The sequence below is a fragment of the Ictalurus furcatus genome, chromosome 14 (assembly GCF_023375685.1).
Source record: "Ictalurus furcatus strain D&B chromosome 14, Billie_1.0, whole genome shotgun sequence".
In the NCBI taxonomy this organism is placed as follows: Eukaryota; Metazoa; Chordata; class Actinopteri; order Siluriformes; family Ictaluridae; genus Ictalurus; species Ictalurus furcatus.
The window spans coordinates 6,012,769-6,084,857 of NC_071268.1; the positions used below are offsets into that span (position 1 = coordinate 6,012,769).

At 40.9% G+C, this 72,089-nt stretch overlaps 2 protein-coding genes across 2 annotated transcripts; one reads left to right on the top strand and one right to left on the bottom strand.

Moving 5' to 3' along the window:
- Nucleotides 1-5,142: 5,142 nt before the first annotated feature.
- Nucleotides 5,143-15,146, bottom strand: depdc7b (DEP domain containing 7, paralog b). The gene is made up of 9 exons (XM_053641952.1): nucleotides 15,054-15,146; nucleotides 11,611-12,031; nucleotides 11,354-11,475; nucleotides 10,863-11,049; nucleotides 10,465-10,730; nucleotides 9,201-9,343; nucleotides 7,875-8,000; nucleotides 7,623-7,698; nucleotides 5,143-7,304 (listed from the first exon to the last, which is right to left on the bottom strand). Exons 1-9 carry the CDS (start codon nucleotides 15,136-15,138, stop codon nucleotides 7,081-7,083), a joined length of 1,650 nt encoding a protein of 549 aa, XP_053497927.1. The 5' UTR covers nucleotides 15,139-15,146; the 3' UTR covers nucleotides 5,143-7,080.
- A 4,699-nt stretch (nucleotides 15,147-19,845) lies between these two features.
- On the top strand, nucleotides 19,846-40,810 carry nuak1b (NUAK family, SNF1-like kinase, 1b). Its single transcript, XM_053641533.1, has 7 exons — nucleotides 19,846-21,133; nucleotides 27,445-27,565; nucleotides 30,810-30,961; nucleotides 33,347-33,412; nucleotides 34,213-34,332; nucleotides 36,180-36,312; nucleotides 36,453-40,810. Exons 1-7 carry the CDS (start codon nucleotides 20,882-20,884, stop codon nucleotides 37,499-37,501), a joined length of 1,893 nt encoding a protein of 630 aa, XP_053497508.1. The 5' UTR covers nucleotides 19,846-20,881; the 3' UTR covers nucleotides 37,502-40,810.
- Nucleotides 40,811-72,089: the final 31,279 nt, after the last annotated feature.

Sequence of the window (72,089 nt, forward strand, 5' to 3'; positions counted from 1 at the left end):
TCATTTTGAAAATCTCATTTGACAATTGAATATGAAACACGTTATCATAATACTTAATAACAAGACATTTCACTGTAGGACTATTTTTCTTAAATAATGTCCCCATGACTTTGCCTACATTGAATATAAACAAATTGCACTTTCTGCTTATTTCCTATTCCACACAACGCATACTTACATACCATGTCCCTTTTCTCATTTCTGCTATTTTTGTCCTTGTTTCAGATTTTCAAACAAAATTTAATATAATACAAAAAGAACCTAAGTAAACACAAAATACAGTTTTTAAATGATAATTTCATTTATTTAAAGGGGAAAAAAAATATCCAACAGCAACTGGCTCTGTGTGAAAAAGTAATTGCCCCCTTTACTCAAATAACCAAATGTAATTAGTAATTGGCTTGTATGACAAAATACAAGTGTGACAAATATACAAAGAAATGAGGAAATTAGGAGTGGGGGGTATCATGTATTCAAAAAATTGTTGGTAAACCTTTTAACTATTAAAAGATTTAAGAATATAATTTTAAAAGCTTGTGTCTATGGGTACGGAGGAAGATTCAGGAGGCAGGTAGAATTTTTCAGCAGCTTTTCAGCGCACTTTCAAAAACTCAAAACAAAAATCAAACCAACGGAAATGCAACCCAAAAGGGGCCTGTGGCTTTTGCCTCATTCCATGTTAAAGTTCATACTCCGTTTGTGTGGGTTGCAAACAAGTGCACTGACGGTAATAAGACACAGTTGAGAATCATCACATGTTACCTGCCAGTTTAACCCGCCTCCTGTCTGTCTGCAGCTGATGCTCTACCACAACCCTCCTACCACAATGACTGTCAAGAAAGGCAACATAATAATTTAAGAAAAATAATGATCTAATTGAAAATATATAATGAGTTTTAAAGTTGATCATGTTAGATGGAACTGATGAACAGTGAAATTGAATTTAACAAGCTGCAGTCCATACACTACTCAAAAAAACATAAATTCATAAATAATCATTAATAAATATGACTGAAGAATGCAAGACGTACAGTTTTAACATGTTAAAAACACACTGGCATTATTGCAGCTTTATCTTTTATTATTACAAAAAAATTAACATTATATTACTTGAAAATAAAGTGCAATTAATTAAAATTTTATAGCATAACATTTCATTTGAACATTTTTATACATAATATATTAATCAATATATAGCTTCCTCTTATATCCTCTTTCTTTAAGGAGAAATTCTGTGTCCTTTTTATTCTCACAAACAAAGGTACAGTAAATAGGAGCACACTGTATCTCTACCTCTTTCTTAAATAATGTTATGTGTGGAAGTGCAGAGTTGCACAGCTTCTTCTGTGGTCATTGGCAGGAAGCGTGGTGGAAGGATAATAGAATGGAAACTTACTCTGTGCTCTTTAACCCACTGCATGTCTGCAACGATCTAAACAAAATGTACTGTTCTCATGCTAATTCAATAATGAACATTTGTTGCCTTATGGTCCGAATTAAAGTACAATCAGCTATGTTGGTAAATCAATTACATATTAATAATTAATGTTAATATACAGGTGCATCTAAAAAAAAAAAAATTGACTATCGTGGAAAAGTTCATTTTTTCCCCTGTAATTTAATTCAAAATGTGGAATTTTCATAAACTCTAGATTCATTATACATAAAGAGAAATATTTCAAGCCTTTTTTTTGTTTTGTTTTAATCTTGAATACGGCTTACAGCTCATGGAAATAAAAAATCCAGTATCTCAAAATATTAGAATAAAGAATTTATAATATAGAAATGCTAATATAACTGCTAGAATATGTGTTTCACTGGTAGTTGTGAAATAGCAGTTGTCACTACTAGGACAAGCAGATTTAGCCAAGGTCTCTAGCTTCTGTAAAAGAAACATTTCATATTTCATATAACTCGTTTTTAAGTAATAACCACCTTGTATACTACTCGGCTACTTTAGATATTCTTTTTTTTTTTTTCCAGAGTAAAAGAAAAACAAGCAGTATAATTTATTTTTAATGAACATGGTCTTCCTTTGTCCTGTCAGCTTCATATCTGACCACTCACTTACACATGTATGAAATTAAAAACCTCCTGCTCACATGACTTTTTTTGTTACATCCTCTAGTTTCAATCAGATGCCCTATATGAACCTTTCTTTCAAACCTTCTTATTAAAAAAAAGTGCACCTATTCATATCTGTATTTGGATCCATTTGTATGCATTTTTCTTTCTTGTTCAAAAAAGTATGGTAAGCGTATCCGATGTTAGGTGAGGAGGTCTGGGGTGCAGTCGGCGTTCCAGTTCATTCCAAAGGTGTTCAGAGTGGGGTTGAGGTCGGGGCTTTGTGCAGGACACTTTAGTTCTTCCACTAAAACCTTGGCAAACCATGTCTTCATGGAGATCGCTTTGTGCACAGGGGCATCGTCATGCTGGAATAGGTTTGGGGCCTCTTAGTTCTAGTGAAGGGAATCTGTAATGCTACAGCATACAAAGACAGTGTGGTGCTCTTAACATTGTGGAAACGCATGACCAGCATCTGAAGCTTGTGTAACATCAGGCCTATTTATAGGCCTGTCGTGATCTGGTGATGTGGCAATTAAGTGCATCGTGTGATATAAAAACAGCATCTGTGAACCGTGCCGTCGCCCTTTATTATCTGAAGCACAGATGCAATTCACAGGCATGCCCCAGTATGAAAAAGCTACACAATGTCTCATTCCCTTCTCAGGGAACAGGGTAACCCAGACGTTCCCTTTCAAAGGGAACTCAACGTTGCATGAGCTCCACACTGTGGGAACGACAATACCCTCTCCATCATACTGAGGGTATGGCCTGTACAAAAAGATCTGAGCCTGAATGTCACTGCAAGACACTCGAACCCGGGGTGGAATGTATATTCAGGCTGTAATATCGAATGAATACGTGTGGCATAGACCACCCCACTGCAGCACACACATCCTGTAAGGGTACCCCTTTGGACAAAGCCTTTGAGGAGGAGAAACCCATAGTGAAATGAGCCCTGATACCCAGAGGCGTAGCGAGACAGCGTGCCTCATAAGCGATAGAGATTGCTTCCACTATCCAATTAGAGATGCGCTGCTTCAACACAGCATCATCTCTACTGTTGCCGCCAAAGCAGACCAGCAGCTACTCCAATTTATGCCACTGGCCGGAGCGGTGGACGTAAGTACAGAGAGCCCTTACTGGACACAGTAGGTGCAATTTCTCTTGTTCCACTGTGAGGAACAGAGGAGGGCAGAAAGCCTAAAACACTATTGGCTGGGCAGCACATGTAGGCACTTTAGGAATATAATCCAGCCTAGGATATAGGAAGACCTTGGCTAATCCATGGGAAAAGTCAAGGCAGGAAGGGGCAACATAGAGTTTGTAGATCTCCTAATCGCTTGAGAGATGCCAGGGCCAGCAGAAGAGCTACCTTTAGAGTCAGAAGCTTCTCTGAGGCTGACCCTAAGGGCTCAAATGGGGCACCTGACAGACCTTCCAGAACCACAGAAAGGTCTCAGGAAGGTATCCATGGTCTGCAGATGACCTCAGCCGCCTGACACCACGCATAAACCTCAAAGTTAGAGGATGATGCCCCACAGAAGCCTCATCAACAGGGACGTGGCCGGCCGAAATGGCGGCCACGTGGACCCTGATTGTAGAAGGAGCCAACCCTGCTGAGAAACGTCCTCATAAGAACTCCAGGACTGTAGCTATTGCTCAGTTCACTGGGTCTAGCTGACGTTCCTCACACCAGGAGGCAAAAAGTTGCCACTTGAGCACATACAATTTCCTCATGGATGGTGCTCTAGCAATCAACATGGTCTCTACAACCTCAGTTGTGAGACCAGAATCTATGAGCTGGTGCCCCTCAGGGGCCAGACCCACAGTTTCCATAGTTCCAGCCAAGGGTGATAAATCAGCCCTCTGGCTTGATACAGTCGATCCCTGTGGCTGGGAATCTCGGATGGGAGTGCCATCCAGCAGGGATATTATCTCTGAGAACCATATTCGTGCTGGCCAATAAGGTGCTACTAGCAGCAGATGTAGAAAGTCTTGGTGAACTCTCGCTAAAACTTGTGGGAGCAGAGCGATCACGGGAAAAACGTACAGATGTGACCTCAGCCATGTGTGCACCATGGCGTCCATCCCCAGTGGTGTGGGAGGAGTGAGGGGGAACCACAGCGGCAGTCTGTTGTCTCCTCAGAGGCGAACACATCCACTTCCGCTTGGCCGAACCTCAGCCATATGGACGCCACCACTTGTGGATAAAGACTCCAATTCCTGGGCCTCAGCCCCTGCCTCAACAGGATGTCTGCCCCTACATTCCAGTTGCCTAGAATGTACATTGCACTCACTGACAAAAACTTTCCCTCTGCTCAGAGAAGAATTAGTTGCACCTGCCTGAACAGGGGGCACGAACATAATCCTCCCTGGTGGTTGATATATGAGACCATTGCTGTGTTGTCTGTCACAACTAACACATGATGACCTTTCAATTGAGGAAGAAAGAATTTCAGTGCAAGAAACAAGGCCTGCATTTCTAGGCGATTTATATGCCCCTCCAGATGAGGTCAGCTCCAGAGACCGTGAGCTGGACAGCCATCTAAGACCATACCTCAGCCCATGAGGGAGGCGTCTGTTATTACTGTCTTGCAATAAGGAGATGCCCTAGAGGGTACTAGAGTGATAATGAGTCTTTATTAGTCACATATACATTATAGCACAGTGAAATTCTTATTTTTGCATATTCCAGCATGTTAGAAAGCTGGGGTCAGAGCACAGAGTCAGCCATGATACAGCAGCCCTGGAGCAGAGCTGGTTAAGGGCTCAAGGGACCAACAGTGGTAGCTTGGCAGTGCAATAGACCCAATGGTATGACATTGGCTGCTGCTGCCATAAGCCCCAACCGTCTCTCGTAGAGATCCCAGATCCAGCTTTAGCTTGCTCATGTTGATAGGATTGACCCTACGCATGTTGGGGATAGGAACACCCTCATCATAGTAGAATCCTTATAACCTCTAGAGAAGTTGTCCTCTGCATACTTTTCTTGAGGTTCAACCTGAGCCCCAAGCTCCTCATGTGGGCGAAAACAACATCTCGATGTTGATGCGCCAGTTCCCTGGATTGTGCTAGAATTAACCATTCATCCAAGTAGTTTAGTACACTGATGCCCTGGAGTCATAATGGAGCCAGAACGGCATCCATGCACTTTGTAAATGTTCGAGGGGATAAAACTAGCCCAAAGAGAAGAACCTGATATTGGTATGCATTGCCTCCAAACGCAAACCTCAGGAACTTCCTGTGACTGCACAATATTTCTATGTGGAAATATGCGTCTTTTAGACGTATCGTCACAAACCAGTCCTCAAACTGAATATGTGGAACGATAAGTTTGAGCGTCAGCATCTTGAACCTGTATGTCAGAAGAGCATGGTTCAGATGATGCAGATCTATAATTGGTTGCATACTCCCATCTTTTTTGCAGACCAGGAAATAATGGCTGCCAAGGTCTGAACTGGACCTGGTAACCCTTTTCTACAGTAGACAGAACCCATGGAGACACATTTGGCAGTAGTTTCCACGCTGCCAGATGGTCTTTTAGTGACGTTAACTTTTCCACATTCTATTGGAGGGAAAGCATCAGATTTTTGCTGCCCTGTGACAGCTTGCTGAAAACTTGGGATAGCCTTGGCTAGGGGAGGCCCTACTGTAGCACTGGGGGCTAACTGCCCTAACAACCTCATCACTGAAAGAGCCATAGGTTCCCGAGCCCTGCATTAGAATGAAGAAAGTTTGATAGTGATTTTAACCATGGCATGGAAGTTGGTGCCAGCTGGGCTGGTTTGAGTATTTCAGAAACTGCTGATCTTCTGGAAATGTCACACACACTGGAAAGGTCTCTAGAGTTTACACAGAATGGTGTAAAGAACAAAAAACATCCAGTGAACCGAGGGTCTGCCGGCTGAAACACCTTGTAATGAGAGAGATCAGAGGAGAATGACCAGACTGGTCTGAGCTGACAAATCTATAGAAGACCACATCAAGTTCCACTTCTGTCAGCCAAGAACAGGAATCTGAGGCTCTCATGGGCACAGACTCACCCAAACTGGACAGATGAAGACTGGAAAAAGTTCAGGCGATTTAAAAAAAATAAAATAATAAAAATCACCTGGACCATTTGTCCAGTTTGGGTGAGTCTGTTCCCATGAGAGCCTCAGATTCCTGTTCTTGTCCCATCCACCACAAAGCTCGATGTTTTGTGCATTCCGAGATGCATTTCTTCTCACCATAGTTGTAAAGAATGATTGAGTTACTAGATCCTTCCTGGCAGCTCAAACCAGTCTAGCCATTTTCATTTGATCATACTTAACAAGAGCAGGTTGGTAGAAGAGTATAAACAGCAGGGTGAGAGAGGTATAACACCACACCCAAGGATGATAGCAAGGGCATGGAATGTCAAAAAAACACCCTACAGAGTTGCATAAAAATATTTTTCATATTCATGCATATTAAAATAGGTACATAAAATTCCAAGTAAAGGGTCTGAAGCAGCAATTCAAAAGACGTCCCAATCGAACAGTGTTTGGCATTTATTTTTGCTTTTGAATAGAATAAGAGTGATTAAGATTATGAAACTGGCATGATGGCAAAAAGTAACTCCTATTTCTGTAAATCAGAAATATTACCATTTTCAAAAGATCTCCCTTTAGCACACTTTACCCTACCTAAAAATGTACTTTTGAGACAGAAACACCTTGAATGAATTTGTCCTACTCTAATAAATTGTAATGGCGGTCTAACAGTAAGAGGCACAAAAAGCACCCAGTGTAAAAAGCACCCATGCCGATGAGAAAACTATCAGGTTTTTAGGATTGCAAATTGATCTGGACATCGAAATGAATGTTGCACCAATCTATAAAAAGTGTTTATTAGTGTTCGCATCATCTCAGTATACCATTATATATTTAGAAAAAACAATTTACCTTCTTTCTCAACACATACAAAGTAAAAATCAACAAATTAAAATCTACATAAAATGTCTAAACATTTCCATGAAAAAGGATAAAATAATTACACTTCAGACAATCTGACTGTGCTCAGTCTAGACCCAAAATACTGAGCAAAAATGTCAGGATGGCCTTTGTAGAACTGTGCCAGCAGTCTCTTCTTCTCCTTCATGGAGTACTTTGTATTTTCATCGATATTCCTGAGCAGTATGATCAACTCTGTGTTTGTCAGACTTTTTACAGTATCGTGGTACACATCACTTGAAATTTGCTGACAGAATGCAGGGCCTAGGAAACAAGAGATAGAAAAATATGAAATTCAGTGAAACAGTCACCAGCCAGGTTTAAAAACAAGAAAAAAAAACACTAGTTCTAATACAGATAATACAATACAGACTAAAACAGATGCTAGTGTGTCTCTGGATACATTAAATATAAAAAGTATGTAAAAGCAACACCACAGTTTTATATCACTCTTACAATCACACAAATTTCAGCATCTTTCCTCACCTCCAGATTGTAATTCCAAGTGGTACCTACCTAACAAAGATCAGTGGTTGTAATATTTCATTTAAAAAGGTGAAATAAATATGACGAATGACATACCCTGTGTGTTGGGGTCCTTCTTTTTTGCAATGTTGTCCAGCTTGTCACTGACCAGCTTGTGCAGAGAACCTGGGATCTAATGAGATTATTCAATTGATCATGTTGGATATGTTAGTCAGAACTAATCTTTGCTGTCGAAGACAGAAAAATCAATCCATAAGATTAAGAATGGATATAGATAAAGGATGGATTTGTAAAATAAAAAATAAAAAAAATAAAGTCAAGTTGTCATTAAAACCAAGTCTATAATACCTTCAAGATGTCCTCATGGTTATCTAGCATGAAGAGCAAAAGCAGGTCCACTTTGCCTTTTGAGAGGCTCTTGCTTTGTATTATGGATCTACCAAATGTTTTCTTCACAAAAATTCGATTCTCGATCTGAAAGACAATTTGTAACGAATATGCTTTAAACTTAAAAAGAAAAGTGACCACAACTTTTAAAAAAGAAAAACAAAAAAAACTCTAAATCTCAGAAAGCTTGAATAACTAACAGCAGGTAGTTGTACAGCTTTGTGGGTAATGTAGAAAACTGTTAACCAACTAAAGAGTAAATACTGATTTTATATATTGATATGGAAGTCATTCAGGCTGGATTTTTCCTTAATCAATGTACACAACCAGTCAAACGTTTGCACAGACTAGCTCCTTGAAGGGACTTCATTTTTACCTCTGCTAGTTCAGAATAATAATGAAAACACTGACGCTATGAAATAAATTATTCAGTGAGCAAAACGATCAATCAAATCCATTTCATGTTTGCCATTTCCTAACCCACTCTTCTCAACCAGCTTCATGTGGGAACTTCACCAAGAAAGCATTTCTTAACAGCACATTTGGGCTGCTTCACCTAAGTTTTAAATAAAAAACACCACTTGTTCAGAGAACTTCAGTCCAAGTAAAAACGTCCAATCAAAATAACACTTCAATTCAGATAATAAATGTACTGTATATATGGGCATTAAATTCACCAGCAGTGAATTCGGAGCAGTGCTGGTTAAGGCTCTGGGTTACTGATCAGAAGGTCGGGGGTTCAAGCCCCAGCGCTGCCAAACTGCCACTGTTGGGCCCTTGAGCACGGCCCTTAACCCTCTCTGCTCCAGGGGTGCTGTATCCAACTTCCCAACATGCTGGGGTATGCGAAGAAAAAGAATTTCACTGTTCTGTAATGTATATGTGATCAATAAAGACTCATTATCATTACATACATTTGTTGTAGAAAATAATTTCAACCAGACGAATGAATTAAAATGTCCGAGACGAGGAGATATTTATTCACTCTAGAGAAGCCAAACATTTCACTGGTGGTGGAGTACATTTCTGAAAGAGACCTTCTTTAGCATGAAATGTGCCGTTTACTCAAACATGATCAGATTAACAAGCCAAACTGAACCAAGATGTCAACCGTTTGCATATTAATAACAACATTACTGAATTTGAAATGTTAATCACGGAGAACTTGGTGTGTGAAAATTTAAAAAATAAAAAAATAAAAAATAAAAGATGAGAAATCAATATTAATCCCAGTGTGATGAAATGTGTTCCGTTTTCTAGTTATACACAGTACTGTACACACCCTACCTCCTTATGAATGCGGAGGTGTTGTGGGTCTGCAGCCAGCGACATGAAGCTCAGCAGCCTGTACAGCTCTTCTCTATTAGCCGCAGGAAGCAACTTCAGACACAGCTGTAACACCTCCAGAGCCACGTCAAATTTCCCATTCACTGCCGATAAACCAGAGATTTAACACACAGTACGCACAGGATAACGTTCACTAATACTTTGTTGAAGCGCCTTTTGATTTTATTACGCCACTCAGTCTTTTTGTGCAAGAGTCCATCAGCGTGGCACATCTCAACTTAACATTTCCCCAGTCTTTCTTGCAAAAAACATTCTAGAACAGTCAAACTGTAGGGGCATCTCCTGTACACAGTCTGCTTCAGGTCACTCCACAGATTTTTAGTTGGATTCAGGTCTGCATTCTGGCTAGGCCATTCAAAAACATTTGTCTTTTGGTTAAGCTGTTCCTTTGTTGATTTGCTGGATGTATGCTTTGAATCATTGTCATGCTGAAAGGCCTTTTCATTTTCTTACTTGCTTACAAGCAAGACACCTGAAGGTTTTGCACTAAAATCGGCTGGTATTTGTAGCCATTCATGATCCCCTCCACTTTGATAAAAGCCCCAGTTCTGGCTGAAAAGAAGAGAAGCCCTAAAGCCCATCTAGCCACCCTACCCCATATCCCACACGAAGAATGTGAGAGATTGTCGTCACATGCAGGGAGTAATCAGTACTCGTCAGATTTTCCTGCAGCTCCTTTAATGTTGCTGTAGGTCTCTTGGCAGCCTCCCAGGTAAGTTTTTGTCTCGTCCTTTTGTAAATTTTGGATGGACATCCCATTCTTAGTGATGTCACTGTGGTGTGCAATTTTTTTTTCACATGCTGATGACTGCCTTCACGGTCTTCCCTGGTACATCTAACGTTTTGGAAATGCTTTTATACCCCTCTCCTGATCGAGATCTTTAAATAAGCGAGATACTGTACATGCTTTGTAAGCTCTTCTGTAGATCATGGCTTCAGCAGTTGGATAAAACCAAGATTTTGTCTAGAAAATCTTACAGAAACAGCTGATCTTTATTTGGGATTAACCAGAATCATTTCTTTGATGACAGCTGTATGATAATTACTTTTCAACATGAGATTGAATGTGATTGGTTCATTCTGAACACAGCCACAGTTATAAAATGGTGTGCACACTTATGCAACCAGGTTGTTTTTCCATTTTGAGGGTGGAAAAAGTTCTGACATGATTTATCTTTGTTTCATCATTGCAGTCCTAACTTACCCAAAAGTTCAGTAATGTGTGTGTAGACATCATTCAGTCCACTAGGGAGGAGAGGCTGGAAACTGGCCTGTCCATAGTGTTTAGCCAGGATTTCAAACAGTAGAGCTTTGCATTGCTGGATGCCTGCGAGTCTCTGTCCACATTCTTCATCACCCTCATCTTCATCGTCCAGTGAAAGGCCGGGGAGCTCTCTGCTCACCTCTACCACCTGCTGGTCTGGCAGAAAGTCCATCAGCTCTAATGCTGCCAAGAGCCACTCATCTTTTCTGCAGGAGAGCAAAACATTTTCTACTAGAAATCATGAAGCAGACACAAAGGCAATCGCAATTTACGACAAACTAAATTATTTCCATTTTATGTCGATTTCATTTTATTTAGCCAAAGCAATTTTAACTCACTGCGATTCCTTGAAAGCCTTTAGTATTTCTCTGTCAAGATAGTTACTGGTGTAGAGAATGTCAGGCTCATTATTGTTGCCAGCTGAAAGGGGACACTCTCCACAGTCCAGAACACCATCCAGCAGAGGGAGCTCGATCAGCTGCAGCAACCGCTGAACTGTCTGCTCCTGCCACACCTTACTGACCACTGAGAGGCAGACACAGGCAGACAGGGCGACAGACACAGGCAGACAGGGCGACAGACACAGGCAGACAGGGCGACAGACACAGGCAGACAGGGCGACAGACACAGGCAGACAGGGCGACAGACACAGGCAGACAGGGCGACAGACACAGGCAGACAGGGCGACAGACACAGGCAGACAGGGCGACAGACACACTGAATGGATATTTATATTTTATAAGGTAGAGTAAAAATACACAGTGGGAGTATTTGCCAGTGCAGCACATCCCATGTCTCAGTCATGACTCCAAAGTTTTGCAAAGGCTACCTGATTGTGGTAAACCCTCAGCATGGAGAAAGCTAAGGCTAAGGTCAATCTCCTCCAGCAGGATGTTCATAATGTGGCCTGGTTTTACTGGAGTACTGTGAGAGAACAGTGGGTCATCATCCCTGCAAAGTCATCCACAGCAAAACAGTATTCATATTAGTTGCTCTGGACCTCATCTTCCAGTGAAAGTAAAACAAGAGAACATACTATATACACAACTCTAGGCTTGTATACGTAACCTAAAGAGGACAAATCACCTGTGTAGTCGGCTGTCTGTTTCTCTCTCATTGCTGGGAGAAGCAAGCACATTCTCTGCACTGCTCAGCACAGGAGTCTGGGCACTCAGAAACCGGTACAGGCTGCTGACGCTGTCCTGAAACTCTGACAGCTTGCTCTCCTTCCCAAATGGTTTACACGCTACTGCTTCAAACACCTTGCAGTCCAGTAGAGCCTGACACACACGCACGGCTTTGGCTCTGGGCACTTCAGCGTTCCCCAAAACCTTCCTCTGGTCAATGTAGGCTTGGATTACAGTAACTGCATCAGACCCCACAAAGCAATTGTCATGACATTTCAGGAAGTGACGTCGCCGCTTCACCTTCACCTCTGACTGGAGGTGAGAGATCAGTCTGCTCCAGATGAAGCTGGTCTGGCACGGAGCAACAAGCATGTGCTGATCTACAGAACATATTTATAAAGCTATTACAGAATACAAATCAAGCTTCTGACTTACTGTAATTTATACAATTTCTCAATTACATAAATTCAGCTTCCAAGTCACATGAGGATTAAAATAATCCGATCAGTTATCCAATCAGCAGCTTCAGTTAACGTTCTCATCAACCATCAGAACGGAAAAAAGTGACGAACTGTTGTGCCAAACAGGCTAGTCTGAGTGTTTCAGAAACTGCTGATCTCCTATGACTTTCAAGCACAACAGTCTGAGGAGCTTACATGGAGTGGTGCATAAAGAAAACAAAACATCCAGTGAGGTGCAGTTCTGTGAGCAGAAGCGCCTGGTCAACGAAAGAAATCATAAGCAAATGGCCAGAATGATTTCAGCTGACCGGAAGGCTACAGTAACTCATAACTCTTTACAACCGTGTTGAGCAGAAAAGTATCTCAGAATAAACCCTTCCTCCAAGGAAGGAAACCACACTTCCTCAATGCTAGGGCTGTGCCATATTGCATCATCCCTCCCTATGATAAGAATTTGTCGTCCTGTGATGCTGATGAAGTAGTCAATGACATGTTTACGTGCCGTAGCGTGGGCGTCTCACACGCAGAACAAGAACAATCACGGCAGAAGGCGTCGTTCCAGCACTAGACGAGGAAGATAAATTAATCCCCAACAAAAGGAGCTTCCTTTGTAATGTGGAAGTGGCTCGGATACAACATTTCTGTTTGGTTTTTCCATGGGTTAGATTATGAATCCTGCGAGTATTGGGGTTTACATTTTTACTGGAGTTTTAATTTGTGAATAAAATTCATATTCTATTTTGAAATTGGTAGAGAGTTTCACTTTTGATGACGTTCAGGACGAACTTTTTTGGATCAATGTTTGTGTTCTCAAGGACTGTAACGCTGATGTGACTTGTGGCCAAAAAGTCCGTGCTGAATGTTACGATTTTTCATATCATTTATATCATTACCCTAAAAAAAAAAAAAGAAAAAAAAAAGAAAAGAAAAAGAAAAGAAAATACCATGAAATATTTTGTTTCATGTTTAGTTTTATTTTTACGTAAAATCACCCAGCCCTACTTAACACGAGACTTACCTCGTAATTGTTTAAATCATTAAACAATAAAATGGATTTTAAAGAGATTAATGAATTAACCTAAGATCTAAATGACACTATAATAAAATAGTTAAAGAACTAACAATTCTCACAAAACATTAATTAAAAATAGTTTTCATGGATAAAATTGACCGCCGATTCAAAGTTTTTAAAACCGTAGATGATCCCTACATAAATATACAGAAATAAATTGAATAAATTAGAGCTGCAACAAATAATCGATAAAATGGATAATCGTTGTCAACGAATCTCATTATTGATTAGTTGGGCTGCGCATGGCACAGCGGAGATTTACTCATGTTACTTCTGTTCCGAAAACACGCTTTGGAGAGTAAATACTAAAGTTTGTCCCAAATGAAGTACTGTACACTTACACTATGCACTGTAAGGGTTAGGGTGTGGATTTTAGAAAGGTAATATCATCTCAAATATATCACTAGCGTTTTTTGTTTTACTAACTGGAAGTACGTCATACGTACGCTAGCATTAGCAGACACCCAGAGTCACCGACAATGACTTTCTTCAGTTTACTTTGTCAGTGATACCTTTTTCTTCCCAACATGACCTCAGTCCTCATCAGACAGAGGCCAAATCACCACATGACTCAGGAAGAAAGTCCTCTAAGGCAGGAAAGCATTTTATATTAAACACTGCGGAGAGCAAACAGTGCCGCACGAGCACAAAGTTATGTTTACATCCAAAATGCTCCACTGTGTGTAAGGGGCAGGGGAAACTGGTACAAGCTGCTTAAAAGGTTTAGTTTAATTTAAGTTTATAGTCATTATATGCTGTATTTGCACACTTGCAGTGTAAATTCTGTCATTTATTATAATGGAAGTAATGTGTTGGTAACGAGGCCGCGTTGCTCCTCACGCACAGTGTAGACACGCTGATACAGCGCGAGTAAGATCTGTAATGTCTAATTAAAACACTACGATCAAAAGTAAACAAATAAAATAATATTCCTGAAGGCAGTGAGTAACAGAAACCACAAGGGGCAGGGAAAGTGAGATTTTATTATTAATTTAGTACTGTAGCTTTAATTCTGTGCTTTTTGTGCATCCATAACAATACAATAAAATAATAATGATATATATAAAGTTTATTTTAGTTAATATTTAGTATTTACACTATTTTTTATAGATGCACAAAAAGCACTGAATTAAACTACAGTCCTAAATTAATAATATATATTCTGGTGTGTGTTGGGTTCTTTTCTGCTTTGGACAAACAGTTGTGTAAAGTTTTAGTCTGAAGTTTATATTTGTATACAAGCTTATACGCTCAGTTTGTGGATTTTATTTATTTTAAAAAAGGAAGAGGTACTGAAAGCTTGCCCCATCCAATTAATAATAAATAAATAAATACAGCCAACTAATCGATTATGAAAATAGTTGTTAGTTGCAGCCCTAGAATAAATACACATCAAGTATCAGTATACCATGTACAAGAAACTATGAAAAGAACAAACAACAACAACAAAACCTAGTTTTATCCAGCAAATCCTTTACAACCTTAAAATGAGAGGAAAACTTACTCTAAACAGCAAGTTAAATATGAGGAGCTGTAGCTGTGCTGAAAAGCAAAATAAATCATGATGCATCAAGATGTTTGAGGTTCTCAAGAACTTTAAGAACCTCCTAATGCAACATGATTTCTTCAAAGCACTAATGTTTATACTTAAGTTGAAGAGTTACAACATGTTACTATAATTAAAAGGCCACAAAGAACACCAGTGGTCCTATAAGTAGTAGCTCATGCAGCTTAAAACATTCACAATAGTATTTATTTATTTATTTACTTTTAATTCAGATGTAATAATTTGTCACGCCACTGCATTAATTCACAAACAATTAGAGGCGGTTCTTTAACCTTGAGATGATTTCACTCAATAAAATGAAAGTTCTTTACCAGCAGGATAGTGCATGGGGCTGTACAGTTTCCCCGCAAGGTTTAAAGCAGCAGCTCGCTCTTTCACAGTCGTCATATTTTCTCTTTCAGCCAACAAATCAAGCCGAGCTGTTTATCAAAACTTCAGGCTCGCGCGTTTCATGCCATCAATTAGCGAATCTGCTTCCTATTGGCTCACAGCTGTATGGCTCACCTCAGCCAATCAGCGTCAACCAGTAATTGGCACCTTAAAGTACGTCCTATCCTATACATCTTACGTCCTAAACCTCCTTACCGTACCAATAGTAAACAATACGATGTTATTGATTATCTTGACACACTATGTAGTACGGAAGCCTAGTATACGCGGTTTGAGATGTAGCCAAAGAGCTATAACAGATTTTGTACGGAAGGTGGCAGCAAAGTATCAAAGGCTTTCCTTCAGCATCCTAAAACGCTCTTGGAATTGTTTCCTTTTTAGAAAAAGGTTCTGAAATTCAAAGAACGCTCGAGGAACCTTTTTAAAGAGCCTGTATGTGATGTGCAAAGTCACTGAAGCTTTCCTTCATTTTTTGGTACCTGGTTGTCCCCGTTTGGCTTCAGGTTTTTTGTTGTTGTTGTTGTTGTTAAATCAATTTTTAAGTGTCATCAGAGGTTGGCTAGCATGTTGGCTAACAGTTTTGGTTCTCCTCAAAACAGAAAATCAATCAACATAGGTATACCTTGCTTTGTGGGTCAGATTTTACTCACTCACTCACTTTCACTACCCTGAATGGGGGTCATCAGTCCATGGCAGGGCACCTTGCACACACACACACACACACACACACACACACATTCACAGTCCAGGAGGAAACCAGAGAACCCAAAAGAAACCCATGCGGACACAGAAACTTCACACAGACAGTAACCCGGGCTAGTATCGGACCATGGACTCTGGAGGGACTCTGGAGGGACTCTGGGTCAGATTTATTTACTTCAAAATAGCCCATCTGCACTCTTCTTTAAGGCGTTTCAATAATTTTGTCAACGTCCAGTATGCGTTTTAGACTCTACATAACTTATTGTTTGCTCTAACAAATGTATGTTTGCATACATCATTCCTAAATAACCCGTTATTTAATGGAAATAAAATTGAAATGATGAACAGTGTTGATATAAATACTACAAGTGGTTATCACTAGAATTTCAGTAAAATCACATCAATAGAATTTTCTATTAATACAAACTGCCTGCCTGTATGTCTGTTTATTCCCTCTATTTCGCCACTCTGTCTATATTCTCTTGTGTTCAACCTTTCAGCTGCACTATTCTCATCTCTCTCGGCTGCTGGCAGCAGACTGGATTTTCCATCTCGGAAGCAGGTGGACCGCTCCCATCCGCGTTCAAAATATAAGATGTGCCTGCAAACTCAGCGTCTGCAATGTTTCACGTCATGCACGTAAATAGAGTGCAAATGGAAAACATGGAGCTGTGTGTGTTACCCACATGGATGGTAAACCACAAGAACATTGACCTTGCATTTTACAGATCCTGTTGGGAATTTTTTTTTAAAGTCCACCCCCCTCTCTGTCACTAAGCTTAACACTATGCACATGTATCAGGGTCAGTGGTCAGCTTGTGGTTCTGCGTAGTTGATACTTACGTTAATGATTAAGATTAGGTTCTGAGCTAGTGCCAGGTTCAGAAAACATTTAGGATTATGGACTATATGTATTATTTACATTATTTCGTGTTCACTAACCTGAACGTAAACAAATGCGAGTATGTGTCCGAAAGAACAGAAGGACACATACTCGCAGAAAAGAAACCGATAACCATAAAGGTGCCCTGGAGAGCTACCCATAATGCAGAATGATATTAGATAATGGTAACAATACAGCAAAGGTCAGCACACCTGGATGAGCATACAGAGGAAGGAGAGTGCTGTTTGTAGAGATATAAATAGAGATCTGAGTCATCAGGCAGCTTAATCCTTCCTTGTAAGTTGTATCTTTTGGTCTTATTCTAGTTGAGCGCTCTCTCTCTCTCTCTCTCTCTCTCTCTCTCTCTCTCTCTCCATAGTTCTGTGTTGGAGTGGTTCACTTTCACTGGCTCTCTTTGTGTGCAAACGCTGCTAACAATCTTGAAATGATTGCAGTCAGCCGTCTGTGCCAAATGTCTGCAGGGGATCAGATACATGAATAAAATATCTTCAAAGAAATCTTTGTTCAAGTAGAAAATGAGAGCTTCAAATTTCACTGGGAAGACTGCTGAATAGGAATGGTTCACAGACTTCTACATTCATGACATGTGTTGCATAAAGTGTTTTTCCATACATACAACTCTTGGTTACACATTAAGGGAGATGGGGAGTTAATTCGTGGTGTATGAAGAACGTATGAGCGGTGTCGGACATACCAGTTGTTACTGCATTCTGCTCTGGCACTTGCTTGTAAACCCATTACAACAATAATCATGATAGCTTCACGTAACATGTAACATAAATTGCACATAAGATTTTAACTTTTTTGATTCTAAAATCATCCCTAGAACCGTGTGTAGTTTTTAATGATAGTCTTCCAAAAGGCCTAGGGTGAGTGCTGTTTCTAATTTGGTTCTAGCAAATAGCTGCGGAGTTAACTTTATGACTAAATTACAACTCCTCGATGTCCTTTAGTGAGTGCACTCCTGGACGTCCTTCCGTGAGTGTAGAATTGGCAGGGAATGACTGACTGTTGCATTTTCATTACGTTTGACTCTTGATATTTTAGACCAGAGTGCATATAAGGCCAAGCTTTGACTGCGATGCAAATCTTGGACACACACACACACACAGAGTTACTATTTCAGCAGCTTACGTTCCACTGACCCACTGCAGACCAAAGCACCACATGTCCCAGATTCCTGAAACTTCTTAGATCAAACAGACTCAAACTTCCTCTCGTCCAATCAGTTGGGACATGCAGTGTATCTAAATCAAACAGACTCAAACAAAGGAAAACAAATCTGATCTGGAGCGACAAACTTAGCTTGGGTAAGTTTTCAGCATGTCTGAGTGCATTTGTGATGCAGTGTGTGTGTGTGTGTGTGTGTGTGTGTGTGTGTGTGTGTGTGTGTGTGTGTGTTTTGGGATCTGGAGCATGCTTCACTGTGGCCATATCGGAACGCAAGCTTGAATAGAGCCAATGAAAACTCCAAAGACCAGCATTCAGCTTTAAGTCTGCCTTTTAGTTTTCACAGTGAAGTACACTTTTGATGAATGATTTATCAGAGTACAGGATACAGAAGTGTGTGTTAACAGATGCGAGCAATAACACGAGTATGCATTTGGTCAAGAGGGCCCAACTGCAACAGATTCCATACATTGTGGATAGTTTACAAGAAGCTTTTAAGATTTTTGACTAAAGAGCCAATCTGAGGTAGAAAGAACATTTTATACACTACTGTATATGGCCATAGCTACATGGACACCTGACCACCACACCAATACGTGGTTCTTCCCCAAACTTCTGCCACAAAGTTACATTTACAATTTCCCTTCACTGGAACTAAGAGACCCAAACCAGCATGACAGTGTCCCTGTGCTCAAAGCGAGCTCCATGAAGACATCATTTGCCAAGGTTGGAGTGAAGGATCTCGAATGTCCTGCACAGAGCCCTGACCTCAACCCCACTGAACCCCTTTGGGGTGAACTGGAACTCTGACTCCACCCCAGACCTCCCCACTAATGCTCTTGTAACTGGATGAACACAAATCCCCACAGCCATGCTCCCAAATCTAGTGGAAAACCTTCCCAGAAGAGTGGAGGTCATTATAACAGGAATCTAATGCCTGTGGTTTTAAAATGGGATGTTCAACAAGCACATGTCATGGTCATGGTCAGGAGTCCACATACTTTTGGCCATATAGTGTATTTTGCATACTACTCTTAAAAAATGTTCCTGATAACACCTTAACAATCATTTTGCTTTGTTTTTCTGGAGAAATCCTGAAAGATTGTAGGGAGAATTCGGAGGGTCTAGTATAGTGTATAGTGGAGGGTCTAGTATAGGAGCCTAGTATAGTGTAGGTGCTCCATTTAGATCCTAGATGCTAGAAAGATTCTACTAAATAAATAAATAAAATAAAATAAAATAAAATAAGGGTGGAACGGTGGCTTAGTGGTTAGCACGCTTGCCTCGCACCTCCAGGGTTTGGGGGTTTGCGATCCCGCCTTCTGTCCAGTGTGCATAGAGTTTGCATGCTCTCCCTGTGCTTCAGGGGTTTCCTCCAGGTACTCTGGTTTCCTCCCCCAGTTCAAAGACATGCACTGTAGGCTGACTGGCATCTATAAATTGTCCGGAGTATGTGTGAGTGTGATTGTGCCTTGCGATGGGTTGGCACCATGTCCATGGGGGTGTCCCCCGCCTTGGGCCCCGAATTCCCTGGAATAAGACATCTCCCGCATGTAGGTTAAGGTTTGGAAAATGGATGGATGGATGGGTGGATGGATGGATAAATTAATAAACCTTAGTCAAACAATGCTACCTTATCGACGATCACAGGATCCATGCATTGTGGGTAAACAAAGAACCTTGTTAAGGTTGAAGATTTGTGATTGAAGAACAACACTGAGGTGGTTCTCAGTGTGGTTCTAAGCGTTAATTATGCAAAGCGTTCTTGCAGCCTGTTGTTGCGTTATTACGGACGTTATTAGGCCGCAGTTTCTTGTGTTCGTCGCGTGAGAGAGGGAAGAGCGTCCAAAACCCTACAGAGGGCTGGAGTGGACCACAAAAGGCACGAGCGATGACTCCGCCTCTCGGGCTCTTTCCTTTTTTCTTCCTTTCTTATTCCTGCCTGTAATTCGGGAGGAGAGCAGACAGAGATACAGGGCGACGGAGGAGAGCTACATCATGGCCATGTTGAAGAGGGCGCAGCTGTACGAAAGCGCCAGCAGCCGCGCGCGTCTCACCTCGACGTGGTCACTGAGCGCCGCACGCGCCGCAGCCGGAAGCCAGACGAGCGACGCCGAGGCGCGCGAGCCGCCGACAGAATGAGGCTCCTCCGCACGCGGACCGCCGAGCTCGGCGCTGCTCTCACGGCAAGCAGTCACGCTTTAGGTGTTGGGTTTTTTTTTTATCTATCCTTTTTTTTTTTTTTTTTGGTGAATTCCAGCAATATCAGTTGTAGGCAATGCGGTAAACAAAGAAATACCGGTTGGAGGCCATGGTCAGATACCGAGAACGGAAAGTGACGCGTTTGTAGGCTGAGAATAGGTGAAATAACATTACTTAGGCGAATTGCGTCGCTTTAAAAAAAAAAAAAAAAAATTATTATTTTTTATGTAGCTAGTGAATTAAATGCCTAGCAGCAAGTGTACTATAAATAGGACAGTCGCCTATCTGTAGCTACCTATAGGGACAATTAGCGTCCACAATTCTTAATTCATAGACTTATTAGTGTTCATATTAAAATGCCTGATATCATGCACGTGAGATGGCAGTTTACACGCATAACCTCCCCATCATCCTCTTTTTTTAGCTCCTTTTGTCGGTGCTCGACCCTTTTTTAGGCTAAGGAATAGATATTAGATAGGTAGGTAGAATACACAACATGAGGGATCACTAGAGATCCTTGTAATCACTGACAACTCATCATTATTTTAGATGTCAACATATAGCATAACATAACATATCATATCATAACATAACATTAATATAGGCTACAAGCAGACGAGACGAGAGCGTCGTCGTTTATCGTTTATTTATTTATTTATTTATTGATATATCTTGGCTATAAATTGGGCGTATTATCCTATGATTGATACTTCGAGGTATTAGAAGTAGTAGAGTAAACATTAATCAAAGCAGGAAGTGTTGATGTCCTGCGCGGACATGGATGTTAGCCGGCCAGAGGGTGAGGCGCTGCTCCAGGACTCACCGGGGAAACCGGGAGCCGATGAGCCGCTCGCTGCTTCACCTCAGTCGGGCGCGGAGAGCCAGCGTAGCTCGGGGGTGAAGAAACACCACCACAAACACAACCTGAAACACCGCTACGAGCTGCTGGAGACGCTGGGCAGAGGCACGTACGGCAAAGTGAAGAAGGCCATCGAGAGACATTCAGGGAGGGTGGTGAGTGTTTCTTTATTATTATTATTATTATTATTATTATTATTATTATTATTATTATTATATTATTTCAAGTTTAAGTGATTTACCTGTTCTGACCTGAGCCAGGTGAGTGATTTACACCAGAACCATCAGTCTGGGCCAATCCCAATCCCAGCAACCTGAGCACTATATATAAATAGTAACCTACAGCACCTTACTTATATGCTCCAATACTAGCCTATTTTATTATAAGCTTCAGTTATAAGTTATTAAGTATAGCCATCCCATCTCATCTCATCTCATCTCATCTTAGTGAAAGTTGGCCGGGAAAGAAAAAGAAAAGAAAAGAAAAAAAAACCCCAGCACAGCAATTAATTTAACGAGAACAGCTGGTAAAATGAAGCACTGCGTCCCCCCCCCTTAAATGCTGTCAGCGCGCATGCGCAGTGTGTAACCGGGGCTGCGGGCACGCGCTCGGCCAGCTGTTTCTCAATCCTAACGGCGCGTGATGTGCGTTGCTTAAAATGTGTCTCTGTTCTAGTCTTTGAGGTAGCATTTGAAAAGGTTGTTTACAACCTGGTTCAGATGACAAGGACAAACTTAAATAAGGTAGTCAGGACATGCTTGAATAATAATAACAATAATAATCTAATAATGCATGCAGAATAAATACCTTCAGTGTTCTTCAGAGTTGTAAGTGTACATTCGATGATACGATGACTCTGATCATTAAAGCAGTGACTTTTATGGTGGGAAGGTCAAGCTCACAGTCATAGTGAATCAAGCCATGTATGATAGAGATCTACTGAGATAAAGACAGTAATAAAACTGAGAAAGATAACAGCTTGTTGCTAGGTGGCGTGTCAAAATTACAGGGCAAACAGTAAACAAAGCCATGCAGCTCTTTCTTAATCCAACACTTTTATTTCATTAACAAAAGTCTAGTCTTTTGCTCTGGGTGGGTAAATGTGTTTGAAAGCATCCTGTTTCCTGGCAGCACAGATCACTGATATGGCATGTTATGATGCTAGAGCAATCGCATCTCCCCTGGGAGCCCTTTACTCTGTTATGAATGTGTAGCTTGTGTACTCGGTTTCTTTATTGACTCGCACAGAACGAGGTCTGCTTTTACCTCATCCACCAAGCCAAACACACACAGCATAGCGTACACCCAGGTATGCTGGTCCCAGTGCCAGGACCAAGCTTGTGTCTGGTGAATGACTGTTGGGTCATAAAGCTAAATATAAACCAGAGCTTTGGAGAGAGGTATATACAAACACGTCATTCTCCTCACATTCTCTGTCCTGTTAGCAAGAGTTGTTGTGTTACAGATTGAGAAACAAAGGGTATGACACCTCGAAATACAATCCTACCTAACAATCTAACACATTTCTTCCACTTTCACTTTTAGCCAAACGTGGTGTCAGATATGCTTTTTTTTTTTTTATCTACATAACATCATGTTCTCATTCTACTGTCTAAGGATACACCACCAAAAACAGACGTTTATTGTTCCTGTGTGTGAGTATGTGTCAGTCTGACCAGACCAGGAGTTATTTGTTTAACAGATACAGTCTTACGTTCCTGTGTTATCTCTCCAAGGAACTGACGTTTCCTTCAAGAGCCACAATCTGTTATCAGCGGGAGCTCAGGGTTTAAGAGTTCCACATCTATGCCATGAGGGTTATCACTTCTAGGACTCCATAGCTTCCACTCTTCTCTACTGTTGTGTTTTTAACCATGAGAATATGTCTATGTAATATATATATATATATATATATATATATATATATATATATATATATATATATATATCTCTTCATAACTTTCATTTGATCAAGATGTGGAATCAGGAGGGGTTTTTCTATTCAAACCGCTGAGAGATGTTAGTAGGCATGTTGACAACATTTATTGTTGGCTATAAATTTTCTACTCTGTTGCTCTGTGTCCCTTTAATATTGAGTGGTAATTGACTGACAGGATCTCTGTACTTCTGTGTAAATGTACATTATCACTGTGCTGTTTATTGGTACACAGGTGAGATTTGAGTAGGATTTACATGGTCTGTGTGTGTGTGTGTGTGTGTGTGCCCTTTAAAAGACTGGGAAAAGGTTATGGTGACAGCATGACTGAAGACAGATAGTGGCAAGTGAAAGGCCATCTTACACAGGAAATGAAAATGCCATGGAAAATGAATATCTTATGGAGAGCTTAAGCAGGAAAAGACCTTGGAATTCCATTAATACTGATTTAGGAACAGTATCTTCTCTCAAATCTGTATTGTAACCATTCAAAGACTATGAGATCTTATAGCAAAGCTTATTAAGTTCTAAAAACAGCTCACAGGATTATCCACTAGGTGCGATTAGACAGTTAACCAGTAGGGGTGTGACAGTACACAAATTCAAATTCGATATGAATTCAATTATGAGACAGCAAAAATAAGCATCACCTCAATATGCTTATTAGGTTTCCACTCAGGAGAAACTTCCAGCTCCTGCTGATGAATGTATGAGCTAGTATGCTTGCATGCTAGCGTATCGTCTCTTGAAAAACGTAGCGAGCTGAAGTGAAACGCAGGCTTTTAAAATCGAGATGAACACGGTGGTCATACTTTTCAGAGGATTTTTCGCAGATAATGAAGTTACACTATTTCACACAGGTCCCAGAAGTAGCAGCAGGACTGGTGTCTGTCTGGTGTCCATTCCTGGTCTCAAAGCTTCGATGTTTTATTTGGATTTCTTAGTGGATTGACCACAGACATAACAGAATCGAAATGATTTTTTTTATTGTAATTTTTGGCACGGGGGTATGGGCATGTCTAGGAACCTCGCCCTTATGTTTGTAGGTAATATGACATTAACATTAACCGCTGTACTAAGAGCTGGCATTGCTTTAACTTGGTTCTTGAATTGGAGAGGATTTCCAAATGGATTAAATACAAATGTTTAAATGTCAGCTAGTCAGAGGCATTAAAGTAGAGGCAGGCCTTTATATCAGTTAGTTACTAAACAGGAGGTAGAGTTATTTTCAGTGGATCGGATCCAGATGTTTTTGACGTAAGACTGTTAGGGTAAGGACTAGAGCTCTTTTAGAGTACAAAAAGGTTCATATTTTGAAGGGGTTCTGCAGTCCGAACGCTGTCCACACTGGGCCCCTCTGGAGTCTTTACATTCCTGCACTATTATTGTGGGGCTGGCAGAAGGTACATACCTGAGCTCTAGATGAACTTTATGAGATAATGGAAAACAGTTTGCTGTGGCTTACCAATAAAAACCCAAGGATTTCAACTAAGCGTGCAGTGAATTGGCCGCATTTATGTATTTATTTATACCACTTTATTCCACGTAATCAAGTTTTGAGCCATTCCGGTTGGGTTTCCTTATAGGGCTGTGCTGCATAATTTACCTTCAGCTCTGAATAGCATGTGGTTTTTGTTTCGCAGTAAAAAGCAGGGCTTCGGTGCACTGGGCTCCTCCTCTGGCAAAGAGTACAGTTGTCCGACTTCTTATCCTATCATTAGACTCGAAGAAATGATTCATTAGGCAGACCTTTAGTGAAGATGGATGGGCAAGACTTATACTATGTTATTAAGTTCATGTCGCACCGTAGTAATGTCATGGTGTCATGTTTGTTTCAACTTACTAGGTCGAACGCCGAGTGATCTGGTAAGTTTGCTGGGACGTACGAGGAGATATCGTTCATAAACAGGGATCTGGACTTTAACTGCTCAGTTTTTTCCCCCCAAAGATTTTTGGATTAAATCATTGTTTTAGTCCATTCAATCACTTCCAATTGTCCAGTTGTGTTTGTGTATTAGGCAACGTAACATCCGTTTCTTGAAGTAAGAGACAAGTCAGTTGCAAAGCAGTTTATTGGGTACACAACTCATATCGGGTGTTCGTTCTCCTTAATAAACACTTTAATTCCACTTCACAGTGTTGTCAACTCTATAAATGTCATGAAGCACATGGGTGTGAGTGTGTTTGCCAGCAAATCCTTTGGCAGCATTTCCTTTTCCGTTGCATATCACTCCTGTCAGCACAGTATCTCCCTTCTGCATTGTTCTAAAATTAAATTCTGAGTAGTGACTACAAGTAGAGCAGAGACATTTACTTTAAAGGAGATGGTAGAACAGTGAATACAGTTATACAAAGACACCCGCCTTTCCATGTAAGCCATAGATGCCAGGACGACTAGAACACAGCCAGGCCCGCAAGTGAACGGCAAGACTTTGCAACGACTGGTCGGAATAGCGATGGACAGAAATGACAAACCAGTGATATAGCACCTGGAAATGAAAATTATCACTGAGGCACAGCAGTATATGAGCTGCATTCCTCACCCTGTCCTCCCCAACATACAATCAGTAATGTCACGTGTTTCTGTAACATATGAACCTTCTCTAAGGAATCCTCACATCGTATATGATGAAGAATTATGGCACAATGATTAGACGAGGGCCAAAGCATATAAGATCATTACACAGTGGTGCAGAAATGGAGCCTTACTCCCTTCCAGGGTCAACAGGCTATTCACATACTATAACCATTACATTGCGCTATCTATATTCATTTGAAGGATTACACTCTAACACACGAAAATCTCTCGTTCACCACGTGGAAACATGCAAATGTTAGGGAGCCTGTGTGCTCCCTTTTCTTTGAAACATGTGGATCTGTTCTCTGCAGTGCAACCCGAGCCATCTATTAGAGGGGAAAGCTGTCTCGGGTCCCAAGTCTCAGTGAGAAAGCATTGCCCAATCCTCACCGCCCACACGAGCAGAGTAAAGACACAGCGAGGGCCTCCATTACTGCACCGCGGCCTGCGCTCTTTTCCAACCTGCAAGCCTTCATTTTCTCCAAGAGGCTTGAAAATGACACACTGAATGAAATGGCAGGGTTTGAAGTACAGGGCCTCATTTTTAGGTCGGTGGTTGTTGGATCAGGCCCCTTCCTTGCGCTCTGAAGTTCAGTTAAGGTCAGAGAGGGTGGTCTGATTTTCTTGCTCTGTTTGTTTGTTAAAGTTTTCACATGTAGTCATGTAGTGTAGTTAGACTGCTGCCATTTATTTAACATTATACCATGCCCAAGGGAAATACTTCTTTCTGATTAGCTGACATTTCTTCATATTGGGAGAACTCTAAAGTAGCTCCAGTTACCCTCAAATAAAACGAATCCTGCTCTAACTGACAACAAAAATAAATGCGAGAACAATAAATGACACATTTGAATTAACAAAGAAATGATGCATTTTTGTAAGAAAACAATCAATTTGTTGAAGAAAACAGCACTCCACTTTGTTGTCTGGTGCTCCTCGTCTCGAACTCCTCTGTTCATTTCTGATCATTACCATGCCTCGATGTCGTAATGTCAAAAAAATGACGCATGGAAAGTGGCTTCTGTCGTATAACGTGTACTCCTGAGTGGCATAACAGAAAAGCGTTCACCCGAATCCTGACGATGCCCGGGCCATTCGTGGCTGGGAATCACGGAAGCAGAATTTGCCATGCTCTTTAGGTGAGAGGGATGGCATACTCTCTCTAGTAGCCAATGGGTGCCTGTGAGCTCATGTACAGTATGAGGGCAGATAGCACCCTTTCCTCCCAGTGATGCAGCATCCCTGCATCCCAAATGGCATACTATCAGTACTTAATAGCATCCAAGATTAGAATTAGTATGTCAAATCGTAGCATGTTGAAATGACTGTCCCAGAGGTACCAGGACGGTCTACTCTTTCCGGTTGATTTTTGAAGCGTGCATCCGTGGACACTTTTCCAGCTCATACTGCCCACGACTCCTTGCGCGAGGGAGGAGGAGTTTTGTGACAGGTTTGCTTTTTCGCCGAATTCAAGAATGCATTTTAGAGAGGTGTAAATGACACGTGGTAAAATAAATCAAGGGAATGATGAATCGAACTATATCGTATCAATTATATAAGGAATAACGAATGAAGAAAAGCTGAAATGCAACGAGGAGTTTGTTTGCGGTGACTATGTTCTCTTCCGTTACACGACGGACGTGCTATCCTAGTACAGTACTTGCATACTCTTTCACTACACACTCAAAAGTACGTACTACTTCTTCACAAAAAGAGGACACACTTTTAGTACGTAGTATAAGTCGGCGAATTGGAACACAGGGCATGTGTCAGCCATATCCTCCAAGTTTGGTAGGGGAGTTTTTGAGAGTTAGTTAGTAGGTGGGAATTAATAAGGGGAGAAAATGCAGCGGAAGAAAATCTGTTTTGGTTTTGTAAACTTTAACGCTTGATGACTGCATTATATGAATTATGCGATGACTAAAAGGCGTTAATCCATTTTATTGTTACAGGTTGCTATTAAGTCCATTAAGAAGGAAAAAATCAAGGATGAGCAGGACATGGTGCACATCCGTCGGGAGATTGAGATCATGTCGTCCCTACGCCACCCCCACATCATTTCCATATATGAAGGTTTGTCTTCTCATCAAATCCATACACCAATCCATTGCTTGACTATGCATTTTTCAAACTTTATTGTTCAAATGGCATTTTTTTTCTTTCGTTCAGTTCAGTGTTCAAATGACTTTGATCTATCTGCCCTTTCGTGTGTGTGTGCTGTGTTGCCTGTGCGATGATGGAAAGTTTCACAGTGAAGATGTTACTCTTAGATCTTCACTGTTAGATCTGTTATCAATCATCTGTTTGTCTGTTTGTGCTTTTGGAAACGCAAGATGTGTTGTGTGTGTGTGTGTGTAAGCAAATATCTGATTATGTGTGCACTGGAGTGGGGTGTCTGTGGGCATCTTTCCATGCATATAAGGGGTCTCCTCCAGTCCGCTTGATCTTGAGGCCAGACATCTGCTGGTGGTTTCTGTGTTAGCAGCTGGGAAGCAGACTCTCTGGGAACGAGAGGGATCTCGGATCTCTTGGCGTCTCCGTCTCTCCGTCATGCACTGACGCATCTCTGTGAATTAAACATTGTTTCAATAAATAACTAATAACCTCCTTAGTACTAATAATAAATGACCTGTCCCGGGTTGCACAGTACGCTTTCTTTTTTAGCGTATTAATATATACATTCTGAAGCCAGATGGGTCTTTGGGTGGGTCTCATTTAACAACAAACATCTGAGTGACTGAGTGAATAATAGCCCTCAGGTTATTCTACATGTGTGGAGCATGATTCATGGTCTGAATTCCATGTACCTGATTTCTAGGGGAATATTGCTTCCATGTCTCTCTGCGATATATATATATATATATATATATATATATATATATATATATATATATATATTTTTTTTTTTTGCAGTGTTACTCCTATGTTTCTGTGCCACGTTGGGCTTGGCACACACTGCGCTAGCTAACCGTCGCAATTCTTTTTTCACACAGTCTACAAATAATAAACACAGAAACTGTGTTTATTAAGTGGTGAGTGTCTGATGAGAAGTGATATTCGCCTCAGCTTAGTGTTATAACTCAGCCCGTGTTGTGGTTGGCTCGTCTCAGAGTGTCTGAGATGATGATTAGGAGAAAACACCCATCCAAATGAGCCCCTGGAGTCAGGCAGCTAATGTCTATGTGTACGCTGTTCTGTCTGCCATTACCACTTCAACAGTTTTTAATATCGGCTGCACGGTTTCTGGTGTATCTCGTTAAATTGTGTTTACTGTTGTGGGTTGGCTTCCTACCAAAATAGCACCGAAATGTATAGGCAGAGAAATATATTTTCGGCAACACCCTTGTCAACCATTAATTGCACGTGTGAGGCAAGCTGATCCAGATGTGAACGTAAAAAACAAACCCAAAACAACCCAGATAATCTCATTTACAATGTCTCACCAGCTAAATGTCACACTTCTTCTTGCTCCCATTCCAGTCTCTACAGTAGGGTTTCTCTGTTTTTAAATCGTAAAAAGAAAAGCAAACGCAGCACAATGTCAAACCCAGAAGCTGATGCTACTTGGTTTCACAGCACTGTCAATATACACACATGTGTGGTGCTAATTATAATGGCCTTGCTGCCCAGGCCTGGATAGTGTGTGTAATTGAATGATGGAGTCCGAAAGGAGTGAGCGGCTCACGAACAATACACAGTAATTGCGGCGTTGTAAGCAGAGCTACTAAACAAAGACGCAGAGTGATGGGCGAGTGGAGCCCAACGATATGTCACTGCCCAAGGTTATGTAATCTGCCTAATTATTCCCTGTGGGATGAGAGAGAAATGGGAAAAGGGGTCAGAGGTCACAGCTAATGAACACAACCATGAACTGAAAGAGCCAAAAGGTCATGGGCCTTGAATGTCCCAAGGCACAAAGACTCTGTCCCAGTGGAGCTCTAGAAGATGATTTAAGCACAGGTCAGAATCAGGGAAGAACAGAAGAGCATTTAAAGGGATTTCAGAGATTGAATCATGGTTTCTGGTCCCTGTAGGACTGAGGTGTTGGGAATAAGGTGGACGTTTCATTGCAGGTTTCATTATCCCTGCACTTCAGTGGTGTAATTATAGCAACACACCCACACCCATAACATAAAACATGCTTATGTCAGGCAGAGATAGCATCAAGCCCCTGAACTCATACGTATGTGGAGGATTTCTATGTCTTAGGCAAATAAAAATCCCATTCTAAGAATTATAGTAAGCATTACTCCTAGAAAATTTTCAGTACTATGTAACTTATTGATATTCTGATCAAATTCTTTGCTAATGTGAATCTCCACATTTTACGGTGTTTAAATAAATGTGTCCCCCATTCTTTTAAATATCTAAGTGCCATACGCTCCTGAGACTCTTGCCATTCAAGTATCATCAGCCACAACTCCATGATGATGAAATGGGTCAAAAAGGACTCCTGAGCTATTTTAAAACATCTCTGTTTTGACTTTGAATAATGGCTCTGTGTCAATGTGCAAACGGTCGTCAGAACCTATCAGCTGCCTGCTACTTTCCACAACAGTGTGATAAGTGCATGATTTATAGCAATGGAACAGTGGCACGGTGTTGGCTCCTGCCCTCTCAGCATTCTCTTCCTCTTCTCTTTTGTTTTCCTGTTACACAATTCCCAGAAGGCCTGGTGCTCCACCTTCCTGCCTTGCAGTTGAAGGCCACAGAAAAGTGAGGCAGAGCGAGCTGATGCATCCCAGCACATGGCCTGCCTGGCCTCATGTCAGGGTGGGGTGTGCTTTAAAAAGAGAATTGGGAATTTGAAGCTTTGACAGAAACAACCGCTTTCTCCTCCAGAAAGTGTGGTGCAGTGTTTCGTTCTAATTTGCTGTGTTAGTTGTCGTTACACCACAGCTGAGCCCCATGCTCATTAGCGGTTTAAGTCATGACCCTATGAACTCTGCAGTCTGCCCAGTCAAAAATATTTACTTTATCGTTTCTTTTTCTTCTTTCCCCCACTATATTTAAAAATGTCCGAGAGGGGCGTGTTATTTTCCCTTCGTGATTCAGCGTCCGTGAAACTTAACAGGAAATTTTGTATTTTTGACCACAGGATATTCTTTGAAGATTGTTGTCTCTGAGACTGTGTCTTTCTTCATGTGAACGTTGGCCAAATATTATGCACCATATCCTTATTACATGACATGCTGTGCATTTGAGGAAATACACAGTAGATAATAGATATCCTTTTATTTATGCTGCAGGCACATAATTCTGTGTGGATTTGTTTTTACTGAGTTACCTTACAGTCTGCTTTGAATTATGGTTGCAGTATTTGAGAATAAGGACAAGATTGTGATCGTGATGGAGTATGCCAGTAAGGGGGAGTTGTATGACTACATCAGCGAGCGTCGGCGACTTACGGAAAGAGAGACACGCCACTTCTTCAGGCAGATCGTGTCTGCGGTGCACTACTGCCATAAGGTATTGTATATGCCTCCTTCTTTCCCCTACTTTTTCCTGATCTCTCTGTCAGGCCTTTGTTCAGGGCAACACATTCAATTCAATTCAATTTCAATTCAGTTTTATTTGTATTGCGCTTTTAACAATGGACATTGTCACAAAGCAGCTTTGCAGAAATATATCAATTTAGGATATTATTTGGATCAGTTTTTATCAATTTGTAAATTTATCCCTAATGAGCGAGCCAGAGGTGACAGTGGCAAGGAAAAACTCCCTGAGACGACATGAGGAAGAAACCTTGAGAAGAACCAGACTCATATAGTGCGATTATAAATAATTCCCTCCTATAACTGTGTACTACATGATCAAAAAGTGCAACTGTGAAAACAGGACATTCATTCTAGTTTTCACGAAGTCTGTTTTGTTGACGTTACCAGCTTCATGCACGCATCAACGCACGGACAGTTATTTAACAAAGCCCAGCGCGTAAATACATCAGCTGTGTACATGTTGTCTTTCGCCTCTACTTGTTCAGGAGTTCTCCGGAAGACAGAATGATTGCTAACAGCTTTGCATCCTTAGCCATGAATTCAGGTTCGTTTAAAGGGGTCATATGATGCTATTTTAAAAGTTCATTATTTTGTTTATTGGGTGTAATAGAATAGTTTAACATGCTTTATTGTTCAAAAAACATATTATTTTTCACACACTGCAGTACCTCTATTCCCAGTCTGTCTGAAACGCTCCGACTGAGTTCCGGTTTCTCCAAAGCCCCTCCTTCCGAAAAGCCCAGAGTGCTCCGATTGGCCAGCTGACCCATTGTGTTGTGATTGGCCGAAAACCTATAGCATGTGTCGGAAATGTAACCTACCGCTTACCATAATCGCGAGCTTCGGTTTCGAAGGCTTCTAAAGCAGTTATAAGCACAGTTAATAATGTCGTAGGTTTTACCGTATCAGTCCGAGCCCGAGTCAGATTCTGAAAACGCGGATGATCGAGCAGATCACTCGGAACCAACTTTACGAGCACGACTTGAGCAGAACGTTTCACAGCGGTAAGTTTTCATTTTGTAACTCTCTTATCTTTCAGCTACGATGTTATAACGGTTTAATTCGTCTCCTTCACTGTAACATCTTTACGTCCTGAAGTTAGAACACAAAATACAGTTTAAAAAAATGTAATTAATTAAAAATGTAAAACATTACGGCGGCATTATGCCGATATTTCAGACTGTGACGTAGACGTTTGCGGAAGTAAGATCTGGACTTGGATCGAGGCGTTTTTAGGCAGGTCTGGAGCAGTGTTCTCTGTTAGATAGAATAAATCCCTTTGTAGGAGACTATGAGCTTTGTAACGTTGCAGATCTTATACATGCAGAAAACAGGTACGTTACACGCTGAAGGGAAAGGAAAGCGTTAAAAAGCATCATATGACCCCTTTAAAGGAATAAGCTAGTACATTATGTCCATTTTTGAATGGCTTGCCTAAAGGAAGAGATCATCGAGTGGGCCACACATATTGCACATTCTGCCTGGAAGCAGGCTCAGAAATCGTTCACCTTTTGTTTTTCTGTCCAGTCTTTCAGTGCTTCCCTCCATGGCCTGGATCCCCTGCTGTGTTCCATTTAGAGACAGCTCCCAAAAGACACATCACTGTGGGCTGGCCTGTTGACTGTAAGCTGACTTGCAGTACAGGATTTCATTTCCCCCTTCTGTGGAAACCCGTAGATGACCCGTGGTGACCAGGGTGCGAATGAGTCATCATCACTCCAGGCAGAGGGACATGTGTAGTGTCATGTAGGCTTGGCACAGACGACATAGGAGGTGGCATTCTTTACATGTTGCCCCATCTGCTCCATTCAAATGCTTGCTGAACATGTGTTCCCTTTTCAAGCCAGTCAAGCCAGCTATGGCTGCATTACCAACGAACTCTACTGCGACTGAACTCGTGTCCCTAATCTTGAACGGCTGTGCTTCAGGCAGTGCTTCCCACATGTTAGTTACAGCTTTAAAGGAAACACTAATGACACAGTCGGGTTTGATTCAGAGCTGGTGTGAGAACATAACTCGGTGTAGTCCATAATTACAGGCGTGTGTTTATGGCGCAGATGTTAGTCGGTCCATCTCAATATGTTGCCTATGACCTCAGTAGATATAATGGTGCGGTGTTGTCTGAGGAGGTTGTCATATTTATTTAGGTACATTCTTTAGTTGTTAGAGCATCAACTAATCGTTCACTATGATTGTATGCACGACTATGAACGTAATTGGTGCAATCTCAGCTGTTAACATCTGTTGCTGCTGCAGTGCACTTATATGTAGATGGCATAGGATCGTTTGGGGAAATGCACCAGAAAAAAAAGAACAGAATAAAAAGTGACATAGATAATGCTTTTTTCTTTTACAGAATGGTGTAGTGCACAGGGATTTGAAACTGGAAAATGTGCTACTGGATGAGAACTGTAATATAAAGGTAAGAGACATTGACTACGTTTACATGGACAGCAGTGATCTAATTATTGACCTTATTCTGAGTAAGACAATATCGTGTCATTACGTCCCCACGTCATGCCGTCCGACGTTCCCTCCAGAATTTCACGTATCGTCATACAATTCTTCTTCGTTATGGTACCGTATACAGTTATTGGGTATTTAATTTTTAATTTTACGAAAGCTTCAAGTGCTTGAAGCCTTGGGCTGCGTCCTAAACCACGTACTTACCTACTCTATAGTAGCTCAGATACATGTATTTCGCCTACTATATAGAAGGTAAGTACGCGGTTTGGGACGCAGTCGTGCTCTCTTGTTTGCCGTCAAACGGTTAAGCACTGCCGTGTGTGTACGTGTCCTGTCACAAAATGCGGTGAAAACTCCCACACGATGTTAATAGTGTGATTAAGGTGTGTACATGTCTGTAACGCACGTCGATAACGCGACTAAAACAGGAATACTCCACATGTATTAATTCGATTTGTGTTTACTTCGAGTATGACTTTAGTCGGATTAAGGTCATGAATAATCGCTGTTTACATGCTAGTTTCTTAATCAGAGTATCGTCTTAATTGGGTTAATACCGGATTATTGTTATCCATGTAAACGTACTGATTGATCGATGCTGAGTTCCAGGACTTTCTAATACTACAGAATTTGCTATTAAGTAAAATACGAAACCAGCCATTAAACACTATCTGCTGACAGGCATGTATTACTGTTTTGTATCTAGTGCTATAGCACTACCAGTAATATATTTATCCTGATTTTGTATCTGAACAGATTGCAGATTTTGGCTTGTCCAACCTGTACCATAAGGACAAGCTCTTACAGACGTTTTGTGGTAGCCCGCTGTACGCATCACCAGAGATCGTCAATGGAAGGCCTTATCGTGGCCCTGAGGTAGAACATCTACTTTTACAAAAACCGCACTACTCAACCTATAATGATGGCTGTAATAGTTCATTTCTTTGCACTGTGTAAAACAAACCCACTACATTTCTGGATCATTAGTAATGGAGGAATCCCAAGGTTTAAATCTCATGTTAGTTGTAAATCGCTGGAAAGAGCATCAGTAACATCTTTCCTGCATTATTCCAACCCAAACCATGGGCAATGGTGGCCCAGAAGTTAAGGTTCTGTGCTAGTGAAGATTGTGAATTTAAATCCCAGGACTGCCAGAGAAACTTTCTTTGCCCATGTGTAAGATGGTTGGGTCACCAACCCTCTTCCTTGATATCTACCTTCCTGCAGGTTTCATCTCCAACCAAAATCTAACACACCTGTTTTAGTTGATCAAGAACTTCTTAAGGGAATCATAAGATGGTGAGGTGGGCATGATTATGGTTGGAGCTAAAGTCTTCAGGAAGGTAGATCTCCAGGAACAGGGTTGGTGACCACTGCTATATCACTTAGCCTATTTGAAGGTCACTTTAAAAGTAGGAGCCATTAATTACTTTAAATGTAACATGGGTTTGACCCTGGTTCTAGGATCATCCATTGACTTTTAATAGTGGTGGAAAATGTACAGCACACACTCATAACCTTTGTGGTTGTTTTTGCATTAGCATGGGATGCAATCTCAGAGAGCCGATCTAGGATCCTTGTTATACTTCTAGATGAAAACACTGGTCTGAAAAGAGCACAACTTGGAAATGCTTAGTGAGCAAGTCTTTGAAGTTTTTATGATTGCTATTGCTTGGATACGTCCTCGCAAAAGCATTCAAATGAGTTCCACAGCGGAGGGGGAAAATGGTATTTCCAAGTATATTTTTTCTCTCTCTCTCCATCTCTCGTTATTTCCTCCTGACTCTTTTATTTTTATTTATTTTTTTTTTGGTAGGTGCTTTCTACCTCATTTACAAAGTATTCGTTAGGCGTTTCCAAAATGTAGCAGTTAAATGATCTTTAGCAAGTGCAGCTCATATTTTTAGACCCAAAAGCAGAGGCTTTCAATTTGCTATAATTTGCAGCAATCTTCTTACGGTTTTGATTGTAATCAAAATTACAGTACCCTTATGGGAAAAGCCACAAATTACAGGCAGTAAGGGGAATAAATAGCAATGGCTCACACAATGGCTGTGTCACTCTGTTATGATCAGAATCTCTGCGGACTCCGCCAGGAAGGCCTTGAGCAAAACACTTTGTGAGGAAGTCCAATCAGTCAAGACTTGCTATCTGATTTCCTGTGGCCTGACACCCGTGCAGTGCGCGTCAAGCTGTTTAGAGGTGGTTTGTAACAGTAACAGTGCCAGTGCCTATCAGGCTTCTCAAGGGCATTCAATATCAGACCTGCTTCCTTAAGTCCCCTAAGTTTTCAGACACCCTTTCCTGCTCCCAGCACTATAGCTATAGCCCTTATGTAAGTAGTTTTGTGTGTCCTGTGTAGTTTTGGACGTCCAAAAAGCAAGAGAATATGGGTGATAGCTTTAGTGCCCCCTATTTGAGAAACGCGCAAATTTACCACACACTGACGCAGTCTGATTATCTGGAGTGTTATGTATAATCTATGACCATGACCAAAGCAGTAAAGCCTGAACACAGCGTTTTGATGGATGTGATACTAAGCAGAGTCCTTTTAATTGCCATGGCAACAGGTTAATTTTCCTAATCATGTGTGCATGGCTAGTGCTTATGGGACTTGTTATCTCAAGAGTGCCTCGCCTTAAGCAGTGTGGAATGTGGCTTTCTTCAGCCTCTTGGGACTTATTCTTCTGAGTTGGCAGATATCAGTGTTATCTCCCTTGCAGGTGGATAGCTGGGCGCTTGGAGTGCTGCTCTATACTCTGGTTTATGGTACGATGCCATTTGATGGGGGAGACCACAAGAACCTCATCCGCCAAATCAGCAATGGTGAATACAAAGAACCGACCCAGTCGTCAGGTACAGGCGATCCTTTAAGAGATCTTTTGACTCTGTTAAAACCTAGAGAGATTATTTGAGATTCCAGGATTATTCCCGGATTTAACACAATATTGTTGTAGATGCTTTAGATTTTCTGACCTGTTTATACGCTTCCCCAGATGCTCGTGGTCTGATCCGCTGGATGCTGATGGTGAATCCTGAGCGGCGCGCTACAGTGGAGGACATTGCCAATCACTGGTGGGTCAACTGGGGTTGGAAGAACAGTGTGTGTGACTGCGAGAGCCAACGTGACACAGGGTCCCCCATGTTGGCTCGCCTAATCGACTGGCAGAGCCGCACTGAGCCGCGAGTGCCCAAAGGAGCCCGGTCTGAACCACTTCCACTCATCCGTCAACGGCCTAAGAAGAGCAAGAAGGAGAATGATGGAGGGATGCCCCACTGTGACGAGGACGACAGCCTGGGCTTGAAGCGACCAAAGGGAATACTTAAAACTCGGCCTTCTGAAGAGCAGCGCTCACCCAGCCTGGAGGACATTGAGCTGATGCCTGCCATTGAAGGCGCAGAAAAAGAGGAGGGGTCTCCAGCTGACCAAGAGGAAGAGGAGCCTACGTTCACAGGAGGACTTCTGGCCAAGATGGCCCCTGTTCTCCCAAAGAAGGGCATCCTGAAAAACAAGCAACAACGGGAATCAGGGTACTACTCTTCACCAGAGCGCAGCGAGTCCTTTGACCTGCTGAGCAGCAGCAGTATCACACCCCTTGGTGCCAGCTCACCACCCAAACGCACAGTGGGGAGGAAGGGCATTCTGAAGCGCAATGGAAAGTACTCCACCTACAGTGCCACACCTTCTGTGGCTGCCCTTGGAGAGACTCCATCTGGTGATTCAGGTTTATGGCGTAGCCAGAGCCGGCCATCCAGCATTGTGGGGGAAGACAGCAGCGTCCTGACCAACAGCTCCTTCAGTGGGGCGGAGTGGCCCCAAATCGGCCCAAGGCCCAACATCCGAGGCTGTGCGTCAGCTGAGAATATACTCCAGCTGGCCAACTTTAAAGGGTTACAGGCAGCTCCAGCCCTGCATGGAGGGAAGTTTGGTCGAGGGGCTCACGGCTCACCTGGGGACAACAGCAGCTTCTCCCTGCTGGGAGACCTGGATGATGTAACACAGGTATACCAGCAAGCCCTGGACATCAGCAGCAACCTGGTGTAGAGAGAGAGAAATGGGGAGAGGGTGCTCTAGAGAGAAGGCTGAGAGAATGTATGTGGAGGTGTTTGTTTTGTGTATCTCTGACGACCAGTTGCAGTGCTGGGATAATCTGATCGAAAGGCTTGCGTGGATTGAATCGAGGGAGTTATACACTGCCAAACACACACCATGTAAGACTTGAGATTTGTGAAGTAAGAAAATTGATTGTTAGCCCTCTAGTGCCCTTGACCCTCATGAGTTCAAATGTTTACATGTTAAGCAAAAAGTGAGTTAAAATCACACATAGACACCCTACAGCGGGAGGCTCGAATCAAAATAATCAAAATAAAGAGCCGAGCTATGTTTACAAAAGCACCTTAACTCACACAGAGCACATGTTGTGATCTTTACTTCCTATGAAAAAGAAAAAGAAAACCAGGGTCTTGCTCAAAATGAACTGTCAGTGTCATTTATTTATTAATATTTTGCGTAGATTTAACGATACAGAACTGGTGTGGTCTGACTGTACTGGAAGAACTTCATCTCTCCTTAAACTCAAATGGAACTGACATATATAATGGCTATGTTGTTTAATTAGTTATTAGAAAGAACAATCACCTGCCTACATAAGGCAAGAGGTCTCATATACATGACAGACTCTTACAGGTCTTATATCCAGTCACATATTTATGAGAATATGTAAGAAGTGCCTTTTTAATTGATATGAAATTATGTATGTCATTTCCTTAAGGTGGAGAGAGATGCCAGGTGGAGCCATCACCAGATGTGCTTGTTAACATGATGAATGTTGAGCGACCCAGGACCTTAGAGCACAAAGCCTTTTCATATTAACCGGCTATCGCAATACCTCACTATTAGCTTAAGCAATCAGGCACGTTTGGTCGTTTTGAAGATTATTTTCAGATGTTACTTAATCACGGTGGAGGCAGGCGGCTTTTAAAGCTCCTTACCCAATGCGACCTCTCTGAAGCCATCACGCAGTGACCTTATTTCTGTTCAGTCTGCTGCATTTATCTTGGTTTTTGTCCTCAAAGACATCCTTTAAAAAAACTCATGTGCCTGAAGGAGTCTAAGAAGAGAACTAGTGTATTGAGTTCCTCTCTGGGTTCGCGAATACAAATTCTCATTTCATGCTGAAATGGGTGGTTTGGACATTTCCATTGTTTTTTTTTCCCCCTTGGAAACCTGAAGTCACTGTGTGTTTATATCTAGTGCAGTTATGCTTCATTGACTAATACAGAGCTACTGTTCGCCAATAATCTTTGTGTCATTCAGCATGATGAGGTAAATATATTTATTTCAAAACAATGATCCTGCTTTTGGATCCAATTCCAAAAAAAAAAAAAACTCCTTGCCATGGCATGTTTGTACTGGAACTTGTCCTAGCTGTCAGGATAAAGAGATTTAATACACATTTAAACGAGTAGAGCTGTTGCTCAGTGATCAGTGCGAGCGTGTACATTCGTTTAGCCTTAATGTAGTTCTGTCTAGTTTGCTATAGATGGTAGGTGAGTGTGGATGTTGGGTGAGAGAGATAGAGTAATGTGTTCATAGTGGTAGGTACATGAAAAACGTTGAGCCTTTTCCAGTAAGTAGGTTTTATGATTGATTTACTGGAAATGGAAGTGGAAGGATGACTGCAAGTGTTGAAGTAGCATGACGAGATAAGTAGAAATGAAGAAAGTGAGTGGATAGGGATTATGTTTTACTCATGGTGGGATGAGATCTAAACGATCGAAAGGAAAGAATCTTTTAAACACGCCTGTGTTATCGTACATGGATGTTAGTGTTCAACTGAGCGTTTCTTGTTTGTTCAGCCCCAATAAACGTCCAGCATCGTTGAGTTGCAACAGTACAGCTGAATATGATGAATTCCCAAACCATTGCAGGAAGTGCACATATCAGATTTATTTCCTGAACAACAAACTGACCAAACATCTGTAGGACATATGAAGGCATTTTGTGCAGCAGAGGTCCTGGGTACTGAGAGAAATGAGACACCCTTTGTGTATCGTATTGTATTGCATTTTAATATTGCATCGTATTGTCAACTGGATTCACAGTGAAGGAATTATACTATGTTAGTATTTTGTTTAATTATATTTCAGTTTTTGATTCTCCAAAATATTGAACCTTTATTATTTTTATTTTATTTTATTTTAATGGCAGAAACTTGGATGCGGCTAGGTTTGACTGATTCGACTCGGGCTAACCTAAGCCCATCTCCTCTGGGTTCATGTTAAACCGATTACATTAATCCATACATTAAATAAAAATCGCTTCAGTGAAATACAGCGTTAGATGAGCATTCACACTTTGACGCCTACGCAGTGGTTTAGTGGACAGGTCTAACTTTTGACTAGGCCCTTTCAGCAGCACTTCAATTCACAGTAGTTTTCCCAAATTTTCCAGAATGCTCCTATCTGAAACATCTGAAGTGGTCTCATGCTGCACTGAGATGTAGGCTTATTTGCGCTTTTCACTGCTGAAATTCCTGGACATGACTCTAGACACTATAAATCACCCCAAAGTGCCACAGTGCCATTCTAGTATGTACGTACACAATTCACCACAAAGTTCCGCCACAAAGTTATACCAAAAAAAAAAAAGGAAGGAAAGATATCAAGCTATGCATTAGTCGATGAGCCGCAAACATGCTTTCTGCCAAACTGGAATTAACTGGTGCATATCTGTTAGTTAGCAGAAAGTCTACTTATAGGAAAACTTGACTGGATATTGTTATTGACAACAAGAAGATGGTATTATTATGTTATTTAAGTATTATTTTTGTTACAATTCATTACTGTTGTTGGCTAAAGCCACAATAATCATTTTTCATTTTATTGATTTGAATACCTGGACTGCCAAGGTGTTTTTTTTTTTTTTTTTTTTTTTTTTTTTTTTTAAGTTTCAGTGCCTTTGCTATCTTTTATGATCATTTTTTTAATTATTATTTTTTTTTAATAAGAGTAATTATAGCAATTGTGTTTTTATACTCTATTTATTTTGGTAGTGAATCCATTTTTTGCTTGATGTAACGCCACTCCATGCCTTGTGTAAGATTGTGTGGGTGTTTATATATGAAGAGACGCGATGACCTGGAAGGACGGGGAGGAAAAGGAGGACGAGAGGGAGTGAGAGGGTGTGGAATGCAGTTATTTCATGCTGGGGTTATTTCTTGTTTGTTTAAAGAGCTGATGAGGCCTGTATTTATCTGTGAAAGCTGAAGGAGTTAAGTGGTCATCATCTGTATGGCAAAACCAAGCCACTGTAAAAAATCAACTCAGTTAATAAACGGATCATTTCAAAGTAGCTTGTGTTATGTGTCAAGTCTTTCTTACACATCTTCTCATCTTCATTTGTGTATCAACATTTATTATAACTTCAAATGAAGCAGATCTCAAAGAACTATATGGAGGAGATATGAAAGACTCAATGGATCATATACGTCTGCTTTGAAGAAATATAAAACATAAGCATATATGTATATAAAGGGAAAACTGTGCTTGCCAATGTCTGAGAGGAGAAAATACGTAAAAGATACAAACAATGAAAAATCTTTAAAAAAAAAAAAATTTGTGTGTGAGGAAAATGCTATAAACTCAAAGCTTTTCTACAAGAACACATTTCTTTCCATGGAGCAAGAACGCCACAGAAAATAGGTCTTTAAGTGCCATATAGAAGAGAAGGGAAAAGGATCAGGCCACTAGTGGAAGGAGGAGTCGGTAGAAGAGGGAGATGGCGGCCTTGGCTGACTTTAATTCAATCCACGTTTCCAGCAGCGGGAGGAGGAGAACTGGGCGGCCGGCTCAGTCTGCGAGTCTCTGGAGGCCGGTGCGGAGGAGCAGGAGAACACTTCTGGCTCGTGCAGCGCGAGTGTAGAGACACTGTGCCAGAGAGTCCAGCAGGCCTGGCTGAGGTCTCGTGTTAGCAAAGCTGCTCCCTAAACAGCATAATGACCTTCTAACTCTGGACTGAGAGGCTGCATTTAGTCTGGCTGATGTAAGGTCAAATTTATTGTGCCTATAAACCTGTCTCGTGCAGCTCTGTGTTAATGAAACTGATCTGGAACTGAACAGGCCCTTGTGAATATGAAGCATAACATTAAATTGCAGGGAAATCGAACCCTTCAGGACCACATTTCCCAGCTGTTAACTATGTACGAGCAGAGTCAGATTGCTCATGACTAAAGCACTTTCTGATTCAGTCTGGCAGTTTCTACACCCTTGTGGCCGAATGATAAGGAGTTTCAGTTCACTCAGGCGTTGCCTTCTTTTGGATGTGAGTCAGGGATCACACGGGGGAATTAATATGTGCTAACAAGAGGGAGAAGGAGAAGAATTGCCACTTACTCTAACAAACCAAAATTCGAGTCAGTTCACAAAAAGCAGCTTTTTTTTATATATATATGTAATTAAAAGGAGACATGGCTTAAAGGCTTAAATTCTTTGATCCTGATCTTCACATTTGACAAAGAATTGACCTGAACTTGAACCATTTTCTTCCTTTCACAAACCTCGCTTCCTGCTGAGCGCTCCGGCGAAACGCAGCAGCTGAACCTATAACTCTTTAGTAGTATGCTGCTGTGGTAAAACACCACATTAAGCACGAAGTGTTCACAATTGGGCCACAGATCTCTCACTCGCCACCTCGTCCTCTGCCTCCACCTCCTCTTCATTAATTTTTTTTTTTCAGAAAGATATTAAAGTCTGCTCTCAGTACATCACTGGACGCTTCCTTTAGCTCGAAGCAAGACATGAAAAGAAGCCTCATTATTTCAGGAGATCACACATAAAGGCCAGCGGGCCAAGTTTATGAAAAGTGGAGAAAGACCTCAGGAGCCTATGAGGAGTGAACAAGCTGTCATGGTTCAACATTCCCACAACTCCACCCTAAACCAGATATGACAAGAGAAGGCAAAATAAGGAAATAGGCACAAATGTGATGGTGCTGAGGCAGTAGTGGATTTAGAGAGAGGGGCTTTGTGGAGACTCAGCTGAAAGTGTGTATTAGTTGCTGTAAGAGACAGCATGAGGTGGGATATTTGTACAGACGAAAGCGAAAGTTGATCAGGCTGCCTTGGGCAGTAAAAATAAATATTGGGACGAGCATACAGTGCTGCGTGTGTGTGTGTGTGTGTGTGTGTGCGAACGTCTGCAAAAGATTGATGCATGTGTTCGTGTGAGCCAAACCACTCAAAACAACAAAAAAAAAAAGGTCACACATCCAAAATCCAACTGAGCTTCATGTTTTATGCTGGGCTGCGATAACATTGTGTATGGCGAGGGAATCAAATCTCGTCTCCTCTTTGGTTTTGGCCTTCGTGCTTGCTTCCTTTTTTTCTCTCTCTTTTCTTCTTTCTTGATTTTGTACTGCTTTCTCTCCCTTTCTCCTCGTCTCTATTTTTAGCCATCCGCCCTGCTATTCTGGAATTTGTTGCTGACTGGCTGCTGTTGGACGTCTGGGCAGCAATCCTGTCAGGAATGTCTGGCTTCCTCTCAAAACCACTATAGAGGCCCGTGAGGGAGTGAGGCAGCGAGAGAGAGAGAGAGAGAGAGAGACAGAGAGACAGAGAGACTTAGCCTGGGGAGGGAGAAGAGGAGAAGAGAAAGTGCAGATACTGTATGTCTGCTTTTCAGTTGTTCACAGCAGTATGTGTATTTAGTTGCTTTGATTATATTAGTAAATGTGTATTGACTATACATGAGTATGTGTAAGTGCGTGCGTGTGGTTGAGGAATCCTTTCTCTTGTGCGTGTGGTCTATTTTAAAGAAAATAATCAGGGGTAATCTCATTCTTTTCCTGGATCAACTGAACAGCTTCAAAGAAAAGCTTTGAGTGAAAGTCAAACACAGCCAGACCTCCTGCTGTCCATGACACTACATACCGTACAGTGTGGAGTTATAATAAAACACTATAATACATGCCATGTAGCTATTTTAATCTTTTACCAATTGATTGATTTGTTGAAGTCTTTGGCTGCAGGGCTTTTTAAAATGAGAATAGGCCTTCATCACGGGAGACCATTTCCTTCACGTTGAAACGTATATTGATGTGCGATAAGCATCACAACAGAAAGAGTTCAATTATTAAGCACATCATGTCCATAATACTTAACTATTATCTTTTGCATTGTTCTTTGTGTGGAATATTTGTTAAATAAAGATCAGGTATGACCTCATTTTGAAGAAAGCACCTTTTAAAACGAACGTGCACACAAGTTGACCCTTAAATCTGCCTCTGAATGAGCAATTGTGAAAATAACCTCCACATGAAACTATTGCAGTTGCACTGGGCTTTTGAGCATTTGTGGTTAACCTACTTTCCCCGCTCTCTCATCATCTGTATGTTTTGGCCAAGACTGATAGGGCTGCTCTTGTGAATATGTGTGTCTCCTTCCCCTCTTCACGAATTCCAACAGTTCATTATACATGTTTTAAGTTTTGAAGACAGCAGTCTGCATTGCTTTAGCTGTTTGTCATGGTATGTTGAGACCAAAAATCTCTTGGCAGGAGCATCGCCCTTGAGGAAGATTAACCTGCAGCCTACGTCTCCTCAGCCAGTAAAGGAAATAAATTCACTCTATAGTCTAAGGTGATAAGCAGCCAGATTGGAACATCCAGTTCCCATATAGCACAGTTAGCAAACAGATTTACTCTGTTGTACTCTACTGTACCTCATGCTTCTGGCTGAGAAGAAAAAGCTAAATCACTGTACACGCCACGTCCGCTTTATTAGACACACCTGTACACATTTACATTCATGAGGTTATCCGAGTAGACAATCAGGTTGCAGCAGCGCAAAAGAGACAGGTCAAGAGCATCAATGAAGGTTCACATCACACATCAGAATGAGAAAAAAAAAGTAATCTCACACACTGTGGCACGATTGTATGTGCCAGAGAGGTTGGTTTGAGTATTTCAGAAACACAACAGTTTCTAGAGTAGACAGAATGGTGTGAAAAACTAAAAACAATCAGTTCTGTGGGCAGAAAGACCTTACTGATGTATTGGTAACTCCAATAATCACTCTTTAAAACCATGCTGAGCAGAAACGCATCTCAGAACACACAACATGCTGAACCTCGTTGACAGTTGACGATTGATCCTTTCTGCTCTCCGGACCTGCCTGATCCGTTCGGATGCCCTACCTCTGGATGGAGCTCTCATCTACTCCACTTCCAGATGGACACACTCACTGTGGTTGCTGGGACTACAGTTGCTTCTAAGGCCAAACAGACTTCATATTAAACCATAATGAACTTTCCTTCCTCAATTGGGATAAATTCACACATTTAAAAACCTGTATCCTGTGTTTATACGTTTCTGTAAAGCTGCTTTGAGACAATGTCCCTTGTTAAAAGCGCTACACAAATCACATTGAATTGAAGATTGGAAAAACACTGCCTGGTCTTACTTAACAGAAATCAAGCTCGGTTTTTGAATTTTGTTTCCTTAAATCAAGTCACGTTCATGTTGAAACGCAAACAATAAAATGTAGAGTAAAATCTCGCAAACATAGAATGCTGAAATCTGGCTTGTTAAAAAAAAAAAAAAAAGATACAGTGCATTTAGCAGAGAAGTATACTCTCTCCTTGAACACCAGATTTGCACGTGTTAGCATGCACTTGTGTGTGTGTGTGTGTGTGTGTGTATGTGTATTATAACTGTTAGCTAATGTGTTAGTATCGCCTAATGTCTGAATAAATGCTGAATTATTTCAATATTAGACATTTAGGACCTTTTGTTTGAAACAGATTTCTTTATCGGCCACATCGTGTGTGAAATTGACATCGAGAGTCTGACAAAGCTAGACTACGCCAGGCCATGTGGACAGACAGCGAAAAAAAATGAGAGGAAGAAAAAAAAAGAAAAGAGGAGAAGGAGGGAGAGGAAGCCATTTTGGTCAGACCTCTCAGATGTGGGAGCAATGCCCAGTCACTGAGTTGAATGATGCTGGTTTTTGCTCATCCTTCAATTTGGCTTGTGTCTTGAGCCCCACCTCCCATACTCTAAATCCAAATACAGCATGATGGTCTGCATGTGTCTCCCGGCAGAGCTACATTCCTCCTCTCACTGTCTGTGTCTGCCTCTCTCTATCTATTTCTCTTTTTTTTTGGGTGGGGGGGGGGGGCATGTTTTTTTTCTCCATTTCCCATTCCTGCTTTCCATTCACTTTTCACATCTCCTGGACTCAGCCTCTTTCAAATGAAGCCAACTGTCAATCTGAAAGGAAAGAAACCAAACTTTTAGGCTGGGGCTGATCTGAAGAGAGGGTTAATAGTGGAATTTCAGAGTTTTTATTCATCGTAATGTAGTGAAAGAAGGTAAAGTTGGTAATGTAATGGCTTTAACATGTGGTAGGTTTATGGGCATAGACCCAGCTGGCATACACAGGAACTCGTTAAGTAGCTTTTCACCTGGCTTATAAGCTAGAAGAAACTTTTGCCCTGCCCACTGTAAAGTAGGAAATGTGCTGTACGAAAACAGAAAATCACTCATTCAATCATTCATCCAGTGTTACCGAATTTCCTTCTTTAAAGAACTTATACAAGCGTCCTGATTCCCAAATGTGTAATGGTCTGAATGTGCTTCACCACCAAGATGGCAAAATCATTTCCCTAATCAAATTGCTTTCACTTGGTACCAAAATGCACACGACATACCTTATTTGATGAGGGTATTTGATGTTATAATGCTATTTATAGCTTTTCTGATATTATCATACTCGCTGGATTCCATTAGGTTCATTTTCGGTACCAAATCCAGATGTCCGTGTGGAGTGTGTGGGAACTTGAACCACGTAAGACTGTTGTTTGTCTCTCAGGGAGAATAGTAGTATATAGGGAGAATAGCAGAGAATAGTAGTTTTTCATTCATGAAAAACTGTGTTGTACTTTAACACGGTCAGACAGGCCATCTGATGAGACAAAGTACTACAGTGTTTTTAGGGCATCTCCGCGGCACGATTCACGCCACGAAACTCCAGTTTGTGGACCTGGATTTCCTTCAATTATTAAACAAATGGATTACTCTGCTGTTTTGTATAGACCTCACTTTCCCATTTACATTTTGCTCATGCATTTATTCAAGGTAACTTACAATTGAACATACAGTAAGTGAACAGTTGAGGGTTAAGGCACTTGTACTGTACAATGACCCGACAGTAGCAGTTTGGCAATGCTGCGATTTGAACTCACAACCTTCCAGGCAGTAGCCCAAAGCCTTAACCTTTGAGCCACCCCAGTTTCATTCACACTCTTTGTTGGTGTTGCACAGAGTGACACATTAAACACAATAATGTTTTGGCTCTGGTATAATGCCCCACAGCCTTGCTGCTGTATTGAGATGTTTGAAACTGGCTCTGATTGATGCATCATGGTAAACTGGAATGTCTTCCTGTCTGGGGCAGTGGTGGTTTGGTGGTTAAGGCTCTAGGTTTCTGATCGAAAGGTCTGGGTTTCAAGCCCCAGCACTGCCAAGCTACCACTGTTGGGCCCTTGAGCAAGGCCCTTAACCCTCTCTGCTCCGGGTGCGCTGTATCAAGGTTGACCCTGAGCTCTGACCCCAACTTCCTAACATGCTAGGGTATGTGAAGAAAAGAATTTCACTGTGCTGTCATGTATATATGATTAATAAAGACTCCTTGTATGAAGCCTAGTTGGTTCTGTGACGTTATAGTCAATCTGCAGCGCAAGTTTCTGAAAATGTCGAAACCTTTTCAGACCTCGCTATGCGGCAGACATTAACACACTGGCTGGATAGAGAGAGAATGAAAGAAGACAAAAGTGAAAGAATGAAAGAAAAATGTGATGTAAGGATAAAGCGAAAGGAATCGTAGGGTACGGTGCAGTTCGTGTGTATGGTAAAGATCCAAACCGTCTTGTTTTCATGGTGGTCCAAACCTGTAAATAGTAAAGCGTTTTTACAAGCCTTGGCTTCTGGAGGTAGTTTCAGTGTGGCCCTGCTGTCATATAAAACAACATGAGGATGGAAATGATGAAGTGCTGAGGAGTGAGGTTATCTCCCACAGGCCTTCTCATCCTTGCACATCCCTGCGCTTCTCTATACTCCATCCTAACACAGACTGCTGTGCCATACCCACAAAAAGTCTTTGATAAAACAAGGCTCCTAAGCCAACACCTAGATACAAAATACACAACCCTTGCAAGGCATTTAAAATGGCCATATTCATAGAACTGGTCATATTGTTTTTTTTTAAGTGGCTGGTGTACTGTTGCATTCATCTAAAGGTGGTAACTCATCATTTCTGACCTCAGACAATGCCCTACTTGGGAACCCAGGACGGTCTCCTCAGCTTTGAGTTCAGTAAGTGACATGGCTGCTCACAGCATCAGCAGTAATCTTTAGATCAATCAACATACAGACAGATTAGCTTGTTAAATCTATAGCTATTTACTATAAAGTTTGCTGTTTTGGGGCGGAAAATATACGTCACTCATCACAGTTAGCTGGCTTGCTGCTAACAAAAGATAACAAGGAGGCGGCCATGTTTTTTCCCCCACTTTGCTACTTTAGCTCGAACGTATGGAGCTTGAAAATGATGTATTTCCGAGCACCGAACACAGCATGTTTAAGCCATTGAAAGCTCATCAGCTTAATAGCTACCAGGATGGAAGTGGTTATACATGGGGTAGAGTTTTATTTAAAAAATAAAAATAAAAATAAAACAATTATTTGGTGACATCAGATGAACCTTCACTTAGGTTCACTGAAGGTTAAATCCAATGTACGTAAATACTTCTCTGAGAGAGATAATATCTTCCTTAGCTGCTAAGCCAAAAAGGAAAATTCTCTCACAATCAAAGCTGAGAAACCCCCTGAAAACATCCCTTCACTCCCCTCACATTCCCTTAAAGGGGAGAGATTTTTTTGTTCTTAACCAGCGGTAAAATGTTGAAGAAAAACAAATGAAAAGATATCTCTTTGAAAAGTGATCCTTGTCTCAGTGGCCTGCCTCCACCCCTCACATCCCCCTTTCACTTGTGCAGGCCTGATGAAAGACTATCCCGCTCTCCATCGCACGCAACTCTCTCAGACCTGTCTGAACGTTTGGAGGGGGAGGGTCAGAGAGCAAGAATGAAAGAGAGGGTCCCATGGAGTGTGTGGAGCAGAGTAAGACAGGTTGGAATGAGAGAGAGAGAGAGAGAGAGAGATATGTAGTAAGAAGTTAGACACAGATGAGACCTCATCGATTTAGAGGATTAGAGCTGATTCCTGCAGCAGAAATCTGTGTTAATAGTAAATAGAAATTGCCGGCTTACTAACAGTTAATTACAAATAAATTCACTACAAAAATTATTTCAAATGAAATGTAATTGTTAATAAGTCAGCAGTTAATACTGCACCTTACACTTACCTTAACAAATCATAACTTGGTAACATGAGATGGTTTGTGTGACTTTGTACAATTCTTTAAATATTTAATAGAATTTAATCATAACATATACAGTCTCTAAACTGTACTTTTTCTTGTCACTGGGGTGCTACCTTCAAGGGGACATTTTGTATATACAGTGGGGGAAATAAGTATTGAACGTGCCAACATTTTTTTCAGTAAATATATTTCCAATGAGGTTATTCACATGAAATTTTCACCAGACATCAGTATTAACTCAAGAAATCCGGAAATATAAAGAATTCACAACATTAAAGTCCATAAATGTAGTTAAGTGTAATAAAGAGGAATGACACAGGAAAAAACTGAACACACTAACTGAAATTTATTTACTACTTAGTGGAGAAGGCTTTGTTTGTAATGACGGCTTCAAGATGCTTCCTGTATGAAGAAATTAATGGGCCACAGTATTCAGGTGTGATTTTGGCCTGTTCTTCTAAACATATTGTCTTTAAATCTTGTTCAATTGGATTCAACGCACCAATAAGGTTGTGAAGGTCTTGGGAGAGCTCTTTGCTTTTACGCATCATGAGATGTTTCTTGTGTGAGACCTTGGTAATGAAAAGCCTTTTTATAGACCATCAATTTTATAATTAATTACGGATTTCAGCTGATTCCTTGCCTTACGTTGCCTTGGAGAACTGCTTTTTCTTAGTGTGTTCAGTAGTTTTTTCCCCCGTGTCATTCCACTTTATTACACATAACTTTATTTATGGACTTTAATGTTGTGAATTCTTTATATTTCCGGATTTCTTGAGTTAATACTGACGTCTGGTGAAAATTTCATGTGAATTTCATGGAAATATATTGACTGAAAAAAATGTTGACGCGTTCAATACTTATTTCCCCCACTGTATCTTTCACCTGGAAGTGTAAATATAGTGTATCTTTAAATAAAATACTTTATGGACTTTATGGACCATTGATGTACCTTTAAAGCTTTACTCTAACAGACAATTAGAGGAATACTACCGAACACTAACAGCACCTTCCTAGATAAAATACACACTACAGGTACAAAAGACGTACCCTTGAAGGTACACCACATCAGCGACAAAGAACAGGGCCTCCTTTTACTCTCGAAATAGCCTCAATTCTTTGTGGCATGGATCCCACAAGATGTTGGAAACATTCCTTTAGACTCTGTATCTCCTGTTCTACCACATCCCAAAGTGCTCTATTGGATTCAGATCCGTTGATTGTGGAGGTCACTGAAGAACACTGAACTCATTGTCATGTTCATGAAACCAGTTTGAGATGGCTTTCACTTTGTGACATTGTGCATTATCATGCTGGAAGTAACCATTAGAAGACGGGTAAATTATAGCCATGAAGTCAGCACATGGTCAGTAACGATACTCAAATAGGCTGTGGAATTCAATTAAATGATTTATTGGCATTAACAGGCCCAAAATGTGCCAATAAATCATTCCCCACACCATTGCACTACCTCCACCAGCCTGGACTGTTGACAAAGGGAAGGTTGGGTCCACGGACTCATGTTGTTGATGCCAAATTCTGACCGAGATTCATCAGACCAGGCTATGTTTGTCCAGTCTCCCAGTTTAGATAATTGCGTGAATGAGTAGGTGTACAGGTATTTATAATAAAGTGTTCATTGAGTGTATGTATGTACTGGAAATACATACGTACATACAGTATATGTATCTGTATGTACTGTATATACATACATACATAATAAGTGTCATTACCAATAAGGGACCATCAGTTATATGTTATTTCCAGCACATATCTCATTCTAAACATTTTGCTTAAGGTGCATTAATCCCGGTTACAATTGATTAGGCACATTTTCATTTCTCTAGAGCTACTGAGGTCCTCTCAGACTTCATTTGATATATTGTTTGGTCCTCCAAGCTTCTTCTCATGAGACCAGCAGGTTTGGTGGTTTACTATGTATATGCTAAGAACGAATAGTAAACTGAGGCCGCTCCTTTACTCTTAAAATTGTTTCCTTCTTTTAATAAGGCCTTCAATAACCATACAGTACATGGCTACTGAGGTCTTCGCTTACCTCCAGCCTCTACTGTGACGTATTAAATATAGGAAATAATTCAATTGAATGCTAAGTAATTCGAATATTTTACAATTAAAAATGTAAACAAATGGCCTGCAATGGATCAGTGTCACATCTAGGAATGTATCCCAACTGAGACCCAGTGTTCCCCAGGGTAGGATCTGGTGCAACTCTGACCAGGATAAAGTGGATAAAGAGGATGAATGAATGAATAATTGAATGATTGAATTAAAATTTCTCGCCTCTGGATATTTGAGTAGAGCTCTCTAACAGACTACTGGAGTGAGAGGCTAATAGCAGGCTGTTGTCTCCTCCAGTTCTCACTGAGTTCTGTCCCTTTAAGTTTCAGACAACTTTGTGGTTTAATGTTGAAGCATTTTAGTCATGTCAACATCAAAGCTGGTAATGAATGCCTCCCTCCTCTCCAAACAGGCATCAATCATATAGTAATGATATGCTTCCTTGTGTGCCGAGCAGTGAAGATTAACACACATTCCTTATGTCTGACTTCAGCCTGTCTCAGCCCTCACCTACCAAAATATGAACCTGGAGCTCAACAGGGAACTGCTACAGACTTTGGTACTTGGGATAAATGCAAAGCTCCTGAGAAGGGAAATTACAGACAAACCTCATAAGGTATACATGTGAACTTGGGTTCACATGTGAGGTTACCTTAATGGCAGTGGAACGGTGTCCAGTGCTATTCTGCCCCCAATCAAAGGAGGCACATCAAATGGTTCTGTAGCAAAGCCATGTCTTGTTGCGCTGTAAAATGGTCTAACAGATGGGGAGATCTTTGCCGAATTTCAAACTGATGTGAGTAAATAAAGTGAAACTGATGTGCAAAGCACGTTCTCCTCACACCTCCTGGTTTGGGGTTCGATTCCTGCCTGGACTTTGCATGTTCTCCTCTTGCTTCGGCGGTTTCATCCCATGACATGCATTGTAGGATAATTGGCATTTCCAAATTGTGAATGTGTTTGTGCTCTGTGATGAGTTGACACCCCGTCCAGGGTGTCCCCTGCCTAGTGCCCCGAGTCCCCTGGGATAGATGAAAATCATGGAGAGCAGAGTTGTTTTTCTAAAAAAATATGCTGGGTTGAGTGTAAATGTTGGCTAATGTTTATGTTTTGCAGTATATTTTCACTTTACATTAGATTAGCTACTTACATTACTTTGAATAAAATGATGAATAATGTCAGCTGGCTAACAAGTGGTAGCTCAGCTAGTCTTGACTCAAAGCTCTAAAATGCTAATGGTAATGATCAATATTATATCTTTAACTATATGGTAAGGAGGTTGATTATGGAGCCATGGTGATTACACTTGTGTGAATTGTACAAGTTTCGAAAGTTCCCTAATTTGCAGTACACGTAATAGTTCCAAAATTACAAAATTGGCAAGTGCTTGGCCTTCTAAAATTGGATCGAAGCATTTGTGTCTGTGACCAATTTCTCCTAGCATATGTTTTCTACACAAATGTAAACCTCAGGGTGGCCTTGCACAGCCCCTTCCTGGTCATCCGATCATGAGACTGCTTAAACACAAGCGCACACAAAGGGTGCATTATAACAACATGGTGTTCTAAACAACATTGCTATGGGTTACTCTGAAACCCACTCTCTCACATAATCATACGCTCATTCATTCAAGCCCACTCCCTCATAACTGAAGAATGACTCACTTTACTCATAGACAAGACAGATTGAGACAATATTTGTGTTTCTGTAAGTGTGTGTGTGTGTGTGTGTGAGAGAGAGAGAGTGAAAGAGAGAGAGAGAGAGAGAGCATGTGTGTGTGTGTGTGTGTGAGAAAGAAAGAGAGAGAGAAAGAGAGACCCTGTGGTCCTATAGAAATTAATGGTCATTAGTTGTTTGCAATAAACATGAGAGAGAGAAAAAGAGAGAGAGATAGAGAGAAAGAGTGTGTGAGTAAGAGAGTGCGAGAGTGTGTGAGTGAGAGAGAGATAGAGAGAGAGAAAGAGAGAGAGATGCTGGGGAGTCAGGATAGAGAGAGAGGGAGAGAAAGAGAGTGAGAGAAGATGCTGGGGAGTCAGGATAGAGAGAGAGACAGAGAGAGAGATGCTGGGGAGTCAGGATAGAGAGAGAGAAAGAGAGAGAGACACACACACACACACAGAGAGAGAGAGAGAGAGAGAGAGAAGGCAGTTAAGGAAGGCATCTCGGGTGAGTTCAGATGAGCAATTATGCCTTTCATCACAATAAATGGAGCTCTATTCATGAACCTACCACTCAACTGATAATGGCCCCAGCAGCAACATTTGCACACTGAATGGGTAAATGCACATCAATCACACTGTCACGGCAACACAACTCACGCTTTTAATGCTCTTATCCTTGGGAGAATGATGCAACATTTAGCCTCTTTCTTTGAACTCTTCAACAGACTAACTAACAGGCTTTACACTTTTATAGTCTTCTCTGTGAAAACATAAACACCTAGTTGATCAAAATGGTTATAATAAACAGATGCTTATAATCTATCATCTGCTCCTAAAGATTAGATCAGCCACAAGGCAAAAAAAAAAAAGGTTCTTTATAGCTTGCTCTGTATATTCTGACAGAAAACAAATGCTCCACTTTGGGATCTGACATTCCCCTTAGAACCATAAAGAAAGAATGATATTTCCTGAAAATCACAGCTGTTCTTCACATTGTTCCACAGACATTACAGTTTATTACAGACAATACAGGTGGACATCAGCTGCATCAACAATGAGTGCTCCAATCAAGCCCTCTTTACCACAGAAGATGAAGCTGCAGCGTGAAAAAAAATCAATGATTGTAGTCTCATTGGTGTCTGCATAATGCATTAGTTAACAGAAGGTATTATGTCATCATAGACAAGCAATAATTTGTGACTGATTGTGATTGTTTCACTTATCAATGCTGTATTTAACTAACTCCGACTAGGAAAACCCAACGAAAACTCTCCCTTAGCTGGGAATTCCTACGGGAAATCAGGACAGTCTCCTTAACCCTGGGTTCATCAACATGGCTGCTCACAGTATGGACCGTAAACGCAGTAGCACTTCTTACCTTTAAATGATTTATACTGTTTAAACAAGTATTTACTTTAGATCAATCAACATGCATACATATTTGCTTGCTAAATCTATAACACGGTACAGTTCACTGCTTTGAGGAGGTCAATATACCTCCTGACTCAGGTAAATATACCTCCACTACCTCATCACAGTTAGCTGGCTAGCTTGTTGCTAACCTGGTGGCATCCATGGGTTTTTCACGCACAGAGGTCAAAAATGACATCATTACGAGCTCCGACAAGGCCTGTGAAATGGTGGGCTTTCAGGGAACTTTCAAGAAGGGACAAACATCTGAATGAAAATATGTTGAATATTAAACAGTAAAGCTAGCATTTACTGAATGTTCCTGAGATAGATTTTCCGACTGGCAGATCATTTATATTACACTATAAGGCTAAAGATTCGTGGACACCTGACCACCACACCCCTATTTGATTCTTCCACAAATTGTTGCCACAAAGTTGGAAGAACTCAATTGTATAGAATGTCTTTGTATGCTGTAGCTTTACAATTTCCCTTCACTGGAACTAAGAGGCCCCAAACCTGTTCCAGCATCACAGTGCACCTGTACACAAAGTGAGATCCATGAAGACATGGTTTGCCAAGGTTGGAGTGGAAGAACTCGATTGTCCTGACCTAAACCCCACTGAGCACCTTTGGGATGAACTGGAACACCGACTGCACCCCAGACCTCCTCAACATCCCAACATCAGTGCCTGATCTCACTAATGCTCTTGTAGTTGAATGAACACAAATTCCCACAGCAACGCTCCCAAATCTAGTGGAAAGCCTTCCCAGAAGAGTGGAGGTTATTATAACAACAAAGGGGGACTCAATCTGGAATGAGATGTTCAACAATCACATATGGGTGTGCTGGTCAGGTGTCTGTTAACCTTTTATTATTATTTTTGAATACATTGAGAATATAACAATCCTTTTTTGTTTATATTTATAAACATTGAATTAGCTAAGCTAAGTTTAATTGTGTCTAACATTGGGTTTATGCATGAACATCTAGGTAACCATCTGCCTCCAAACATCAGAATATGGACTACCAATATGAATATGATGTTCTACCTTTACATACTATGATCCTTACATTTAAACAATTCAAATTTAAACAACTTATAGCTGAAAAGAAGAACATCATAGAAGCATATTGTGTAGACAAACATGATTCATCTGAAGTAAATGTCCTGATGTCCTTGTTTTATAGATGTCCTCAGAATTATTTAAAAATAAAAAAAAAATCTAAATACTGCTTAATTGATTATACATCCCCCAGAGTCGACACTTGGCCTCGGCCTTTTGCAGCAGTTACAGCTTTGAGTTGTCTCGGATAGGACTCTATGAGCGTTGCACATTCTGATTTAGTCATTTTTCTCCCAGTCCTCAACACAATTTTCTCTCCAAAATTAGGTGGAGAACAACAGGCAACAATTTTGAGGTTATGCCACATATTTTCAATTGGATTTAAGTCTGGGCTTTTAAAAAACGTACACCTTCTTTTTTCAAGCCATTTCTTTGTAGTTCTGAGCTTCGGCTCATTGTCCTATTGAGTGTCGATTTTCACTGACTGGAACAGGTTCTCCTCAAGGATTTGCTTGTATTTGGCTCCATCCATGTTGCCCTTAATGGCAACAAGACTTGCAGTTCCACCTGCTGAAAAGCAACCCCAGAGCACGATGCTACCACCACCATGCTTGATGTTAGAAATGGTGTTACCGGCGTGTTGGGCTGTATTTGATCTTCACCAAACATACCACTTTGCTTTTAGTCCAAATGGCTCACAATCTTTTTTCCAAAAGCTCTCAGAGATTGTCACATGCCTTCTAGCAATCTCCAGGAGTGCCTTTATGTTAACCTTTCTCAGAAGTGGCTTCCTTCTGGCTACTCTCTCATAGAGGCCAGGTCTGTGAAGAGCTGATGATATTGTTGAGGTCTGCACAGGTTCTTCTGTTTCAAGCAGTGAAATCTGTAACCCCTCAAGTGTTATATCTGGGCAATTGGACACCTTTCTTGACTATTGTGTCTTCTTGCCAAGACTTGGTAGTGTCTGGGTTGTGCCATATTTTTCCCATTTTGTTATAATGGATTTCACAGTGCTCCTAGGAAGGTTCAAAGCTTTGCAGATGTTTTTACTAACCTTCTCCATCTTTTTTCCTCCTAACAACTTCATCTAGAAATTTCACAGGCAGATCCTTGGTCTCCATGACCAAGCAGGACTGATCTGATCTGCCGTTTTAGCTGTCAGACTTCCCAATGGCAGAGATACATACAATTGGCCACAGATGGATTTGGAATTAACACAAGTGTACCCTTTTTAAAATACAACCCCAATTCCAAAAAAGTTGGGACGCTGGGTAAAATGTAAATAAAAACAGAATGCAGTGATTTGCAAATCTCATAAACCCATATGTAATTCACAGTAGAACATAGAAAACATATCAAATGTTCAAAGTGAGTAAATGTACCGTTCTAAGGAAAAAATAAGGTGATTTTGAATTTCATGGCTGCAACACGTCTCAAAAAAGTTGGAACGGGGCAACGAAAGGCTGGAAAAATAAGTGTTACTAAAAAGAAACAGCTGTAGGACCATTTTGCAACTAATCAGGTTAATTGGCAACAGATCAGTAACATGATTGGGTATAAAAAGAGTATCTTAGAGAGGCAGAGTATTTCAGAAGTAAAGATGGGATGGAATCTGGATAGAAGCATATGTTGCACTAAAACCTGTATATACACCTTACAGCATTGATGGTGTCTTTCCAGATGTGCAAGCTGCCCATTCCATAGGCACTAATGCACCCCATACCATCAGAGATGCAGGCTTTTGAACTGAGTGCTGATAAAAAGCCGGATGCTCCCTCTCCTCTTTAGTCCTCTTTAGTTTAGAGGACGCGGCGTCCATGGTTTCCAAAAAGAATTTCAAATTTTGATTCGTCTGACCACAGAACAGTTTTCCACTTTGCCTCAGTCCATTTTAAATGAGCTTTGGCCCAGAGAAGACGGTGGCATTTCTGGATCATGTTCACATACGGCTTCTTCTTTGCATGATAGAGCTTTAACCAGCGTTTGTGGATGGCACAGTGCACTGTGTTCACAGACAATGAGTTCTGGAGGTGTGTCTGAGCCCATGCAGTGATTTCCATTACAGAATCACGCCTGTTTTTAATGCAGTGCAGCCTGAGGGCCCGAAGATCACGGGCATGCAATATTGATTTTCACCCCTGTCTCTTGTGCACAGAGATTTCTCCAGATTCTCAGAAACTTTTGATGATATTATGTACAGTAGATGATGAGATATTCATAGTCTTCGCAATTTTATGTTGAGGAACATTATTCTGAAATTGTTCCAGAAATTGTGGATGCACGTTTTTTTTAACCTCCGCCTATCTTTACTTCTGAAAAACTACTGACCTGTTGCTAATTAACCTCCATCTGTTTCTTTTTATTAATAATAAACTATTTTTTTTCCTTCAAATGGTACATTTCCTCAGTTTAAACATTTGAAATGTTTTCTATGTTCTATTGTGAATAACATATGGGTTTATGAGATTTGCAAATCATTGCATTCTGTTTTTATTTACATTTTACATACACAGTGTCGCAACTTTTTTAGAATTGGGGTTGTAATTACTGTGAATGCTCAAGAAAAATAAATACTAATAATCATAATTTAGGCTGTTAAAAGAAGTATGCCCAAATCTACAGAATTTAGTGTATTTTGAGGCATTTGGGGAATCTTTACCATATACAATTTCAAGATAAAGCAAGTTATTATGTTCTGAATATCACTTCCGTACCTTCACATTTATTATTGTGAAACGTTTTTGGTTGAGAAGTGCAAAAATAATTCTCCTTTTTGGGTTTGGCGTAGAATTTGGTTGACTGTAGTCTGTAGAATGCAGACAGATTCTCATCATGAGTGCAGTCTACTCACAGGCCATCTGTCTGAGAGCGAAGCAAAAAGAGTCAGTTGTGCTAAATTATTTCTCCGCTTATGATCTAGGCTAATGTTCCTCCCGCCTTGTTGTTTCTTTCCTCAAACATAAATGTGACCTGCCATATTTTTCCACTTCCCCCTTCTGTCATTTTCGTTTCATCCCGGGCCAAATCCTTGCTTGCTCCGTCTTCTGCGGTTTCTTTTGCTCGATGCGGATTGTAGCTTTACACTCGTCCAGTCAGCATGTGTGTGCGCACTTTTGCAGTTTTCTCCCTGAGGAAAGTGAATAAGGACACAAAGAGACACGCTAACCATATACACATGGCACACACAATGACTTCACCCACAGACTTCCTGGAGAAGTGGGCTTAATAAATATTTTCATAAAAAATATATTATTTCCTCTTACTTTACTAAAATACAGTATATTAAGGTCCAGATGTACCAAGATGTTTGCACAATTAATCCATGTGAAAAACCTTATGTGTTATGTACAAGCCTAAAGTGGTGTAGGAGCCTAAATGCGAAGGTACCGTACATGCACTTGGGGTGGTTCACACAAAAAAATTGGGAAGTTGGAGTGAAAAAGCCATGCAAATACATTCCACTATGTTTACATGTCCAGGCACACATATTCATTTAATAACTTGCATCTCCTCTTTACTCCAGAACTTTCTGATGGCTTCATGGTTAACCATCTACAATTTCACACTTAGACAGAGGTCACCGGAGGTGACCTCAGCTTCGGCCACATATGAGACAGTATGAGAGTGCACATATGAAAATCTCTTTGACAGAATATGTTATATTGTTATGCAGAATATATTGGGAATGTACTGTATGTTAGCTGTATGTTAGTGTTTATGCACATTATATGAACATACGTAGGTGACTGGTTTTTTACGGGTTGTTTACCTTTCATATGTTGGTCAATCTTAATGATCAGCTATGGACTGCATAACAATAAAATGGTCTTTATTCATACAATTTTTTAAAACAAATATATGTTTAATAAATACAAAGCAGTCACTCTATTTATTAGTTGGGCATTTACGATATTTACATTTTGTACCTAATGCATGAGGTTTCATGGTGTTACCCTCTTGAACATGTAAGGTGCTGTAGCCAGTCTTGAAATAAATCATACATTCAAACAAATAAAACTACAGTGCCCTGCACTAATATTGGCACCCTTGGTGAATATGAGCAAAGAAGGCTGTGAAAAATTGTCTTTGTTAAAAAAAAAAAAAAAACTTTGTTAAATATAGGTGTGCAACAATTATTGACACCGTTTTAGTCAATACTGTGCGCTACCTCCCTTTGCCAAGATAACAGCTCTGAGTCTTCTCCTATAATGCCTGATGAGGTTGGAGAATACATGGTGAGGGATCTGAGACTGTTCCTCCATACAGAATCTCTCCAGATCCTTCACATTTCGAGGTCCACGCTGGTGGACTCTCCTCTTCAGTTCACCCCACAGGTTTTCTATGGGGTTCAGGTCAGGGGACTGGGATGGTCATGGCAGGACCTTGATTTTGTGGTCAGTAAACCATTTTTGTGTTGATTATGTTTTGGATCATTGTCCTGCTGGAAGATCCAACCACGGCCCATTTGAAGCTTTCTGGCAGAGGCAGTCAGGATTTAATTTAATATCTGTTGATATTTGATAGAGTCCATGATGCCATGTATCCTAACAAAATGTCCAGGTCCTCTGGCAGAAAAACAGCCCCAAAACATTAAAGATCCACCTCCATATTTAACCACAGGGCATGAGGTACTTTTCCATATGGCTACCTCTCTGTGTGCGCCAAAACCACCTCTGGTGTTTATTACCAAAAAGCTCTATTTTGGTTTCATCTGACCATAGAACCCGATCCCATTTGAAGTTCCAGTAGTGTCTGGCACACTGAAGACACTCAAGTATGTTTTTGGATGAGAGTAGAGGCTTTTTTCTTGAAACCCTTCCAAACAACTTGTGGTGATGGAGGTGACTTCGGACTGTAGTTTTGGAGACTTTCTGAACCCAAGACGCAACTAACTTCTGCAATTCTCCAGCTGTGATCCTTGGAGATTTTTTGTCCACTTGAACCATCCTCTTCACAGTGTGTTGAGACGATATAGACACACGTCCAATTCCAGGTTGATTCATAACATTTCCAGTTGACTGGAACTTCTTAATTATTGCCCTGATGGTGGAAATGGACACTTTCAATGCTTGTGCTATTTTCTTATAGCCATTTCCCATTTTGTGAAGCTCAACAACCTTTTGCCGCACATCACAGCTATATTCCTTGGTCTTACCCATTGTTATGAATGACTAAGGGAATTTGGCCTATGTGTTACCTCATATTTATACCCCTGTGAAACAGGAAGTCATGGTTGAACAATTTGTAAAATATCAATGGGAATATACTTCAAATATATTTTTCTCATATGAATTCATAAGAGTGCCAATAATTGTTGCATGCCTTTATTTAACAAAGGTTTGTTTGTTTGTTTGTTTTGATAAACCTGTCTTGTGTTTGCAATTGTTTGATATCCATTTATTTATTTATTTATTTATTTTTTACAAAAAGATCAAAAGGTTAAACAATAAAGCCTTCTTTGCTCATAATTACCAAGGGTACTAATATTAGTGTAGGGCACTATATATAATCCTGAAAACTATTATTTAAAAATTATGAGGTTGGAGGAAACTGGAGAATGTGAAGGAAACTCCTATAGACATGTGATGAACTACAGCTTTATTAAACTGACCATTAATGAACATCAACTTGTCTTTTGTGCTGTATGTTCTCATGTACATATTCAATTTAACTCAATTCAATTTTATTTGTACAACACTTTAAAGAATGATCCCAAAGCAGCTTTACATAAATATATAAATTCAGAATATAGATTTTAAATATATACAGTATGAATTTATCCCTAATGAGTGAGCCAGAGGCGATGGTGGTGAGGAAAAACTCCCTGAGACTACATGAGGAAGAGACCTTGAGAGGAACCAGACTCAAAGTGGAACCCATCCTTATCTGGGTGACACCGGACAGTGCGATTATAAATAATTCCCTTCTTTAACTGTGTACTACATTTTCAAAAAGTGCAACAGTGTAACCAGGAAGACTATACTGTACATCTGGCACAACGGGTCACTGTATTTGGACCCTTAAGGTCTCCAAATGCATTTTTTAGCCCAGTTTCAATACCTGCGTTTATATACTTCCTTTGCTTTCCTATACTCAAGCCCAGGAAGCTACATCACTCCATACTCTACCCTATACTCTACTCTAAATGTCAAGCAAAAGCAGATCTCAGAAGAACAACCTGAGTGAGAGGACAAACAGGTGAAACCTTTTTCTGCTTTCTTGTCTTTAACTGGCCAAAACATCTGTCAACATACCCAGCATGCAATTTATATAAGTGCTATATGTTTCTATAATGAAGAAAGTAAAAGAAACACACACACACACACACACACACAACATTGCGTAAAATTGTAACCCAGTTAATCAGTTTCTCCCCCATTTCCTCTCTCCAACTCTCTTGTCTTATTTGCTGCCCTTTTTTAGCCGTTTGCTCAAAAACCTGCATTCCATAGCTCACTGATTTCAGCAAATTCATCACGTGACTACGCTGTTTTAAATTCCTGCTCTTACACGTGCAGCTCTGCCTGTAATCTCTCTATCACTGTGTACTCACATGCTTTACACTTGCCATTCAGTCTTACCATAGTGATGCAAGGGGCAATAAGGCATGCTTGTCGTACTTGTTCATCATAACTCAAACAATCGGGCCCCTGCCCTGGCACTCTTAATGCCAGGGTCTCCTTCCAAGACTCTGATTAGCCACAGTCTGGCATGTCGATCTCACCCGAGGACGACACTTTTGATTTATTGTTCCATGACCAATATTCCCAAGTAAAAAAAAAAAAATCACAAACACAGCTGTGTAGATGAAATGTCAAACGAGATTCTGAATGAGTTGCTGGTAATTATTATATTTCCCTCCAAGCTCAGACAATCTGGCTCCCATTATAGACTCCTGCAGCGAGAGAGAGAGCGAGAGCGAGAGCGAGAAGTATGCGGGTACACTTTCATTGTAAAATTACTGCTGTTTCTACATCCTCTCAAAATTATGTGAATATTTAATGTCACAGCCTTGTTTGGCTTACACACACACACACACACACACACACACACACACACACACACAGCTAGCTTCCAGATGTTCAGTGTATCTACAGCCCACTCAAAAATCTTCTAGTCTCATAGTTTAATAAAACATTAATCTGAAACCAGTGTATCCATGCCTTTGTTCAAGGGCCTGCTTCACTGCAAGTGTTCCTGCCAGCAGAAGTGAAGTAAAATCATAATGTGTCACTTACTGCAGTGTGATGTTACACAAAAGTCATTAAGCGTGAGGGTAAGTGGATCATTTTGGGAGCGTTATGCTCTGAGCTTTCCTGCATGCACTCGGCAGGGGGGATTTCAGAGCCTTTGACTGTAGTTAGAGCACAATCTGGGAGAATGATGTAGAACCATTCTTCCATCTCACTCTGTGCTAATGCAAAATAAGATGGGAAGTAAGGGAACAAGCACGTCGGGCTGATTATTAATAGACCTCTTTGGTGTTTGTAAAAAAAAAAAAAAAAAGATGTGCATATAACCTGGCTATATAAAAAGACATGACTAGCCTAGCAACCTGAAACTACTAAGTTATAAGCTGACTGAAGAATGAGGAATCGGATTGGCATTAAATAAAATGTTCTCCACTTATTACTACAGATTAGTTTTAAAAGACAGGGAGTGCTGTTCACTTAAGCTATATACACTGATCAGCAAGAAATTAAAACCACTGACAGGTGACGTGAAGAACATTGATTATCTCATTACAATGGCACCTGTCAAGAGGTGGGATATATTAGGGCGCAAGTGAACAGTCAGTTCTCAAAGTTAATATGTTGGAAACAGGAAAAATGGGCAAGTGTAATGATCTGAGCGACTCTGACAAGGGCCAAATTGTGATGCGAGATGGCTGGGTCAGAGCATTTCCAAAACAACAGGTCTTGTGGGGTTGTCATAGTGTAACCCCAAAAAAAGGGTCAAGAAGTGGTGGTAGGAGCATACAGATATGACTTCAGAAAGGTGTATTTATTCTGCACAGTGAGGTAAGAAGCTTGGCAACAAATAAAGTACACACACACCAAAAAAATAAATATTTCTAAAACAATACCCCCGAAAAAAAAAAAAAAACCCTCACCATATATACTACTACTTCTATCTCTGGTTTAAAGCAGACTGGTTTAACTATACACTTTTCCCACCACAACTGAGGGGCTCAACCATTAGTGGAGTGGAGAACAAACAAACAATTATATCTTCACACAGCAAATATTAACAGGTATAGCAAACCAAGACACTCAGCCTCAAAACACGAATAAACTGACACCAACAACCACATATTTATACAATTCACATTAGGGAGCTTCAGAACAAATAACAAACTCAACAAAATCACCCCTCCAACCAGAATGGTCTAGTCCAAAGACTATTAAAGTCTCATGGCTGTGCTGATAAGTTCAGTTCTAATGACAAGTTTGCTGATGACACTACAGTTGTGGTCCTCATTAGCAACGATGATTTTTTTTTTCTTAGGTAAAGGAGCAGATCTAGAGGCTCACAGGAATAGTGTTGTGGTGAACTGGGATGCTTGGATGCTGGTTCCTCTCAAGGTTTCTTCATGTCATCTCAGGAAGTTTTTCCCCTGCCACTGCCCTTGCTCATTATGGACAAATTCATACTGTATACTTAAAATCTATATTCTGAATTTATATATTTCTGTAAAGCTTCTTTGGGACAATGTCCGTTGTTAAAAGAGCTATACAAATAAAACTGAATTGAATTGAGAGAGTCAAAAGCTCCAAGTTTCTTGTTGTGCACATGACTGATGACCTCTCCTGGACTCTCAACACCACCTGCCTAGTCAAGAAGGGCCAGCAGCGCCTCCACATCCTGGGGAGGCTGAAGAGAGCCAAATTCCTCCCTCCCTCTCCACCTCACCTCCTTCTACAGAGGGATGATAGAGAGCACCCTGACCAGCTGTCTTGCTGTGTGGCAGGGAACTGCACAGCCTCTGACCTCTAGACCGAATTGCTCAATTACAGCAAATTGTGAGGACAGGTGAAAAGATCAGGGTCTCTATACCCACCATCGACACCTCCTTCAACAACTGCTGTATCCGGAAAGCCACCAGTATTGTGCACGACCCCTCTCACCCCTCTCATGGACTAGTCACCCTCCTGCCATCTGGCAGAAGGTACAGGAGCATCCGTGCCACCAACAGCAGACTCCGCAACAGTTTCTTCCCTGAGGCAGTCAGATTACTCAACACCCAGCTGCCTCCGAATGCTCACCTGGGCTAGCCAAACACCTAACCTCATACCACTGCACATGCACTAATCCAGTAAGACTCAGTACTACTGCACTTTACATAGCTGCATCAGTCACTTGCTGCTACTTTTCACAATAGCTTACAGATACAGTACAGCTATGTTCTATGTATCTATTGTCCTGTGTATTTTGTAATTGTACACACGCATCAAACAAAAATGTGATCTCACTGACTTTGATTATGGCATGGTTGTTGGTGCCAGACAGGCTGCTTTGAGGATTTCAGGAACTGCTGATCTCTTGCCATTTTGACACGAAATAGTTACAGAGAATTAAGAGAGAATTGTAAGGGGGGGGGGACGCGACTTCAAGTGAGAGACAGGTCAGCGGAGAAGGACCAGACTGGTTTGTGCTGACAGGAAGACCATAGTTGTGTCCCAAATGACAGACTATACACTTATACTATGCACTATATACTCTGGTGTCTAGTGTATGAATTTTAGAAAGGTAGTATCGTCTCGAATGGCACACATTCGGTATTGTACTAACCGAAAGTATATGCTGTTTCCTGCTCGAGGGAAAATTACATCAAATGCACGTAATGCGATGGCGCTAGCGTTAATGAAATAGCCAAACAGATAACAGAAACCAATTAGTACATTTTAATGTTTATGTTAAAGTTTCCTTTTATGCCTAACAAGACCTCAGTTGGTGTAAGACGGAGGCGTAATCGTCTCCGCAGGTGAATTTTGCTTGCACAATTTAAATTAAACGTAGTATGTTGTGGTTGTGGTTATGTCTATGGCCCCAACCCTTCCGTAGTAAGGAAATCTGCGAACGTTGAGTGCGAACGTTTGTTTTTTCGGTTATATGAGTGCATCATCCGGGAACTTAAAGTGCACTTTGTATTTGTGGGTTTTTCAGTGTGAACACACTAATCACACTTTTTATACTACAAAATGGCATAGAATAGTGCATAAGTGTGCGATTTGGAGCACACCTTATGTTAACTCAAATATCCAGTTTTTTACCTTTACACGCTTTAAACTTGGTGGGGGGGGGCCAGGTGATGTTTTTCCAATCTTCAACTGTCGTGTTTTGATGAGCATTGTAATGTCCATTGTAATGTCAGAGTCCTGTTCTTGGCTGACAGGAATGGAACCTCCTATGGTCTACTGATGTAGCCCATCACCTTAAGGTTTGACGTGCGTTCTAAGACACTTTTCTGCTCATGACAGGTGTAAAGAGTAGGTGAGTTACTGTAGCCTTAACGCCAGCTTGAACAAGTTGGCAATTCTCTTCTCTTCAATTCTGTCCACAGAACTGTCATTCACTGGATGTTTTTGTTTGTTTGTTTTCTCACTATTCTAGGTAAAATCCCAGGAGTCACCTGACTGGAGTCAAGTCAAGCTACTTTTGTCTACAAGCTATTTTTGTCTAAATTTAAAGGCGAGAAGTGCTGCACTGTAAAGTCAAGTTATTAGAAATTTGAGTGAAAGGGGCGTGAAAGCTTTTCTACAATTACAATTTAAAGTTTTGAGCATATTCTAAGCATTAATCTTTAACTCCTCAGCTGTATGCTGTATCAATTGTAAGTCAAATGTAAGTGGAGAAATGTAAAAGCACAGGTTTTGCACACAACACACAGTCAGCATCTATTCTATTCTGCTCACACCTTCTAACTGCTCACCTATCTTTAACCGCAGACAAATTTTGGTGGCAGTCATCCATACATCCTTAGTAGTCCACTGGCATCATTGCGGGAGAGGAATGTAAGCATGTCGGAAGGCCCACCCAATCGTTTAGAAGAGTGCGGGAATCAGCATGCTACAGCTCGCAGGGCCTTTCATTTCCAGCAAGTGTGTGTGTGTGTGTGTGTGGGCATGCATACGTGTGTCTCGGGGGCTCCTACGCTCCACTGCTGGTATTCACACAGGCAGACACAGTCAGATTGGATTTTACCAGAACCCTGATGGGCAAAGGAACCGCAAAGATCCCTGCCAGCGAATACCAGCAGCTGGGACTGGCAGGGAGACGCTTTTCCTGTCACGCTACTCAGCTCCTTTCATCCCAGACAATGGTTTCCTATTTGTGAGGAGTGGCATATCGGAACCTGAGCCCTGCCTTTAGGAATATTCATAGTGCTTCATCAGCCATGGTCATTCACAAGCGTTTCCGCAGGCCACTTTGAACTCGAGAGCAGGGTAAAGAGAGAAGACTGTGTAAGTTAGGGTATTCACACCAGCAGGCCTCCTTTAGTATTCCAGCTTTGAGGATGATAGATTTTCCAGCTCTGCATGGTCTTCTGTCACTGGTGCTCATGGGAACTGTTAGGCTTTGTTTTGTTTTGTTTTGCTCTCAATAGTTTGGCTGGTGTTTCTACACACAAACATCTGGCTGGATTTGCAGCACAGCTCAGAAATGTAAGATATATAAGATGCCCCAGAAATAAGATGCACATCTTTTAAAACAGAGCAAGACTTGCCCTTTGCAAACATCATTGTGGCTTCATTGTGCGATAAAGTATCAGTGAGTAATTCGGTTTTGAAAATATAGAAATCCCCAGCATTGTGCTCAAAATGCACTCCAGTTTTTATTCACCGTAGAGAGAAAATAAATTTTTGTGGCTATCTGTGATATCATCAATGTCACCAACTCATTAAAACGTCCTGGAAGTTCATTTATTTACCTCTAAATATGCACCTCATTTATTTTATTTCTAAAAAGGTTTACTTTGGTTATAAGTTGGTAAAGTGCAAATCAGCCATGTCACCTTAAAACACAGTCAAACAATGGCGCAATGACTAGCTCTATCAGATTTCTATTGTGTAAAGGCACAGAAGACTCAGTTGCTCGTACTCAAGAAGGTGGACTAAGAGTGCAAGATCACACCTAACAGATAAATAAATAAATAGATAAATGAACTAAATAATACTCTATCATATCTTTCGATCTCAGTTTAATTAAAGCTATATTGACGGATGATCATAAATTCCCATGTCGTTCAGAATTATACAAATAAATCAAATAAATAAATATAAAAAAGTTTATCAGATGCTTATATATATATGATATATATATATATAAAGGTTATCAGAGAACTTTGCCAATCTGCATGAATCCAAGGGTAGACAATATCAGTGAAAAATATTTTTATATCATATCATATATCATTTTTCATATATTCTCTCACAATACTAAGTAATAAAATTCCCCCATCAACAAAGTTCACTTATTAATCTACTTTATAAAAGGATATCTCAAGTGATATACCTGCACTCATTTATTGATAAAAATGGTTATTTTAAAAATCTGTTAGTATCAGCATATGAAATAATGACATATGTGAGTAGTCTGAGGTGCTTCGGGTTCTGAGGGTTAAAAAAAACAACACCACCTAAAGCCAAGTGGACCTCAAATCAAATGTATTTTATGTTTGATTGTTAGTACTTTCCTGTCACAAACTCATAAATCTCCACAGTGTGTGCATGCATTACTACTAATCCTTATTCTGCACTGTGGGAACTAATTCACTGGGATTTACAGTACCATAGTCTGTCATTAACTCAACTGTAGCCTGATCACACTCACAGATTCAGAACCACGCAGCCAGGAGCGTCTTCCACAAAGGCTCGAACATGCGAAGATAGTGAATGTAAGCTTTGTATCTAATGACATGTGCATGTGCAGAACAGCACACTCATGATGAAACCTTAAAATAACCATTTCACTATGAAAAGACATTATGAACATTATGAAATTTTCCAAACCCTTAACAATCAGGTCTGCTTGTTGAAGACCACAACTGGCTCCATGCATGCCCGTTGTGACGTCAGAGGATGTGGGGCAACAGAATTGCAGCCGTGGAAATGGGAATGGAGACACTCGTTGCCATTAGGCCGAGGCTGACTGCACCTCCTCGGTATTTCCCTCTCACACGGACAACGAAGCCACACTCACCACACTCATTTACTGTGGAGAGAGAGAGAGAAAAAAGTAACCACACACACACACACACACACACACACACAAACGCACACACACATTTATTTGTTGTGCATGGAGCACAGTCCAGTTATTAGCTATGGTTCATAAACACATGCAAACACACATAAGTGTATGTTCCTATTGGCAAAGCTACAGCAGGACACAACACAAAATGCATCCAACAATACAGGATTTGACAATGTGCATGTGTACACTCGTGCTGGTCCATGCCAGCTGTGTAAAATGTGTGGCGTTGATCAGCAATAATAAGAATGACTCTTTCTTTCCTCTTTCTTACTTCATGCATCTATAGAAAGTTTTAGTCAAAGAGTTTCCCAATTCAGGAAATGTCTTTCTCCTGTTACTGGGGAGGGCTGTTTTTCTTTCCATATGCAGAAAGAGAGAACGGAGGGAAAGTTTTTGTACCTGAGTATGAGTGCATGTATGAGGTGACACAAACTTATATGTTCTCTAGAAGTCGAATAAATGAGTTCGATAAAAAAGTAAATAAATAAATAAATAAATAAATAAATCATATCTGGCCAGCAAACAAAGACATATTCATCGGTTCATGTCTGCTTTTGGCAGATGCAGCAGATAGAGTACAAAACAATACAGACACTAAGGAGAAGTCTGGACCTGGAACAAGTACCAAAACCTTGAACAGCACTGCAGCATGCACAGTAAAAGAACACCTGATAAGCCAAAAGTATGTGGACACCTGACCACCACACCCATGTGGTTCTTTGTTCTTTGGTTCCACAAACTGTTGCCACAAAGTTGGAAGCACACAAATTGTATATAATATCTTTGTATGCTGTAGATTTACAATTTCCCTTCACTAGAACTAAGAAGCCCAAACCTGTTCCAGCATGACAGTGCTCCTGTGTACAAAGCAAGCTCCATGAAGACATGGTTTGCCAAGGTTGGAGTGGAAGAACTCGAGTGTCTTTGCGTGTTCAACCTTTGGGATGTACTGGAACACAGACTGCTTGCCAGACCTCCTCACTAATACTGAGGTGTCTGACCTCACTAATGCTCTTGTGGCTGAATGAGCACAGATCCCCACAGTCATGCTCCAAAATCCAGTGGAAAGCTTTCCCAGAAGTATGGAGGTCATTATAACAGCAAACAATGACTAAGTCTGGAATGGGATGTTCAACAAGCAGATGGCTGTCATTGTCATGTGTCCACATACTTTTGGCCATGCAGTCAAACTACTGCATTTCATGACCCACATTTCATCTCCAAACTAAAGTCATTCTCTCAAAATAATGAATATATTACATTAGAATTTTACATATTAAAAAACTTTCCAAATTGTGCAGAACTGCAATTCAATTGCAAAATGAAATGCTCAAATAACATTTTCATAAAAACCAAATAGTGTAACACCAGGCGACGTTTTTTCAATCTTCAATTTTCCAGTTTTTGTGAGCCTGTGCCCACTGCAGCCTTAGATTCATGTTCTTTGCTGACAGGTTCGCCTCTATGTTTGACAAGGTTATGCATTCAGAGATGATTTTCTGCTTGCTGTGGTTGTAAAAAGTGATTATTTGAGTTACCGTAGCCTTCCTGTCATCTCAAACCAGTTTGGTCCATTCTTCCCTGACCTCTCTCTCAACAACACTGTGTTTCCACGTGCAGGACAGCCACTCACTGGATGTTGTTTTTTCTGTTGTTTTTTAATGCACAATTCTGTGTAAACTCTGTAGACTGTTGTGTGTGAAGATTCCAGTTTTTGAAATACTCATATCAGCCCATATTGGCACAAACATCCATGTCACAGTCTTCACAATTTGGAGAAGGTAGATGCCGTTTCACAAATGTCCACTCCAGTCATTCTCTTTGATTGGCATTTAATGGAAGAAGGCACTTCTTGACCTCCAGTCAGGTGCCAGTCAGGCACAATTTCTTCCTTTACTCAAGAGGCTAACCAGACTTTGGACAGGTTACAGCGTTTATGGTGCTCCCCAAAGCACCTAAACAACTGGCAGTCACTTTCACATATGCTTGAGAGCCCTCACTGGAAAAAGAGCTGCTTTAGGTACATTCTCTCCTGCAAGTACAGATAGATTAATAGGTTTATTAATATACTGTGCTGTCAGTATCTTTGGTAAGAATGCCAATGTTTTGGCCACTGTGTATTCCCCCCCCCCCCCCCGCCACAAACTGGAGATTTCCAGCGCTTTGGTAAATGTAAAAGTAGTTTTGGCTGAATGATCAGGCATTCACGTTTCAGCCAACTTCCTTTCTCATGTGTTAACAATTCCAGTGATCTACCTCACTTTACTGCTATGTATCTCATTGCTTGGACTGTTGCCTGTAGGATTTCTGTTCCCACTGCACCTGCATAATTTCATTAAGGGCTAGGAGCAGCTGGGTCCCACATTAGGATACTCATCATATGTTTTGTGTACCATTATTACAATTATTCAGCTGTGTGGATTTACATGAAAGGGTATATCAGCCTGGACCACTAGTGAGACCATTGGTGTCTGTACCAGAGGAATTAATCCCAATCTTAGTTTTTGCCACCACAGCCAGTGTTCTAGTCTCATGTAGCCTTAATGTGCTTCTGAGTGTGCATAAGACCTCTTTAACCCTAATCTCCTCTGTCCCTGCAGTTATTTTTGTTTTCCTAAATACAATTTTAATCAAATCATTGCACTGTACCTTAGTGAATTCTGTTGTGATCAGTGTTGAGCAAAGGGGCACATATGTTGTTGCAGACTGTATTTCACAATCTGGTGACAAAGTCTGACCCAGCAAAAATCACCCTGCAAAAAGCCTTCAGATGCTGCTGTAGACATAGAATTCTGTAAAGAGGGCTCTGTGTCAGGAGCTGGTAGAGGAGGCTGATGCAAGCAAAGATAATTTATTTTGTAAAGTATAACAAAGACAACAAACAACAATTACAAGAAAAGCATGGTGGGGAGACACTGAAAGCCTTGAACTTAAATAATGGTGCTAACATGGTATAACAAGACACAGGTGAGAGTGATAAGTGAGACATGTGACTGCTGAATGCTGGGGCTGATGGTTTGTGTAGTTCTGCACCCATTGGCACTACCATGATAGAAACCCCCTTAACACACGACTCCAGATGGGGTCCTGGACAGCCAGTCTAGATGTTTCTTAGCTGATAAGAGCTCTTAGGCCGACAGGGTTCATTGGAAGCGATACACTTCCACATAGTTAAGGGATGGTGTGACGTCCAAGGCAGAGCATAAGAATGGAGCGACGGCCACTGTGGAGCTAGTATGGGGAGTGAAGTCCAAGGCGGGGCCAGAGGGGGGAGCGACATCCTTCACAAAACCAGAGGGGGGAGCAAAATCCTCCATGGAGCCAGAGGAGTGAGTGAAGTCCTCTGTGGAGCCAGACGGGGGAACAACATCCTTCGTAAGGCCAGAGGGTGTCATGGCCCCCAGGAACAATTCCATCCTGACTGTCACTGCAGAAGTTCTTCTTCTGTTGTCTCCCTCCATTTCGTGTCTAATCGTACCCAGGTGTTTATTTTCCCTGCTGCTCTATTTAAGTTGCTTCTATTGCCTCCTCAGTTGCTGGAGCCTTAATGCAAGCCAGGTTACTTTTGTGCTTGGTTGTCTTTTTGCTTTTGTTAAGTCACTGTGTTTTGATTATTGAGTACTTTTTTCTTAGAGTTTATTTTCTAGTTATTAAGTTACAGATAATGATAGTTTCTAGTGTGTCTATTCCTCATGTTTGTGTCCCTGAGTCTGTTTCCC

What these genes read in the sequence shown, in the direction of transcription:
- nuak1b (XM_053641533.1), top strand. Translation starts at nt 20,882, where the DNA reads ATGTCCTGCGCGGACATGGATGTTAGCCGGCCAGAGGGTGAGGCGCTG. An exon ending in AGAGACATTCAGGGAGGGTG is followed by an intron (nt 21,134 to 27,444) that starts GTGAGTGTTTCT and finishes TTATTGTTACAG; the next exon opens with GTTGCTATTAAGTCCATTAA. An exon ending in GGCCTTATCGTGGCCCTGAG is followed by an intron (nt 34,333 to 36,179) that starts GTAGAACATCTA and finishes TCTCCCTTGCAG; the next exon opens with GTGGATAGCTGGGCGCTTGG.
- depdc7b (XM_053641952.1), bottom strand. Translation starts at nt 15,138, where the DNA reads ATGACGACTGTGAAAGAGCGAGCTGCTGCTTTAAACCTTGCGGGGAAA. An exon ending in TGAGGGTTTACCACAATCAG is followed by an intron (nt 11,050 to 11,353) that starts GTAGCCTTTGCA and finishes TCTGCCTCTCAG; the next exon opens with TGGTCAGTAAGGTGTGGCAG. An exon ending in ACCTCCGCATTCATAAGGAG is followed by an intron (nt 8,001 to 9,200) that starts GTAGGGTGTGTA and finishes ATTGTCTTTCAG; the next exon opens with ATCGAGAATCGAATTTTTGT.